This window comes from Mesoplodon mirus, assembly GCF_964341445.2.
Source record: "Mesoplodon mirus genome assembly, chromosome: 13".
NCBI lineage: Eukaryota > Metazoa > Chordata > Mammalia > Artiodactyla > Ziphiidae > Mesoplodon > Mesoplodon mirus.
This window is the reverse complement of record NC_138989.1, coordinates 380,690-452,137: the sequence shown is the minus strand read 5'-3', so window position 1 is coordinate 452,137 and position 71,448 is coordinate 380,690. Positions and strand designations below refer to the sequence as shown.

At 43.3% G+C, this 71,448-nt stretch overlaps 1 protein-coding gene and 1 long non-coding RNA gene across 9 annotated transcripts; both read left to right on the top strand.

Annotated features, from left to right (window-relative positions):
- Nucleotides 1-434: 434 nt before the first annotated feature.
- LOC309814288 lies at nt 435-14,833 on the top strand. The gene is made up of 4 exons (XR_014295664.1): nt 435-869; nt 9,354-9,480; nt 9,750-9,845; nt 12,329-14,833. It is a non-coding gene; the product is annotated as an uncharacterized lncRNA (long non-coding RNA).
- Nucleotides 14,834-41,229: 26,396 nt separating this feature from the next.
- Nucleotides 41,230-68,803, top strand: ZNF84 (zinc finger protein 84). Of its 8 annotated transcripts, XM_082640467.1 has the most exons (7): nt 41,230-41,635; nt 43,088-43,145; nt 44,539-44,683; nt 46,550-46,729; nt 59,910-60,036; nt 60,862-60,957; nt 62,760-68,803. In XM_082640467.1, the coding sequence occupies exons 4-7, from the start codon at nt 46,715-46,717 to the stop codon at nt 64,742-64,744; spliced, it is 2,223 nt and encodes a 740-aa protein (XP_082496593.1). In that variant the 5' UTR covers nt 41,230-41,635; nt 43,088-43,145; nt 44,539-44,683; nt 46,550-46,714; the 3' UTR covers nt 64,745-68,803. The 8 variants fall into 8 exon arrangements, 7 of the variants coding, with proteins under 7 accessions (XP_082496593.1, XP_082496596.1, XP_082496592.1 ...); XM_082640470.1 differs by having other exon boundaries at nt 41,230-41,536; nt 43,088-44,683; XM_082640466.1 differs by lacking the exon at nt 44,539-44,683 and having other exon boundaries at nt 46,542-46,729.
- The last annotated feature ends 2,645 nt before the right edge of the window (nt 68,804-71,448 follow it).

Sequence of the window (71,448 nt, the reverse complement as noted above, 5' to 3'; positions counted from 1 at the left end):
TGGGACGGAGAGTTGGCATGTTCATGTCTCCCATTAGTGATGTACTTCTATTTCTCTTTTCATCTACCGTTATGAAGTTGGTAACTATTATTTGGGGCACTGATATTCACAACTGTTTTATAACCCTGTGCACTGCAGCTTGCAGCCTCGCACGGTGTTCTTCTCCGCTGTGCCCTCCGGTCGGAACTCTACCCGGTGTGGCGTCCAGACCCGAGCGCCAGCCCCTGCACGTAGATGGACTCTGCCCAGGCAGGCGCTGATAGGGGGGAACACTGGGCGCTTGCAAAGCCTGCCAGCCCGCCTTTCCCGTCAGCCTCCGCCGCTCTCCCCAGGCCCTCCGCCTCCTCCGCAGAGGGTTCTGGGAGATGTCGTTTTCTGCCGGCCGCTCATGGTCGCGTGACGTACTTCCGCGTGCGCCGCACCCCCGCTTCAGCGGGGGACGCGCCTAGCGGGCTGCAGCCGGCTGGGCGACTGTGCACAGAGGCGGGCCGGGGACGTTCTGTTTCCTTGGCCGCGGGGCTGGCGGAGACGCGAAGGTACCCTGGCCCGAAACGTCCTGTGCGCACCAGGCTCTTGGCCGCCTGAACCCCCACGGTTGATCCGGGCGTGGAGGCGGCCAGCCCGGCCTCGGTCCCTCCCGCCTCACGGCTGCGGAACGGTACAAACTCATTGCCCCGGTTCCCTCCGCCCGGGCCCGGAGGCCGCGTCCCTGCGAGGGACTCAGCCCCGAAGGGCAGGTGCCTGGTGCCCGCGGACCCTCCCTCCGTGGGGCGCGAAGCCCCTGCTGGGTGGGCGGGGTGGGAGCAGCCGGGAGACCCTGCACGAACCAGCGCGGGATGGCCAGCAGGTCCCGGACAGCTTCGTGTTGGGTGAGTCGGGACTTTCTCCCTTGCGCAAGCTGACTGGGCCGTGAGCGTGGCCTTGTTCATCCCGTGACGGCCACGCCAGGGCCTGAGCTCGCGTGTTCGCCGCCGTCCGCCTGGGTCTCCAGGAACGTTCCTAGTCTTCGGGCATTTTGTGTCCGGTGCCCTGTCCTTCGGCAGGTACCCTGTTTTATGGTCTACAGCGGACCCTGAATTCTGAGGGCAGCGAGGGTCCTCGTGAAGGAAGTGATCCTTTGTCGTTTCAGGTTTCTCACACACAAGTACGGAGTTGTCTTCGTGTCCAGCCCTTTCGGGCCCCATCAGGGAAATTAACCTCCTTTTTGTTCATTCACTTGTTGAGATGCTCATACACCGAGTGTCTTTGTGTGCTGGACGCTGAGACTGGCGCTGGCAGTACGTTTCTTGCTTTCGAGGAGCTGCGGTCTCTTGCGGAGGGTGGTCGCTGGGCAGGGTGGCGGGCAGGTTCGAGGGCTCAGAGCCGGAAGGAGCCGCGTGGCGAGGGGAGAGGGCCAGTGGACCGGCCGGGCCGGGCGGGTGGTTGGGCGGTGAGCCAGAGCGGGCTTCCAGGCGAAGGTGAACTTCCTCGGAGCCGTTGGCGCGCTGCTCGTATTTCCGGCCTTGAGAACACTGTTGGAAGAGGTATCCAGGGGCCGAGCGGGCTTGTAGGTGTTCGAAGCGCAGTGCCTGTCGTCGGGTCTGTAGCTTGGGTAGGGGTTTTCAACTAACATGTGCAGATTAAAGGCGCCTGTGTTCGGGGGAGCGCAGGGTACGACGAGTAGAGCCCCAGGAGGGACCAGTAGAGGACTCGGGGCAAGCAGGACGGCGGTGCCGAAGGGCTGGGGTGCAAGGGAGGTGAAAGAAAATTTGGAGAGTGGTTTCTTCCCCTGCAAATTTGAGAAAAGAGAGCTTCCTAGAAGCCATGATACGAAATGCCTCAGAAGTATTTCATGAGGCCGAAATGTGCCGCCTGGACTTCAGAATGTGTGGGTCTTAAGCAGCTTTTCCAGAGCAGAGAGAATGGCGGGGGTGGTGCAGGTGGTCAGTTCCTGAGAGGCGAAGGGATTGCATGCGGCTGTGGGCAGCAGGATGTAGAGAAGCGACTAGTAATAGTATAGACACTTTCTTAGGTGATCAAGTGTGACAGGAAGAGTTTGGGTGTCAGGGGAGAAGGGATTTCACCGAGGCGGCCGGAGGGGTACAGTTAACCTCAAAATCAATGAACTTTTTGCTTTTAAACAATAACTATACAGAGAGTACAACGAGAGAAAACGTATTTGCAATAGCAATTGGAAAAGATAAAATAAGTGACCATAAGGGCACAGGACCTGAATAAAGAAGACTTCACAACTGTTGAATAATATTAATAGACACCACTCTTGGCCTAGCCACCTTGTGGGTGTGACGTCATTAACACCTCACGGCCCTGTGAGGCAAGTATGTCCCCATTTTACAGCTGAGGAAACTGGGGAGCCTGCCAGGTCCCAAACTAGTGAGGGAAACAAGGACACGAGGGTGGCAGAGCTGAGATTCAGACCCACGCAGAGTGTCTTCAGAGCCTGCACTCTGATCGCCTCTTAGGACCTAAAAGACTTGAACAAATGTAGACAGTATTTCCTTGTTTTTGAGTGCACGTGTTTAGCAAGCCTTTATTGACTACTATGCCAGGTAATTTTCTAGGGCATGCAGGGGTGAACAAGACTGACAGGGCCCATGACCCCGTGGAGGGTATGGGAGATGGTAAGACATACCAGGGGAACATCATGAACAAAGCTGTGAATGCTCATGCACTGAGAGGCTGGGTGGCTACTTCAGACTGGCAACCTTGTCTTGAGGCAGCATTTAAGCAGAATCTGAATGACAGCCGGATGATCATGGGAGGATGGGGGCACAGAACAGGAAGCAACTAAGTCAGTAGCCTTAAGGTGAGAACCAGCAGGTGCCCTGTCTAGTGGAAAGAAGGCGTGTGGCAGGCATGGGGAGGGAGCGTGTGAGAGCAAGGCCAGGTTGTGTAGGGCCCTTTCAGTAGGCAAAGGCTCATCTGGAAAGCCCTAGAGTTTATTACATTTTATGTTTTATTTTGAAATAATTTCAAAACTAGAGAAGTTGCAAGAATAGTATAAAATAATCTCCTGTATTGTATTTAAAGAAAACACCCTTCACCCAGATTCCCCAGATTAGCTCTGTCATTCTCTCTTTACTTGTGTGTGTGTGTACATGAATTGGTATAAAGGGAACAGCCACAGAGACTGAAGTTCAATGTTACTTTCTACCAGAGCCTCTTTCCCCTCTCCTCTGTTGTGCAGATGGGGAGTGACTTATCACCTCATCTAAACAGACATTGAGCTGGTTTGGGGCTGGGGTGCTGCTTTAGTTGGACTCGGTTCACCTGTATTTTCAGCGGGGTTTGTGGATCGCAGGCTCCTCCCTCTCAGTGCTTTGTGTCCTAAGTGCCTTGAGACTATGGGAGAGTCAGTCTGCCATTCCCGCCCAGTTCCTGCACTGACCGCACTCAGCAAATGCCCCAGGGGGACAGCCTGCTGTCCAGGGGGACATCGAAGGCTCCACTGGTTTCTCTTTCTCCTGGTGTCGTCCTCTGTCTCAGCTGACCCCGTCCCCCCTGTTCTCAGGCTGGACAAATGCCCTTGGCGAAGTAAACAGCCAGCCGGCTCTTAGCTCACCTGGGAAGAGCTCTCCCGTCTCTGAAATTTGGTTCATTTAGTCCTCCTTGCTTGCGTGGGTCTCTGATGTTCATGAGGATTGTAATTTACCATTAATTTTTTAGTTGTAGCAGCGGTAGTCCAAACGTATGATTTTATTTATTGTGAATAAGTGTTAGAAAAGAAATATCTTCTTAGCATTTTGATTGAGAATTCATTGAATTTCTAAATTAATTTGTTGAAAATTAATATCTTTATACCACATTGAGTCTACATATCATAAATGTTACTCGATTACTCAAGCCTCTGTGTTTTTTTTTCTTTTTAAAAAAATATAAAAATGTTTGAAATTTAGTTGATATACAATATTATGGTAGCTTCAGGTGTACTACATAGTGATTTGACATTTACATACATTATGAAATGATCACTGCCCCAAGGCTGGTAATCGTCCCAGTACAAAGTTATTACAGCGTTATTGACCATATTCCTTATGCTGCATCCCCATGGCTAATTTATTTTATAAATGAAGGTTTGCACCTCTTAATCCCCTTTACCTATTTCACTCACCCTTCCACCTCTGGCAACCACCTTTGTGGTCTCTGTGTCTATGAGTCTGTTTTTGTTTTGTTTTGTTTATTTGTTCATTTAATTTTTTAGATTCCACATATAAGTGAGGTCATATGGTATTTGTATTTCTGTCTGATTTATTTCACTTAGCATAATACCCTGTAGTTCCATCCATGTTGTCACAGATGGCAAGATTTGGGGTTTTTTTAAATGGCTGAGTAATGTTCGTGTGTGTGTGTGTGTGTGTGTGTGTGTTTGTGTGTGTGTAGCACATCTTCTGTATCCATTCATCTATCACTGGACATTTACGTTGCTTCCATATCTGGGCTATTGTGTTTTCTTTGCCTCTGCATTTATGTATTTTATCACATGTGTATTTTTCGTTAGGTTTTTCTCTATTTTTAAGCTTTATTCCTGAGTACTTTCTAGCTTTGTTGTGGTTCTTATTACATTTTCAAGTTGGTTACTGTTGGTGTATCAAAGGGCTGTTACATGTTGATTTTTTTTTTTACTGCCACCCTGCTGATGTTTCTTACCGGTTCTCATGTTATGCCAGCTGTTTCTGTTAGGTTTTTTAGTCAGAAAATCAGATGTTTGTAAATAATGACAGTAATTTCTCCTCCTTGCTTAGTGTTTATCACTGGCATTTTGCTCTGTTCCTGCTGTGTTGGGTCCTCTGGGACAGTGCTGACTAGCAGAGTTGATGTGAGCGTCCGTGTCTTGTTCCTGATTTTAGTTTCACACAAAGTATGATTTTTTTTATAGGCTTAGGGAAATTACTTTTACCTGTAACAAACTGAATTCCGATTTTTACAAGCGGTTAAATTTCCTCTTAGTACTTTGCTTCACCTATTGAGATGATTGTCTGTTCTCCATTAATGTACTAATGTTACTTATTTCTTTGATACAGTTGTGTTTTGTTTTTTTAAAGCTTGGACTGCCCTTTAAGTTTCTGGATAAACTTCATTCATAGTTTGCTATGTATGTGTGTACAGGATTTGTTTACTCTATTAGTGTCTTTATCTAGGTGTTTGTAATAAATGAGATTGGAGTACAGTTTGTGCTGTCCTTGCCTGCTCTGTAGGGTTACACAGGTTTTGTGTGATGGGTTTCCCATCATTTCCTGTCTCTACATCAGATTAGATATGGGAGAAAATTTCTGTTCCTTGGATGCTGATAGAACTTACTTTTCAAGATAGTGTGGGACTGTTGTCTTTATGGAGAGCGTATACCTTTGATTACTGTTTTGGTTTATTTTATGACCATGGGCTAGTCAGTCTGGTCTTCCTAATTCTTTCCGGGCAAAATTTGGTTACTTTTATTTTCCTAGGAAAATTTCCATTTCTTCTAAGTTTTCAAATTTATTGGAAGAAACTTGTAAATACAGTCAGTTCTGCTATCATGTTTGCTTTAAGGATGTAAATTTGTTTCAACATGATTGATATCTTAGGGAACAAAGTGAGCTTTCTGACTGATTTCAGGCAAGCCTCTTTTCACCACTTTATACTAATGTATGGCCCTTCTGACACCCAAACGTCAGGTGTTTTTCAAGGTACAGTGCCATATTTATGGTAGTATTTATGTATTTCTCAAATCAAACATGTATAAAACTGCTACTGTTTTTATTAAGGTTCCTGATTTTCTTTTTTCATGTGTGCTACAAAAGTGTCACACCCCAACCCTGCTCTTCCCATAAGCAGAGGCTTTGCATAGTGGTGATTTTTTTTTTGTAACATCACATTATAGCAGAACCGCTTGTGTATAGTGATCGTTTATGAATTTTAAAATCCCTTTTCTATCTTAGAGTTATGCACCCTGTCTTAGTCATTCCCTCTTTTCTTTCTTTTCTTTTTTTATTTTATTTTTTTATTTTTTTTTTTTTTCCCCGTACGCGGGCCTCTCACTGCCGTGGCCTCTCCCGTTGCGGAGCACAGGCTCCGGACGCGCAGGCCCAGCGGCCACGGCCCACGGGCCCAGCCGCTCCGCGGCATATGGGATCCCCCCAGACCGGGGCACGAACCCGCATCCCCTGCATCGGCAGGCGGACTCCCAACCACTGCGCCACCAGGGAGGCCCTCTTTTCTTTTTTTAAAATTTCTTTATTTTCTTTATTTTTTTGGCTGCTTCGGGTCTTAGCTGCGGCATCTTTCATTGTGGGGCGGGCTCTTCCCTGTGGCACGCGGGCTTCTCTCTTTTTTTTTTTTTTTTAATTTTATTTATTTATTCATTTTTGGCTGCGTTGGGTCTTCATTGCTGCACATGGGCTTTTCTCTAGTTGCGGGGAGCGGGGACTACTCTTTGTTGCACTGTGTGGGCTTCTCATTGTGGTGGCTTCTCTTGTTGCAGAGCACAGGCTCTAGGCACACGGGCTTCAGTAATTGTGGCTCACGGGCTCTAGAGCGCAGATGTAGCAGGTGTGGCACACGGGCTTACTTGCTCCATGGCATGTGGGATCTTCCCTGACCAGGGCTCGAACCCATGTCCCCTGCATTGGCAGGCGGATTCTTAACCACTGTGCCAGCAGGGAAGCCCCCGGGCTTCTCTCTAGTTGTGGTGCGAGGGCTCCAGGGTACGCGGGCTCTGTAGTTGCAGGGCTCGGGCTTAATTGCCCCACAGCATGTGGGGTCTTAGTTCCCCGATCAGGGATTGAACCCGCTTCCCCTTTATTGGAAGGCGGATTCTTTACCACTGGACCACCAGGGAAGTCTCCTCATTTCTTGATTATGCTTGCCCAATTGAATTTTTTTGTAGTATTTCCTGTGTATTTTGTTTTTATTCTTATCAAACTTAAAAATAGCAAAAGGCTTAAAATAAGATACACTCTCTGCTCTACCCCTTTCTTCTTCCATCCTGTCCCTTTGGTCTGTGTTTGCTCTTGTGGCATCTACCTCAGGCCTTGCTTCCTGTTTCTCCTCCCCCCTGCATGAATGCCTTGGGCTTGATGTCACGGCTTCATTTTTCTCCATCACGACCTCAGACGTGCCCTGTCAGCTGTCCCTCCCCGGCCCTGGCAGTCATCTTGGCAAGAGCCAAGTATTTGGATGTCAGTTAACTTCCAGGCATTGGAAAGTCCAGGCTGCACTCCAACCCCTCTTCTTCCCCGACTCAGGCTGCGGGAGATGGGAGGCTCTTCTCTTTATTCCCACTTCACTTTTTGTCCCTGTGGGAGCTCCTCGTGGGTTGGGATGGGACCTCCTGTCATCTGGCGGTCAGTCCCCAGCATGACAGGGATCGCTTGGAGCCTGTGACAGGGCTCTACCCTGTATTTCCACTGGCCTCTGAGGCTCCCCCAGCGTTGCACTCACTGTGTCTTCCCCGGGGTCCCCCTCGCTGCAGGCAGCGCTCTTGGGGAGGAGCCTGTTAGGGCGTCAGTCGGGGCTCCTCTAGCTGCAGCTTCCTTGCCTTCAGCCCCCATCCCTCCCTTTCTCGTCCTGCAGGCTTCCCAACCTGTAGAGGGCAGTGTCTTCCGCTTGCTCGGCCAGGATCCTTGCCTTCTCCTCGACGTCCTTCTCTCTCTCTCTGCGCTGTCGTCTCCACCGGGGCGTCTCTGCCTCTGGCTTCACTGGATGCCTGGTACCCAACCACGACTCCTTACCCTAGTGCTCTTACTCCAGCCCCAGGGACCTTCATCTTTCACTGGAACTAGGACCCCTCCCCTCTCCATGGCAGTCAGAATGGTCTCAGATGGGGGTCAGAGCGCGCCACCCTGTCCAAGGCCTTCCGGGGGCTTCTCCTCCTGTGGAATGAAATCCAAGTCCTTACCACGTCCTTCGAGCCCTGCAGGCCTGTGCCTTTGTTCTCATGCTGCGTGGAAGGCTCTTCCCGAAGAAATCTCGGAGCTCGTTCTCACACTGCTTGTGTTTCTGCCCAAATGTTGCCTCAGCAGGGTGCTCCTGATCACCCATCTGAGATAGCGCCTGTGTCTTCCTCCCCGCCTCTCTCCCCTGAAGCTGCTGGAGGCCTGTCAGAGCACTGTCACCGCCTGCGTGCTAGGTGGCTGTGTGTTTACTGGCATCTCCCCTGCAGGAATGGAAACCCACTGAGGACAGGGACTGTGTCCGCGGTTGGTGCCTAATAAGTGCTTATTGAATGATCCCCTGAGGGTCTGTGGCTTGCTGCTATCTTTTGGTCCTGTGAGAGGAATTTATTGTGAGCACACTAGGTAGTTCTCAGAGGCATCAAGCACCAGGCATGCAGGCCGCATGGCTGACACTGCTGCAGGGCCGCCTGGTAGGACCCGCCCACCTCGGGGAGCAGACGCGCCCGTGCTGGCTCGTGGCCTGCGGCTCCGCGACCTGGGCTTTAGGTTCACAGTCTGTGCTGGGTGTCCCCTGGTCGGCTCTGTCGTGGACCCCTTCTTTTCTTGGAAGAAGCCTGGCAAGTCACCTATTTGTCACATTTTCTTTTCCTTCTTTCTTTCTTTTTTTTTTAAATTTAATTTATTTTTGGCTGCGTTGGGTCTTTGTTGCAGTGCACAGGCTTTTCATTGCGGTGGCTTCTCTTGTTGCGGAGCACGGGCTCTAGGACCGCGGCTTCAGTAGTTGTGGCATGTGGGCTCAGTAGTTGCAGCACGCGGGCCATAGAGTGCGCGGGCTTCAGTGGTTGCGGCATGTGGGCTCAGTAGTTGTGGCTCGCAGGCTCTAGAGCGCAGGCTCGGTAGTTGTGGCGCACGGGCTTAGCTGCTGCGCGGCATGTGGGATCTTCCCGGACCAGGGCTCGAACCCGTGTCCCCTGCATTGGCAGGAGGATTCTTAACCACTGCACCACCAGGGAAGTCCCTGGCATGTTTTCTTCATGTGCTTGCTCCCACTGAGACTCAGGTGGGCTGAGCAGCCGGCCAGACGGCAGGCACTTCCGGAGGGTCAGACCTTGTGTGTCTGGTGCCCGTAGTTAGAGTCGTGCTCGCCACCCCATGCAAGGTCTCCCTGAATAGGTTCTTATCAGACTGGAAACACCTTATTTTGTCTGCATGCATAGCTGTTCATTTCCCTCTACAGGACTAAAAGCTTCTGGAGGCCAGAGTGAGCTTCACTCATCCTGAAGTCTTCAGGACCCAAAAGAGTATCTAGCACACAGAGGCTCACTTATTATTATAATTTTTAAATTCTCTCTCAAAGCAAGTGGTGGCCTGGGCGCAGGATGCAGTCTGTGGAGGGACATTCTCCTTTCCTGGGTCCTCTACGTCTTTTCCATGTCTCCCAGTATAGTTGCAGCCTGTGGAATGGTGTGTGTATTGTTACAGGGATTGTCGTCATTCAAGGATATATCTATGGAGTTCACCTGGGAAGAATGGCAGTTACTGGATTCTGCGCAGAAGCACCTGTACCGGGATGTGACTCTGGAAAACTATAGTAACCTGGTGTCTTTGGGTAAGTACAGCTTCTCTTTTCGGCTCAGGTCGTGAGTCATAAGTTGCCACCGCTTTTTCTTTTGTTGTTCTGTCCCGGGGCCTCTGAAGTAATTAATGATTATGGACTTGAGCTCTAGAGGTCATACGTTCTCAGTCCCTATTCTGTCTTCATCCCCTCATTGTAATCTTTCTGCAAGTGCAAACAAGCTGCTTCCTCTCCTAGCTCCTAGCTTCCTTTTCTAGTCCCCAGCAGTTTGGCCCACATCCTTTGTGATTTTCCCTTAACAGGGTATCATGGTACCAAACCTGATTTAGTCTTCAAGTTGGAGCAAGGAGAAGAGCCATGGATAATAAACACGGAAGTTTCCCGTCAGAGCTGTCCAGGTGGGTGAGCAGAAACCATGGAGAGGGGAGGTCTGGAGTGAACCGGGGCTAGCACTCGGAGTGTTGCGTGCGCAAACTGTTCTTTGAAGTCCTTGAACCACTGGGTGGACTCAGGATGAGCCCACGAGTCCTCAGGTAAGGACGGGGCCCTCGGTTTCCTCCCGTGGCTCCGAGAGGTTGCTTTCTGGGTTAGATTTCTTCCTTCTGGCACCTTTTTTCTCTGCCTTCCTTCCCGTAGTCATGGGCCTTGTTTTCTCTCTTGCCTCTGCAGTTAACTCCCTTGACTTTACCCATAGTTTTTCATTTCATTCTCTCCCCTTGACTGTCTTAGGAGATTTCATTGCTTCCTTCTCTCTTCTCACACCAGTCACTTGGAAATTACAACTATTACTTTCTTGGGCACTTTTCTTTTTCTTTTTTTTTTTTGGACACACCGCGCAGCACATGGGATCTTAGTTCCCCGACCAGGGATGGAACCCATGCTCCCTGCAGTGTACATGCAGATTCTTAACCACTGGACTGCCAGGGAAGTCCCTTGGGCTCTTTCCTTAAAAGAATTCTGAAATCTAGCCTAGTCTCACCTGTATCTTAGGTGGTTTTTATCACCCTACTTTTATTTCCCTGACCCCGCTTACTCTTCCCTTTTGAGTTGTCCAAGTTTGGGCTTCTCTTCTATATTGTAACTGTGGAAAGGCTCTTCTGTCCTGAAAATCAAAGCTTTTTCCTCCCAGTGTTGTAACAGCCGAATTGCCATCCTCCTTCTCCTTTCCTCATGCGCTCTGGTCCCAGCTTTATACTCTTGCAGGAGAGTCCCCCTGGGCTTTCCCACTCTGCATTCTCAGTGGCAGAAATGGGAAGGCACTTCTGAAATTGCTCTTCTTCCTCCGGTTTCCCACCACTTTGGGGAGAAAAGTGTTTAGCAAGCGGTCCTGAGAAAGCAGGACAGCTACTGAGGCCCCCAGCGCAGCAGTCATGTACGGGGGTGACTGAGGCTGTGTGTCTGACGGGTGCTGACACACAGTCAGACAGTGTGTACGGGGCCTTGCCTAATCTGGTTCCTGCCTTCACTCTGTTCACTCAAGGAGTCTCAGCTGTCCTGGCCTTTGTTCTGTTTCTTAACCATGCCACGCAGATTCCCTCCTCAGGAGTTTTGTACTTGTTCCTTCTGTTTGGAATGCTTTTGTCTGGACGGCTGCTGTCCAGACCGCACCCTGCTGCTGTTCCTTTCCTTTAACCCTTGTCTTGCTATCACTGTCATCTTCACACTGTTTGGGCCTCACAGATGGACTTTCCCATTCTCTCTTCATCTCCTCTCCAACCTTAAATGTCGTCTGCTCCAGGGCTGTTTTGGCATCTCTTTTAATTTACACGTGTTCCCTAGAAGACGTTATCCCTCACGTCATTTAATACCTTGTATGTGCTGTTGATGCCTACTTTTTACTGAGCACTGAACTGAGGTCTAACTGCCTACCTGCTTCTCCATTTGGATACTTAACTATGATCTCAAATGTAATAGGATCCAAAACAGAGTCCTTTGTTTTTCCTCCGAACATGTCTCTCTCTCGGTGTTTTCAGTCTCAAAGAGCAGCACCACCTGCTTCTCAAGTCTCAAATCTAGGAGTTACTAAGTCCTCCCCTCCTCTGGGTTCTCACATCCAGTCCATTAGTACCTTTCTTAGTTCTCTTTCCAAGTATGTCCATGTTGCTCAGCTCCAGAAGGACAGCCAGCCCCACCCTGTCATCCTGGACTGCTGCAGTGGCTCTTCATTTGTCTCTCTGCCCTTTTCCTATTCGTTTTTACGTAACGGCCACTGATCTTTTAAAAGCACAAGACAAATCGAGACCCCCTCTAATTAAAGTCCTTTGGGTGAAAACTCTTTCCTGAGGCCTTGCCTAATCTGGTTCCTGCCTTCACTCTATTCACTCAGGGGGTCTCAGCTGTCCTGGTCTTTATTCTGTTCCTTAACCATGCCACGCAGGTTCCTTCCCCAGGAGCTTTGCACTTGCTCTTCCTTCTGTTTGGAATGCTTTTGCCTTACTTTCCTTATGGCTCACTCAGTCTCTCTTTTAACGTCTCATTGTACCTACCTACATGTCATACCTAGCTATTCTAAGTTAATATCCTGTGAATTAACTTTATGAGTAAACTCCTGCAATAATAAAATTGGCATAAATAGTTGGCATTGGCTTCTAAGTGCAGGCTAAATTTTTAAACTTCTATTTTTAAAAAACATTTTTGATCACTGCTAATTGGCTACCCATTTCTGTACAGGGACTTATTTTGGTTTGATTCACTTCCCCTTGCCCCCATGCTTGGTTATGTGATGTGTGTGCACTTGGCCAGTATTTCTTTTGAACCATTGTGTCAGAGGCCTGGACCAAAAGAAAAACACTCACTACATGGCAGTTCTAAAGCCCTTTAGTTCTATATTAGGTTTGTGTTATGATTTTAAATATATGGTGTTGGTTTTTTTTTTTTCTAGAAGGTTGGGAAGAATGGTACCAGAAAAATCAAGACGAACTTGAAAGTGTTGAGAGAAGCTATGCTTGTAATGCATTTGGAAAGCTTCATCTGAGCAAAAGCCACATTTCTTCAAGACAAAGCCTCCTTAAATATAATACACATGGAAAAAGCTTGACACAAAACTTAGCTTCAGCCAGAAGCTATCTAAGACAGAATCCTGATCAGTTTCATGGGTGTGATGAATCATATTTTCTTAAGCATCAAAGAACTCATAGTATAGAAAAAAACTGTGTATGTAAAGAATGTGGGAAAGCTTTTCGTTGTAAATCACAGCTCATTGTACATCTCAGAATTCATACAGGAGAGAGACCATACGAATGCACTAAATGTGAGCGAGCCTTCAGTGCCAAGTCAAACCTCAATGCTCATCAAAGAGTCCACACAGGAGAGAAGCCCTACTCCTGTATCGAGTGTGGGAAAGTCTTCTCATTCAGGTCACAGCTCATTGTCCATCAGGAAATTCACTCAGGAGGGAAACCTTATGGTTGCAGTGAATGTGGGAAAGCCTACAGCTGGAAATCACAGCTTATTTTACACCAGAGAAGCCATACAGGAGTGAAACCCTATGAATGCAGTGAATGTGGGAAAGCCTTTAGTCTGAAGTCCCCATTCATTGTGCACCAGAGAACTCACACAGGAGTGAAACCCCATAAATGCAGTGACTGTGGGAAAGCCTTCAGGAGTAAGTCGTATCTCCTCGTTCACATTAGGATGCACACGGGAGAGAAGCCCTATCAATGCAGGGATTGTGGGAAGGCCTTCAGCATGAAGACACAACTCGTTGTGCACCAGGGAATTCACACAGGAGATAATCCTTATCAGTGCAGCGAATGTGGGAAGGCCTTCGGTAGGAAGGAACAGCTCACCGCGCATCTGAGAGCTCACGCGGGAGAGAAGCCCTATGGGTGCAGTGAGTGTGGGAAAGCCTTCAGCAGCAAGTCATACCTCGTTATACACCGGAGAGCACACACAGGAGAGAGACCTTATGAGTGTAGCTTCTGTGAGAGAGCCTTTTGTGGGAAATCACAGCTAATTATACATCAGAGAACTCATTCAACAGAGAAGCCCTATGAATGCAGCGAATGTGAGAAAGCCTATCCTAGGAAGGCATCACTTCAGATACACCAGAAGACTCATTCAGGAGAAAAACCCCACAAATGCAGTGAATGTGGGAAAGCCTTCACTCAGAAGTCATCTCTCAGTGAACATCAGAGAGTTCATACAGGAGAGAAGCCATGGAAATGCTCTGAATGTGGGAAATCCTTCTGCTGGAATTCAGGGCTTCGTATACATCGAAAAACACACAAGTGAGAAATCAGAATGGAGTAGATGTTAGAAGCATTCTCACAGAAGCTGATCCACAGGAGACTTTGGAGGATAATAGAGGCAGGAAGTCCTAAAAATACTCTCTTATCAAATTAGTCATACAAGAGAGAGGCCAATCATATTTGGAATGAATGTGCAAAAGCTTTCAGAAGTAAGTCATACAAACCTTTATATACAAGAGAATAGTTGCAGGAGTACGGAGCAGTAACTGTATCAGAAGTGGTAGCCTGATTATGAAGATTTAACATGGGGAATTCATATTGAGAAACCCTTGTAACTTTAATAAATCAGGAAAGCACTTCCCATGGAAGCTGTGTTACATGGGGAGTCGCGTTCCAGATGTGGTGCTGAAGAAAGTCTTGGTAGAGAGTAAAGTTGTTTTTTATTTTAATATGTAACTAGAGTAATAGCAGGAAAATGGCAAGGAACATACTCTGAAGGTTAAGGGGTATGGAGTGTGACTTTCCTGAGTAACACTGAATAGTGTTTTAAAAATTTTTGGTATTTTATTTTTAAATGTAACTTGTTATATTTGATAGTTTGTGGAATAACACCCTCTAATATTCTCCACATTAAATGCTAAGGATCAGTGTTGTCTCTTTATTTCTTAGCAATATAACTAAAATAATGTAGTTTTTAATAAATGAAAGGATTCATTTCTCATTCCAAATGAATTTACTTATCCAGCAAGTGGGTCTGGCAGTTGTTAACAGGGGTGCTTCCTAAGAGCACTCACCATAATGAACATTGATTATATTTACCAGTTCAGTGTCTGTTCCGCATTGATCGGTAAGAGCGGCTTAGATCTCTTTGGAGAAATACCCCTCCTGTGTGTGTGCACCCTTGCGGTGGGTCTTTCAGGGTGTCCTTTCCACCAGTCACAGGTGAGCACTCTGCCGTTGTTGGGAAATGGGAGCCTCTTTTCCAGGAGTTTTCATCTCAATTTCAGTCTCCCATGAACCAGCAGGGAAATACTGGAACTCATTCTTGTCCCAGAATTCCAGTGAGACCATCAGTTAGTTCTTGCTGTTTTGATTTCTCAGAATAACTTTGGATACTGCCCCTTTTGAACCTGATTTTCTGGTCTTCTATGTGCTTCCTCATCTTTTCAATAAATATTGTTTTCTGCTAAAGTTAAGCAGAATGAGTTCCTGTTTCTTGTCACTGAAGGGCTTTAACTGGTAAGTCGTTGTTCTGGAGTAGCTGTAGGTAGTAAACTGTTGAAGAACAGCTGGGTGTGTGGTTTAGGTTTTTTCCTGAGACAAGAAGAAAATCTTTCAGATTCCTGTTTATATTCCAGGTGCATATGGTTTAGTACATAGTATGAAATAGTGTTATTGCTTGTGTACACCAAGAACCTTGTGGCCCCTGTTGGTAAGATTCTGGGAACACTGAGGAACTATTGTCCTAGAAGAGTTTTAAATTAATGAAATCTGGGGCAGGAGATGAGATGGCTCATTCTGGTTACATCAGCTCTTAACAACAAGGACAGACTTGAAGGCCTGGAATCTCATCTCAAGGCAGAGTACTGAACTTAGGCGCGCTCTGAGATTGCTGAAGTAATTGCTTACTCAGAGCTGTAGGGTTGAGATGGTGGAAACCAAATACACAGTCGTGTTGCTGACTTAGAGTCATCTACCTTAAGTGCGCACTAATCCCTTATGTAAACGTGCATTAGAAAAGTTGTCTCTTGATAGTTGATAATTGGAATAGTGATATCTGAGAAGTATCCAAGGACTCAGCCTAGCAAACTCGTGATATACTTTGCACTGTATTTGCAGGCCAAATACAGATTGCAGCCCATATTTGTATGGATGGCCAGCTAAGAAGCTTTTACATTTTTAAATGCTTCAAAAGATCCAAACTTTTATGAAATGAGAAAATTATTTGAAATTCAAATTTCAGTGTCCATCCATCAAGTTTCCTGGGGCCACAGCCAGACACAATCTGGCTGTGTGTTGCTGTCCGGCTGCTTTTGCACTGCCATGGCAGAGTTGAATGCTTGAGGCAGACACGGTATTACCCACAGAACCCTAACTCCTGATGTAGAGGCCCTTCCCTTCCGTGAAAAAGTGAACCATGCCTTGTAGGAGGCAGCTTATTCTTGCAGTACCCCATGCCTCGCTGTTAACAGCTCTGTGTCCAAATTTCCTGTTCTTGTAAGGACACCAGTCATATTGGCTTAGGTCTCACCCTATGACCTAATGTAAACTTGATTATCTCTGTAAAGACCCTGTCTCTAATTAACTTCACATTCTGAGATACTGGGGGTTAGGAATCCAGCATCTTTTTTGACAGGATGCAATTCAACCCATAACAGTCTGCCCTCCTGCCCCTCCCCACCCCACCAAATTCATATGCTTTTCACATGCAAACTACATTCACCCCTGCCCAACATCCCCCCAAATCTTAATCCACTCCAACATCAACTCTAAGTCCATAATCTCATCTAAATCAGGTATGGGTGAGACTTGGGATATGATTTATCCTGGGGCAATATTCCTCTTCATCTGTGAATCTGTGACACCAGATAAGTTATCTGCTTCCAAAATACAATAATCAGATAGGCATGGGATAGATACTCCCATTCCAAAAGGAAGAAATCATCAGGAAAAAGGGTGTTATGAGTCCCAACCAAGTCCCAAAACTAGCAGGGTAAATTCCATTAGATGTTAAGGCTTGAGAATAACCCTGTTTGGCTAAATGCTCTGTCCTCTGAGCCCACTGGGGTGGTGGCCCTGCCCCTTCAACCCTGGATGGTGGGCCAGCCCTCTGGAATTAAAAAGGAGGCTTCACCTTCTGGAACCAAGGAAGTGGCCCCGCCCTCAGGCTCATTCTTCCCTTTGCTTTAAGGATAACCTATGTTCACAGCTAGATAGCTCTATCAGCCTGTTTCCAGCCTGTTTCCTGCCTGTAGAATCTCAGAAGTTTGACAAAGTTCCTTCATTTCAACCTTTCTCTGTTCCCTTCAGTCCAAGTTGGTAGCATTTCTGCTGAGATGATTAATTGGATTCACAAGGCATACACCCATAAACTCTTGAGCAAGCAGCGTCTGGCCACAGGCTTGGTGTTCTCTCCTGCGCTTGCTTTCTAGTTTGCGATATGAGTAAGCTGAGAGTCTTCCAGATCTTCATGATCTAGTTCCTTTATGTTTAACAATACATTCTCAGAAGTTAAGTCATGCCTTCAACACTTTGCTTAGAAATCTCTTCAGCTAAACATCCAAGTTCATCACTCACAAGTTCTGCCTTCCATTAAACACTAGAACACAAGTCAGCCAAGTTCTCTGCCGCTTTCCTCTGATTTCCAATAACACGACCCTCATTTTTGTCTGACACCTCACCAGTACTACCTTAACATTCGTATTTCTACCAACAGTGTCCTCAAGGCAATCTGGGCTTTTTCTACCAAGTACCTCAAAACTCTTCCATCCTCTACCCATTCCAAAGCCACTTCCACATTTTTAGGTATTTGCTAAAGCAGCACCCTGTTTTCCAGCCAAAATCTTCATTTGTTTGCAAGGGCTGCTGTAACAGAGTACTACAAAGAGTGGTTTAAGTAACAGAAATTTATTTTTTATATTTTTCATAGTTCTGGAGGCTACAAGTCTGAAGTCAAGGTGCCAGCAGGGTTGATTCCTCCTGAGGGCTGTGAGGGGAGAATCTGTTCCAGGATACTCTCTTCAACTTCTAGGTCTCTGTCTTCTCCCGTTGTCTCTTCACATCATTTTTCTCCTTACGTGTGTCCAATTTTCTCCTTTTTAAAAGGATACCAGTCATATTGGTTTAGGGCCCACACTAAAGACCTCATTTGAACATAATTATCTCTATAAAGACCCTGTCTCTAAATAAGTTCAGATTCTGAGGTGGGGGGTTAGGATTCCAACATCTCTTTTGGGGGGGAAACAATTCAACCCATGACATTCACCAAGGAAACAGGCAATTTGAACAACACTCTAAACCAGCTGGAGCCTGGCAGACATGTGGAGCGCTGTACTCCACTGCAGCAGACTCCCCAAGCACACATGGAACTTTGTGTGACACAGAGACATGCTAGGCCACAGAACAAGCCCCGAAGGGCACTGCAAGCAGCTCTAACACACTGGCCAAAACTGGGACCAAATAAATAATGATAACAGGTTACAACCCAAAGAATAAAATAACAATCCATATATCCATAATGATATATAGATATATAAATGTATAAACAACTAGGGAAGAGGGGGAAACTCTTTTAAACCGTTGAATATCAATAAATACAAAAGGAAATGACCATTTGGTAGCCAGCACAGTAATACTTGTTTTAGGCAAGAATCATTAATGAATACTAAACCTGGGTGAGTGACAGTTTTTTGTTTTTTGTTTTTTGTTTTTTTTTGCGGTACGCGGGCCTCTCACTGTTGTGGCCTCTCCCGTTGCGGAGCACAGGCTCCGGAAGCGCAGGCTCAGTGGCCATGGCTCACGGGCCCAGCTGCTCCACGGCATGTGGGATCTTCCCGGCCTGGGGCACGAACCCGTGTCCCCTGCATCGGCAGGTGGACTCTCAACCACTGCGCCACCAGGGAAGCCCTGGTTTTTTTTTTTGAGTGACAGTTTTATGAGAGGATATTTTATTAGTTTCAAAACATCTGCCCACAAGATACTTATTAATTACAGTTGGAAAAAGAGAAATTTGGCATTTACCACCTTAATTAAGCAATCAAAGCTAATACTGCCCCTACTGGTACAAACAAATATCAGGGAACTGTTGCTGTAATTCTCTGAGAAGGACACAACGTCATTTCTGTAGTATTCCTGCCCCAAATGCATAACCTGAATCTAAATTGTGAGGAAATATCTAGCAAACACAAGTTAGGGCCATTTACCGTGAGAATGGCATGCACTTTAAAAAACGTTGAGGTTGTAGAAGAAAAAGGCTGAAAGGCTGCTCCAGTTAAACAAGAGCTAAAGAGACAGGGCACTGCACACTGAACCCAAATTTTGTTTCTTGGACATTATCTGGGCAATTGGTGGGATTTGTATACGTTTTGTGTATTAGGTAATAGTACGACACTTATGTTAATTTCCTCAATTTGGTAATCTTGTGGTCACTAGATAAGAGAACGACCTTGTTGGAGACACTGAAGCACTGGGGAGTGTAGAGGACTCACATCTGCAACTCATGCTCGTGCCTTTCACGAGAAATATGTTCTTTTATAGAGAACGCAGACGTGGTAAAGCATTAAAATCGGGGAAGTGTAAGTAAACGGTATTTAGGAATTCTTTACAATTCTTGTTTTTAATTTAATTTAATTTAATTTATACAGCAGGTTCTTATTAGTTATCTATTTTATACACATCAGTGTATACATGTCGATCTCAATCTCCCAATTCATCACACCACCACCACCCTCCCCCCAGCACTTTCCCCCCTTGGTGTCCATACGTTTGTTCTCTCCATCTGTGTCTCTATTTCTGCCTTGCATACTGGTTAATCTGTACCATTTTTCTAGATTCTACATACATGCGTTAGTATAAGATATTAGTTTTTCTCTTTCTGAATTACTTCACTCTGTATGACAGTCTCTAGGTCCGTCCACATCTCCACAAATGACCATTTTTGTTGCTTTTTATGGCTGAGTAATATTCCATTGTATATATGTTCCACATCTTCTTAATCCATTTGACTGTCGATGGTCATTTAGGTTGCTTCCATGACCTGGCTATTGTAAATAGTGCTGCAATGAACATTGGGGTGCATGTGTCTTTTTGAATTACGGTTTTCTCTGGGTATATGCCCATTAGTGGCATTGCTGGGTCATATGGTAATTAGATTTTCAGTTTTTTAAGGAACCTCCGTACTGTTCTCCATAGTGGCTGTATCACTTTACATTCCCACCAACAGTGCAAGAGGGTTCCCTTTTCTCCACACTCTCTCCAGCATTTGTTGTTTATAGATTTTCTGATGATGCTCATTCTAACTGGTGTGAGGTGATACCTCATTGTAGTTTTGATTTTCATTTCTCTAATAATTAGTGATGTTGAGCAGCTTTTCATGTGCCTCTTGGCCATCTGTATGTCTTCTTTGGAGAAATGTCTATTTAGGTCTTCTGCCCATTTTTGGATTGGGTTGTTTGTTTTGTTAATATTGAGCTGCATGAGCTGTTTATGTATTTTGGAGATTAATCCTTTGTCCGTTGATTCATTTGCAAATATTTTCTCCCATTCTGAGGGTTATCTTTTCATCTTTATAGTTTCCTTTGCTGTGCAAAAGCTTTTAAGTTTCATTAGGTCCCATTTGTTTATTTTTGTTTTTATTTCCATTACTCTAGAAGGTGAGTCAAAAAAGATCTTGCTGTGAATTATGTCAATGAGTGCTTTTCCTATATTTTCCTGTAAGAGTTTTACAGTGTCCAGTCTTACATTTAGGTCTCTAATCCATTTTGAGTTTATTTTTGTGTATGGTGTTAGGGAGTGTTCTAATTTCATTCTTTTACATGTAGCTTCCAGTTTTCCCAGCACCGCTTATTGAAGAGACTGTCTTTTCTCCATTGTATATCCTTGCCTACTTTGTCCTAGATTAGTTGACCATAGGTGCGTGGGTTTATCTCTGGGCTTTCTATCCTGTTTCATTGATCCATATTTCTGTTTTTGTGCCAGTACCATATTGTCTTGATTACTGTAGCTTTGTAGTATAGTCTGAAGTCAGGGAGTCTGATTCCTCCAGCTCCATTTTTTTCCCTCAAGACCGCTTTGGCTATTCGGGGTCTTTTGTGTCTCCATACAAATTTTAAGATTTTCTGTCCTAGTTCTGTAAAAAAAATACCACTGGTAATTTGATAGGGATTGCATTGAATCTGTAGATTGCTTTGGGTAGTATAGACATTTTCACAATATTGATTCTTTCCAAGAACATGTTGTAACTCTCCATCTGTTTGTGTCATCTTTGATTTCTTTCATCAGTGACACATAGTTTTCTGAGTACAGGTCTTTTACCTCCTTAGGTAGGTGTATTCCTAGTATTTTATTCTTTTTGTTGCAGTGGTGAATGGGATTGTTTCCTTAATTTCTCTTTCTGATCTTTCGTTGTTAGTGTATAGGAATGCAAGAGATTTCTGTGCATTAATTTTGTATCCTGCAACTTTACCAAATTCATTGATTAACTCTCGTAGTTTTCTCGTGGCACCTTTAGGATTCTCTATGTATAGTATCATGTCATCTGTCAACAGTGACAATTTTACTTCTCCTTTTCCAATTTGTGTTCCTTTTATTTCCTTTTCTTCTCTGACTGCCATGGCTAGGACTTCAAAAACTATGTTGAATAATAGTGGTGAGAGTGGGCATCCTTGTCTCGTTCCTGATCTTAGAGGAAAAGCTTTCAGTTCTTCACCAGTGAGAATGGTGTTTGCTGTGGGTTTGTCGTATATGGCCTTTATTATGTTGCGCTAGGTTCCTTCTATGCCCACTTTCTGGAGAGTTTTTATTCATAAATCAGTGTTGAATTTTGTCAGAAGCTTTTTCTGCATCTCTTGAGATGATCATATGGTTTTCCTTCTTCAGTTTGTTCATATAGTGTACCACATGGATTGATTTGCGTATATTGAAGAATCCAGCATTCCTGGGATAAATCCCGCTTGATCATGGTGCATGATCCTTTTAAGGTGTTGTTGGATCTTGTTTGCTAGTATTTTTTTTGGGGGGGATACGCAGGCCTCTCACTGTTGTGGCCTCTCCCGTTGCGGAGAACAGGCTCCAGACGCGCAGGCTCAGCAGCCATGGCTCACGGGCCCAGCTGCTCCGCGGCATGTGGGATCCTCCCGGACTGGGGCACAAACCCACGTCCCCTGCATTGGCAGGTAGACCCTCAACCACTGCGCCACCAGGGAAGCCCCTGTTTGCTAGTATTTTGTTGAGGATTTTTGCATCTATATTCATCAGTGATATTGGTCTGTAATTTTCTTTTTCTGTAGTATCTTTGTCTGGTTTTGGTATCAGGATGATGGTGGCCTCGTAGAATGAGGTTGGGAGTGTTCCTTCCTCTGAAATTTTTTGGAAGAGTTTGAGAAGGATGGGTGTTGGCTCTTCTCTAAATGTTTGATAGAATTCACCTGTGAAGCTATCTGGTCCTGGCCTTTTGTTTGTTGGCAGATTTTTTTTTTTTTTTTTTTTTGCGGTACATGGGTCTTTCATTGTTGTGGTCTCTCCTGTTGTGGAGCACTGGCTCCGGATGTGCAGGCTCAGCAGCCATGGCTCGCGGGCCTAGTTGCTCCGCGGCATGTGGGATCTTCCCGGACCGGGACACGAACCCGTGTCCCCTGCATCGACAGGCGGACTCTCAACCACTATGCCACCAGGGAAGCCCTGTTGGCAGATTTTTAATCACAGTTTCAATTTCATTACTTGTGATTGGTCTGTTCATATTTTCTCTTTCTTCCTGGTTCAGTCTTGGAGGGTTATACCTTTCTAAGAATTTGTCCATTTCTTACAGGTTGTCCATTTTATTGGCATAGAGTTGCTTGTAGTAGTCTCTTACGATGCTTTGTACTTTTGCAGTGTCCATTGTAACTTCTACTTTTTCATTTCTAATTTTATTGATTTGAGTCCTCTCCCTCTTTTCCTTGATGAGTCTGGCTAAAGGTTTATCAATTTTGTTCATCTCAAAGAACCAGCTTTTAGTTTTATTGATCCTTGATCCTTGCTATTGTTTTCTTTGTTTCTTTTTCATTTATTTCTGCTCTGATATTTCTGATTTCTTTCCTTCTACTAATTTGGGTTTCCTTTGTTCTTCTTTCTGTAGTTCCTTTAGGTGTAAGGTTAGATTGTTGGAGATTTTTCTTTTTTCTGAGGTAGGATTGTATTGCTATAAACTTCCCTCTTAGAACTGCTTTTGCTGCATCCCATAGGTTTTGGATCATCGTGTTTTCATTGTCATTTGTCTCTAGGTATTTTTTTATTTCCTCTTTGATTTATTTAGTGATCTCTTGGTTATTTAGTAATGTATTATTTAGCCTCCATGTGTTTGTGTTTTTTTATTTTTTTTCCCTGTAATTTATTTCTAATCTCATAACGTTGTGGTCAGAAAAGATGCTTGATATGATTTCAATTTTCTTAAATTTACTGAGGTTTGATTTGTGACCCAAGATGTGATCTATCCTGGAGAATGTTCCATGTGCATTTGAGAAGAAAGCGTACTCCGCTGTTTTCAGATGGAATGTCCTATAAATATCAATTAAATCTATCTGGTCTATTGTGCCATTTAAAGCTTTTGTTTCCTTATTAATTTTGTGTCTGGATTATCTGTCCATTGGTGTAAGTGAGGTGTTGAAAGTCCCCCACTATTACTGAGATACTGTCGCTTATCTCTTTTATAGCTGTTAGCATTTGCCTTATGTATTGAGGTGCTCCTATGTTGGGTGCATATATATTTATAATTGTTATATCTTCTTCTTGGAGTGATCCCTTGATCATTATGTAGTGTCCGTCCTTGTCTCTTGTAACATTATTTTAAAGTCTATTTTATCTGATAGGAGTATTGTGACTCCAGCTTTCTTTTGATTTCCATTTGCATGGAATACCTTTTTCCATCCCCTTACTTTCTGGCTGTATGTGTCCCTAGGTCTGAAGTGGGTTTCTTGTAGACAGCATATATATGGGTCTTGTTTTTGTATCCATTCAGCAAACCTGTGTCTCTTGGTTGGAGCATTTAATCCATTCACATTTAAGGTAATTATTGATATATATGTTCCTATTACCATTTTCTTAATTGTTTTGGGTTTGTTCTTATTACCATTTTAATTGTTTTGGGTTTGTTTTTGTAGGTCCTTTTCTTCTCTTGTGTTTCCCACTTAGAGAAGTTCCTTTAGCATTTGTTGTAGAGCTGGTTTGGTGGTGCTGAATTCTCTTAGCTTTTGCTTGTCTGTAAAGCTTTTGATTTCTCTATCGAATCTGAATGAGATCCTTGCCGGGTAGAGTAATCTTGGTTATGGGTTCTTCCCTTTCATCAATTTAAATATATCATGCCACTCCCTTCTGGCTTGTAGAGTTTCTGCTGAGAAATCAGCTGTTAACCTTATGGGAGCTCCCTTGTATGTTGTCATTTTCCCCTTATTGCTTTAAATAATTTTTCTTTGCCTTTAATTTTTGTCAGTTTGATTACTGTGTGTCTTGGCATGTTTCTCCTTGGGTTTATCCTGCCTGGGACTCTCTGCACTTCCTGGACTTGGGTGGCTATTTCCTTTCCCATGTTAGGGAGTTTTTCAACTATAATCTCTTCATATATTTTCTTGGGTCCTTTCTCTGTCTCTTCTCCTTCTGGGACCCTTATAATGTGAATGTTGGTGTGTTTAATGTTGTCCCAGTAGTCTCTTAGGCTGTCTTGATTTCTTTTCATTCTTTTTTCTTTATTTTGTTCCGTGGCAGTGAATTCCACCATTCTGTCTTCCAGGTCACTTATCCGTTCTTCTGCCTCAGTTATTCTACTACTGATTCCTTCTAGTGTATTTTTCATTTCAGTTATTGTATTGTTCATCTCTGTTTGTTTGTTTTTTAATTCTTCTAGGTGTTTGTTCTTTAATTCTTCTAGATCTTTGTTAAACATTTCTTGCATCTTGTTGGTGTTTGCCTCCATTCTTTTTCCGAGGTCCTGGATCATTTTCAGTATCATTATTCTGAATTCTTTTTCTGGAAGGTTGCCTGTCTCCACTTCATTTAATTGTCTTTCTGGGGTTTTATCTTGTTCCTTCATCTGGTACATAGTCTTCTGCCTTTTCATTTTGTCTGTCTTTCTGTGAACGTGGTTTTTGTTCCACAGGCTGCAGGATTGTAGTTCTTCTTGCTTCTGCTGTGTGCCCTCTGGTGGATGAGGCTATCTAAGAGGCTTGGGCAAGCTTCCTGATGGGAGGGACTGGTGGTGGGTAGATCCAGGTGTTGCTCTGGTCGGCAGAGCTCAGTAAAACTTTAATCTGCTTGTCTGCTGTTGGGTGGGGCTGAGTTCCCTCCCTGTTGGTTGTTTGGCCTGAGGCAACCCAGCAGTGGAAGCTACCCGGCTCTTTGGTGGGGCTAATGGCCGACTCTGGGAGGGCTCACCACCAAGGAGTACTTCCCAGAACTTCTGCTGCCAGTGCCCTTTCCCTCACGCTGAGACATAGCCACCACCTGCCTCTGCAGGAGACCCTCCAACACTAGCAGGTAGGTCTGATTCAGTCTCTATGGGGTCACTGCTCCTTCCTCTGGGTCCTGATGCACACACTACTTTGTGTGTGCTCTCCAAGAGTGGAGTCTCTGTTTCCCCCAGTCCTGCCGAAGTCCTGCAAGCAAATCCCTCTAGCCTTCAAAGTCTGATTCTCTGGGAATTCCTCCTCCCGTTGCCAGACCCCCAGGTTGGGAAGCCTGACGTTGGGCTCAGAACCTTCACTCCAGTGGGTGGGCTTCTGTGGTATAAATGTTCTCCAGTTTGTGAGTCACCCACCCAACGGTTATGGGATTTGATTTTATTGTTGTTGTGCCCCTCGTCCTGTCTCATTGCGGCTTCTCCTTTGTCTTTGGATGTGGGGTATCTTTTTTGGTGAGTTCCAGTGTCTTCGTGTTGATGATTGTTCAGCAGTTATTTGTGACTCCGGTGCTCTTGCAACAGGGCGTGAGTGCACATCCGTCTACTTGAACCAATCAGGCATTCTTTACAATCCTTTAAATTCTGTATTTCTGTAGCATTTTTTCAACTTTCCAGCAGCATGAAATCATTTATAAATAATATAGTTAGGGGGCTTCCCTGGTGGCACAGTGGTTGAGAGTCCACCTGCCGATGCAGGGGACACGGGTTCGTGCCCCGGTCTGGGAGGATCCCACATGCCGCGGAGCGGCTGGGCCCGTGAGCCATGGCTGCTGAGCCTGCACGTCCGGAGCCTGTGCTCCGCAATGGGAGAAGCCACAACAGTGAGAGGCCCGCGTACTGCAAAATAAATAAATAAATAAATAAATAAATAAAATAATAATATAGTTAGGAAGAAAAAATGAATTTAGCAAGGTCACTGGATGTCAGGTCAGTATATCCAAGTCAGTTCTACTTCTACACACCAGAAAAACTTTATAAAATAGGATTTAATATAATGATTTCATTTTCAAAAGTATCAAATTACACAATAAATTTTGTGTGTGTTGGAACTGTTCTGTATCTTGACTGTAGTCATCGATATATAAACATACACAGGTGATAAAATCAAATAGAACTTGATACATATACACATACAACTGTGTGTAAGTAAAACTGGGGAAATCTTAGGAAGTCTTGTGGATTGTATCGATGTCAGTACTCTGGCTGTGCTATTATACTGTAGTTTTCCAAAATGTTAACACTGGGGGTAAACTGGGCAAAGTGTATTAGGGATCGCTTTGTATTTTATTTTATACTGGAGGTGAACTTGCAATTATCTTGATAAAATTTTTAATTAAAACAATAAATCTAATAAGGATGTAAAAGAAGAATGAATAAACTATTATATACAATCAATAGAATACTATGCTGTAACTATGAAATAAACTACAATTGAATAAACAACATGTTTACATCCTAGATATGTAGTATTGAGTAAAAAAAGTCATTCTCAGAAGACTGTATATAATACCATAGTTAAAGTCCAATAAAGTGAAATGGATTATATATTATTTAGACACATGTGTAGGTGATAAGATGATGAAATGAAAAAGCAAGATAATGATAAGCAAAATATTTAGGATAGTGTCTACCTCTGTGGAGAAAGCAGTGAGTTGGAAAGGAGGAACAGAAGACAGAGGCTGCAAGTGATTTGTAATTTTCTGTTTCTCAGACTGGGTGATAGATTCATGGACATTCATGAGAAAGTACTTGTAACTAATATTAGATAAAAAAGGGGACATAAACACAGATAATTTAGATTTTTTAATTATTTGAGAATACTAAGAATAACCACGTGCCACTAAATATGAAAAATTAGATTAAATTTTTCAATTTTCTTGTAAATTATACATTACCAAAATTGACCAAGCAGGAAAAAGTGAGACTGAATAAATCAATCACAAATAAAGGAAACTGAATTGTAGTCAAAAACCCCTCAATGAAATGTAACAAGCCTAGATTGTTGAACAGTAAAATTTTACCAAACATTGAAGGACTTGATCATCATTATGTTATACAGCAGTGCTAGAAAAATTTTAAAGGATAGATTACTCTCAAATTCATTTACAATCCTGTATAACCTTCACACCAAAATTGGATAGACACAGTAGAAAAAAAAGTAGAGGGCAATCTATAGATGAAAAACTTCTGAATAAAATGGAATCCAGGTTTCTTCCCCCACACATTTGTATATGTCTATATTAGGTGGAACTATATGAAATCACCAACAATGGACCCGTTATTGACACGTGGCAGATTTTGTTTTCCAAAGTTGACTGTGACAACATGTCCCATCTGGCATCCTCTTCTACAGTGTGACTCTGACACTCCCCCCACAGAGAGTCCTGTTGGCTGGTGACTTGTTTGTAGCTAAAAGAATGTGAAGAAAGTTCTTCTACTTTCCTTGCTGGAACATGTGTTCTTGAAGCTTTGGCGGCCCTGTGAGCAGCCCGTCAGGCTGTGATGCTCAGAGAGAAACCTCAGAGAGTGCCGGTGGAGAAACCATGTAGAGAGGCTCTGAGGCTCCATGCAGAAAAAGAGATGCCCATCCAGCCCCACATCTTCCAGTGCCACTGTTTCCAGCTCCAGCCACCAAGGGACAGCAATTGCACGAGGAGCCCTGAACCATAAACCAGCAGCCAAACCCTCCCGGGACTCCTGACCAACAGAAACCGTGAGAGATGTAACATGTTGTTACGTACGCTATGGTTTGGGGGCATGCTTTAGGCAGCAGTACTGACTGGAATAGAAATTTGGTCTTGGAAGCGGGGTGCTACTGCAACAAAACCTTAAAACATCTGCCACTGGTTTGGGTACTAGGTGGTGAGCAGAATCTGGAAGACTTTTGAGGAAAATGTTAGTGAAAGCCTGAAGGGCCCTTAGGAAGGGTGTTAGTAGAGCCTGAAGGTCGTCAAGGAAGTTGTTGATGGGGGCTTGAAGGGACATAAGGAGAGTGTTATGGGAACATGGGGAAAAGGGGACTTTGTTATGAGTGGCAGAAAGTATCTCAATACTGTCGCCTAATGGACATGGAAAATAGAAACGCACCCAATTGTAGCCCAGCAGGAGCCTGTGGGACCTTCCCAGAACAGGACAGCACCCCGACCAGTGCCCTGCCTGCCTCTTGTCTGTGCAAAGCCTTTAGCCTCCTAGGCCTTCCCCCAGTTCCAGAGAACAAATGCAACCAGAGAAGTGAGAAAATGCAGAAAGGAGGGGAAACAGTCAAGCAAGACAAAATAATAATACTTTAGCTGTTAAAGTCAAAGGTCTTTAGTTCCTCCTCAAGGGCTGTAGATACTCTGCTGAGCCGTGTCCTTGAGCTGTTTTGCAGATACTGAGACCCCTACCAGGTGGGAGAAGTTAACTGTCTGCTGCCCACAAGCAAGTAGACCCCAGACCGGCTGGAACCAGAAGGTTGATGATGCCGACTCCCGATGACCTCACCACCAACCAATCAGAAGAAGGTCCACAAGGTGATCATGCACCTGGAAACCCCCCTCCCTCACTTTGTCTTTAAAAACCTTTCCCTGAAAGCCATCGGGGGTTGGTGTCTTTCAAGCACTAGCCAACCTTGCTCCTTGCTTGGCCCCACGTTGGGCGCCTGCGTCAGCGCTGCCCTTTCCTTCACCACAACTGGTGTCAGTAGATTGGCTTTGCTGTGCAGGGGCAAGTGGACCCAAGTTTGGTTCGGTAACATAATGACCTCAAATGGTAGAGCTAAGAGTTTTCTTTCTTTTTTTAAAATTAATTAATTAATTAATTAATTATTTTTTGGCTGCGTTGGGTCTTCGTTGCTGTGCGCAGGCTTTCTCTAGTTGTGGCGAGTGGGGGCTACTCTTTGTTGCGGTGCGTGGGCTCCTCTTTGCAGTGGCTTCTTTAGTTGCGGAGCACGGCCTCTAGGCGCTCAGGCTTCAGTAGTTGTGGCAAGCGGGCTCAGTAGTTGTGGTGCATGGGCTTCATTGCTCCACAGCATGTGGAATCTTCCCGGACCAGGGCTCAAACCCGTGTCCCCCGCATTAGCAGGTGGATTTTAAACCGCTGCGCCACCGGGGAAGTCCCGAGCTAAGAGTTTTCTACGCACAGTGTTACTGTGCTACCTGGCTTATTCTCACTGCTTATAATAAAATGAGAGAGGAGAGAGAGGAGCTAAAAAATGAACCTGTCCATGAGGAAATGACAATGGCCCAGTACAGTCTTTTCAGCCAGTTAAAGTGTTCTCAAAGTGAAAAAAGTCCTCAGGGACTGTAAAATCCTTAGGCAAGATTTCAGAAAGACCTAAGGGGGTGCCTCGTGTACCCCTTCAGAGAAAAGAAAAACCTTCTAAGTACTTTATGGGAAAGCCTCTGTGAACCCTCTCATAAAAAACAGAGTTTCTGTCAGTGTTAACACAGAACGTTCACAGAGAGCCCAAGGCAGACAAAGTCTTATCTCTAAGAGATATTTTGAAGATGTGGCTTTTGCCTAATTGATATATTTAAAAGCCCACAAAAAATTTCCCCCCATTTCCTATGTATCCTCCCAACAACTCATATGTACATCCACGAAACTCCTCCACCAAAATACTCTCAAAACAGAAATTTGAGAGCTTCGTCTTTAAGAATTGAGGTAAATCAACAAGCTCTCAATGAGGCAAGCTGTGGAGTCAGCTGGTGAATTCTAAGGTCCCAGTTGCAGATCTGGGGAGAATCATTTTGAAGAAAGTCTCATTACAGCCTCAATTCCCAAGAATATTTTCCATTACTTGAGGTTGCAGGCTTGCTAACTAAAGAGATAACATGAGTGTCTACGAAAGCAAAATGGTGAAATTGGGACATGTTTGAGTAGAAAGGAAAATACAGGACAGAATTACCATAGAAGCGTGGCTAATTGTAGGGTTCCCAGCAAGAAGTGGGAAAAGTGAAGGCTACTTGTAAACTGAAAGATAGTATAAACACATACATACACACCAGAAAGTTTAAAACCAGCCATAATTGGAGAGGGTGTGGAGAAAAGGGAACCCTCTTGCACTGTTGGTGGGAATGTAAAGTGATACAACCACTATGGAGAACAGTATGGAGGTTCCTTAAAAAACTAAAAATAGAATTACCATATGATCCAGCAATCCCACTACTGGGCATATACCCAGTGAAAACCATAATTCAAAAAGACACATGCGGACTTCCCTGGTGGTGCAGTGGTTGAGAGTCCGCCTGCCGGTGCAGGGGACGCGGGTTCGTGCCCCGGTCCGGGAGGATCCCACATGCCGCGGAGCGGCTGGGCCCGTGAGCCATGGCCGCTGGGCCTGCGCGTCCGGAGCCTGTGCTCCTCGGCGGGAGAGGCCACAGCAGCGAGAGGCCCGCGTACCACACACACACAAAAAAAAACCCTAAAAAACCCAGCCATATTAACTTGAAAAGACAAACCCTGGACAAAATAAAAAGAGCTCTTTGGGCTCCCAACGTTTTTTGGGCAGGAAGGAGGCTGAGAAGGGCGCTCTGGCAAACGTGGATCACGTTTAGGATAAGGAAGCGTGGCTCGGCAGAACCAAGCCCCAAGGTGCCGCTAAGAGGTACAGAGAGCTCCATGCGAGGACCGGACCCTAATCAGTTAACTGGTAACACGTACCCAGCAGGATGTGGAATTTCTGTGGACCAGCGGCTGCTGTGTGGGGCCTCCTGTTGTCCCCAGTTTGGAATAGGAGTATCTATAGAAGTCTTCCTCTGTCTGCCCCACTATCGTCTTCCAGGTGTGTAAGACGCAGACTGAGAGAATAGCACGTAAAGAGCAGTACCCGGGGGAGCGGCCCTGAAGACCCTCCCCTGCCGCAGGGCCTGATGTTGAGAATGAGATCCTGGAATTCAACCTGACGCCGCGATGGAATGGGACATTTGGGGTCTTGGGGCAGGAGATGGGTATGGTTTGTGGATGTCGATGGTCAAAGCCAGAGAGCAGTCTGTGGTAAGTTTTGTTTCCCTAAGATGGCTACAAGAACACCTCCTACACAGCATCCTCTTCTACAATGTGCAATGTGATTTTGCCACTCCTCCCACAGGGAAGAGAGGTCTACGCACCCTGCCCCTTGAATCCAGATGGACTGGTGATATGTTCATAGTCAACAGATTGCAGCAGAAATGAAGCTGTGTGGCTTCCAAGCCCAGGTCATGAAAGGAAATGCAGCTTCACACCTTGTTCTCAGAAGCTCTCCCTGATGAAGAAGATTTCAGCAGCCGGGTAAGCAGTCCAACTGCCCTGAGGCTGCTGTGCTGTGATGAGGTTCAAACAGCTCACACGAAGAGACCAGTGAAGAGGCCGGAGGCTACGACAAGAGCAGGAGCCGCCTACACCACCCGGGTGTTCCAGCTCCGGCCATCACCTGGCTGCAACCGCATGAGAGACCCCCAAGACAAAACTGCCTAGGTGAGCTTGTCTTGGATTTCTGACCCAGGAAACTGTGAGATATAATAAGCCACTAAATTGTCATCTATTATGTAGAAGAGGAACTGGACCAGCCCACAAAAGGACAATTTCATATTGTTCAACCTTATAAGTAAATAAATAATATGTTCAAGATAATGTTAGACTTTATTAATGTATGCATCATATTAATCTTAATATAGAAATAGGTTAATAAAAATACATAACTACCTATATAGCTAAAGAAAAATATTCAGTACATTTCAGCAATTCTTCATAATCACATCCTTAACAAACTCAAAATGGAAACTAACTTCCTTTTAAGATAATAAAGGATAGCTACCAACCCCTACAGGAAACATCATACTTAAAGTAAAACTTTAGAAACATTATAAAATCAGGAACAACTGAGTTGACCCCCCTACTTCTCATACTCTTAAGCATTGAACTGGCACCCTAATCAATGCACTAAAAGAGAAGAAATGAAAATTAAGAATTATACAGACTGGAAAGAAAGAGGAAGAATTGTGGTTATTAGAAGCAAGATCTGAAAAGGAATTTCAGCACTGTTGCTAGGTACAAATCAATTCTCTTCCTGTACACCATCTCTCTTAGTCTGATCTGGCTCCTGTGACAAAATACCACAGACTTGGTGCCTTAAACAGCAGAAATTTATTTTCTCACAGTTTTGGAGGCTACATATCCAAGATCAAGGTGCCAGCAGGGTCGGTTTTGGGTGATACCTCTCTTCCTGGCTTGTAAATAGCCGCCACCTTCTCACTGTGTCCTCACATGGGTTTCCTTGGTGTGTGTGCCAGTGAGGCAAGAGATAGATGGGCCCTGAGCTACGCATTTGCAACTGGCCTCCCGTTTACATTTCATGGGGCAGGAGAACGTGGCCTTCAGGCCGGACACTTACAACTAGTCTCCTGTTTGCATTTCCTGAGATAGGAGATAGGTGGGCTCCAGGTTAGACATTTAAAATCAGCCTCCTGTTTGCCCTCTGAAATGGAAGTAACAACAGAAACAGGGTAAATAGCCAGGCTTCATCTCCTGTGCACGCCTTAAGATAAGAGTCGTGGGGCCTCCCTGGTGGCGCAGTGGTTGAGAGTCCGCCTGCCGATGCAGGGGATACGGGTTCGTGCCCCGGTCTGGGAGGATCCCATATGCCGCGGAGCGGCTGGGCCCGTGAGCCATGGCCGCTGGGCCTGCGCATCCGGAGCCTGTGCTCCGCAGCGGGAGAGGCCACAACAGTGAGAGGCCCGCATACCGCAAAAAAAAAAAAAAAAAAAAAAAAAAGATAAGAGTCGTGGCAGGAACAGAGAGGGGCTAACCCTTGTTTGAGTAAGAGGTCACACATTTACCATCCTTGGGGCAAGGGAGACACTGCACATGTGCAGAAAGCCTCCGTGGGTGTCAAAAGGAGGGGACACCACCCCATAATAGGTGATGTTAAGGCCGTCCCATAGGCCTCTGGGCTGGAATCCATGTTGGAAAGAAGCTGCGCACGCATGCTGGGGAGGGTCCTAGGGCAGGGCAGGTGTGGAGAAAGAAACCAGATAATTGGCCAGAGGTGAACAGAGACCCGGAAGAACTGCCCTATATAAGTGACTTTACCGCCTCTTTACTGGGGTCCTCCTCATTAGGGGGGACGCCCACACCCTTGCTCTCCGGGTGTGCGTCTCTGCCCTGCTTCTGTCTTAACTAAACAAGCTGTTTCTCTGTGTGCTCTCCCACTTGTTGTTGTGCTGTGTCCCTAATAATAAACTTTGCACCTGTTTTTACAGTTTTGCCTCCATGAGAAATGCGTCTTTCACTGGGGGCAAGAGCCAGGGGGTGTGGTGGCTGGGATTCCTGTTTTATTTTTTTTAAATAAGTTTTTATTTATTTATCTTTCTATCTATCTATCTATCTATCTATCTATCTATCTATCTATCTATCTATTTATGGCTGCGCCGGGTCTCTGTTGCTGCGTGCGGGCTTTCTCTAGTTGCGGCGAGTGGGGGTTACTCTTCGTTGTGGTGCGCGGGCTTCTCATTGTGGTGGGTTCTCTTGTTGCAGAGCACGGGCTCTAGAGCTCAGGCTTCAGTTGTGGCACACGGGCTCAGTAGTTGTGGCTTGCGGGCTCTAGAGCGCAGCCTCAGTAATTGTGGCGCACGGCTTAGTTGCTCTGCGGCATGTGGGATCTTCCCGGACCAGGGCTCAAACCCGCGCCCCCCACACCGGCAGGCAGATTCCCAACCCCTGCACCACCAGTGAAGTCCAGGATTCCTGGTTTTCATCCAGGTTCAATTACTGGACAGGGAATTAAGATCTCGCTTCACACCACCACTCACTGCTGCCTCTCCGAGATTACCAGGAGAGCCAGCTCCCTGGTGTTTCTTTTTATAAGGACATTAACCCTATGGGATCGGGGTTATGACCTTATGACCTCGCTTAACCTTAATTTTCTTAGAAGCCCCATCTGCAAATACAGCAATATTGGGGGTTACGATTTCAACAAATGAATTTTGGAGGGACACAAACATTCAGTTCATAGTACAATTAATAGGCGATAAGAAATTATACTGGGGAAAAAAACCTTGTCTTCATAATATCACTGGGAATGATAAACTACTTAGGAATACATCTGATACAATGTTGAATTTAAAATTAGAACTATCTAGGAATAAATCTTTTAAAAATTATTTATTTATTTATTTACTTTTGCTGCACCTGGTCTTAGATGTGGCATGCAGGATCGTTAGTTGTGGCATGCGGGATTTAGTTACCTGACCAGGGATTGAACCCCGGCCCCCTGCATTGGGAGGGCAGAGTCTTATCCACTGGACCACCAGGGAAGTCCCTCTAGGAATAAATCTTTAAAAAACTATATAAACTGAGAATTTATTAATAAAATAATAAAATTAAAGTTCTATAAAAGTTCATAAAAGAACTGAAAATTGAAAGATATACTATCTTAATGGAGGAATAGAGTCAATATTGTAAAATATTAATTCTTATAAAATATATATTTAATATAATTTAAATCAAAACAAAATAATTTTTTCTTGAAATGTGATAAACAAATTCTAATATTTACATGAATGTTTACAGGTCTCAGATATACATGACAATAATGAACATGCATAACAATCAGTGAAGCTTTCCCTCCTAGATACAAGAGGACAAGAGGTTTTTATTAAGCTAGAATAGTAAGACAATGTGGTATTCACATAGAACTTCTCAGACAAGCAAAAACTGAAAGAGTTCATCAATACTAAAACGACCCAACAAGAGCTGTTAAAGGATCTTCTCTAAGTGGAAAAGAAAAGGCTACAACAAGAAGTAAGAATTTTATAGGAAAAGTAACATTCCACTGGTAAAGGCAAATGTATAGTAAAGGCTGAGGATCAACCACTTAAATAAGTTAGTAGGAAGCTTAAAAGACAAAAATTGTGAAATCAACTCTAAGTACATTAAACTGTTAAGGGATAGATATGAAGATGTAACATAAGACATCAAAAACACAAAACATGGGGGAAGGGAGTAAAAAAATGTAGATCTTTTAGAATGTGTTGAACTTAAATGACTATCATTTTAAAACAAGTGGATATCATTATAGGTAACATGTATGAACTCCATGGTAACCACAAATCAGAAACCTACAAAAGATAACAAAAACTAGAGAGAAAGGAACACAAGTGTACTACAAAATAAAATCATCAAACCACAAGGAAAGAAACTAAAAGAACAAAATAGAAAAGAATTTGAAAAACCAGAAAACAAATAACAAAATGAGAATAAGTACAGACCTATCAATAATCACTTTATTTTTTACTGTTTGTTTTTATTTTTGTTTCATTATGTTTTGTTTTTATTGAGATACAGTTGATTTACAATATTACTTTAGTTTCAGGTGTAAAACATAGTGACTAAAATTTTTTGTAGATTTTACTCCACTTAAAATTATTATAAAATATTGGCTATATTCCCTGTGCTGTAAAATATATCCTTGTAGCTTATTTATTTTATACATAATGGTCTGTACCTCTTAATTCCCTTCCCCTATCTTGTCCCTCTCCCTGCCCTCCCACCACTGGTAACCACTAGTTTGCTTTCTGTATCTGTGAGTCTCTTTCTGTTTTGTTATATTCATTCATTTTTTAGCTTCCATGGATAAGTAATAACATACAGTATTTGTCTTTCTCTTTCTGACTTATTTCACTAGGCATGATAATACCTTGTATTTCCATCCATGTTGTTGAAAATGGCAAGATTTCATTCTATTTTTTATGGCTGAGTAATACTCCAGTATATATATCACATCTTCTTCATCCTTTTATCTACTGATGGGCACTTAACATTGCTTCCATATCTTGGCTATTGTAAATAGTGCTGCTATGAACATTGGGGTGCATGTATCTTTTCGAATTAGTGTTTTCCTTTTCATCAGATATATACCAAGGAGTGGAATTGCTGGATCATATGGTACTTTTCTTTTTAGTTTTTAGAGGAACCTCCATACAGTTTTCCATGCTGGCTGTACCAACTTACATTCTGACCAACTGTGCACAAGGGTCCCCTTTTCTCCACATCTTCACCTGCATTTATTATTTGTGGTCTTTTTGATGATAGCCATTCTGACAGGTGTGAGGTGATATCTCATTGTTGGTTTTTATTTGCGTTTCACTGATGATTAATGATGTTGATCTTCTTTTCATGTGTCTATTGGCCACCTGCATATCCTCTTTGGAAACATGTCTATTCAGGTCTTCTGCCCATTTTTTAATTGAGTTTTTTTTTATGTTGAGTTTTACAAGCTGTTTATATATTTTGGATATTAACTGATTATCATATCATTTGTAAATATTTTCTCCCAGTCAGTAGATTGTCTTTTCGTTTGATTGATGGTTTCCTTTGCTGTTCAAAAGCTTTTAAGTTTAATTAGATCTCATTTGATTATTTTTGCTTTTGTTTCCTTTGCCTTAGGAGACAGATCCAAAAGAATATTGCTATGATTTATGCAAAAGAGTGTTCTGCCTATGTTTTCGTCTAGGAGTTTTATGGTTTCTGGTCTCACATTTAGGTCTTTAATCCATTTTGAATTTATTTTTGCATATGGCATGAGAAAATATTCTACTTTCTTTTATATATAGCTGTCCATTTTTCCCAGCACCACTTATGAAAAAGACAGTCTTTTCCCCATTGTATATTCTTGCCTCTTTTGTCATAGATTATTTGACCATAAGTGTGTGGGTTTATTTCTGGGCTTTGTATCCTGTTCCATTGATCTATATGTCTATTTTTGTCCCAGTACCATACTGGTGGGGTTTTTTTTGGGGGGGGCGTGGTGGGAGCTACGCTGAGTGGCCTTGACCAGGGATTGAACCGGGCCCTCAGCACTGAAAGTGTGGAGTCCTAAGCAGTTGACTACTAGGGAATACCCTACCATATTTTTTTTTAATTAAAAATTTATTTATTTATTTATTTATTGCTGCATTGGGTCTTTGTTTTTGCACACGGGCTTTCTCTAGTTGTGGTGAGCGGGGGCTACTCTTTGTTGCAGTGTGCGGGCTTCTCATTGCAGTGGTTTCCCTTGTTGCAGAGCACAGGTTCTAGGCACGTGGGCTTCAGGAGTTGTGGCATGTGGGCTCAGTAGTTGTGGCTCGTGGACTCTAGGGCGCAGGCTCAGTAGTTGTGGTGCATGGGCTTAGTTGCTCTGCAGCATGTGGGATCTTCCTGGACCGGGGCTTGAACCCATATCCCCTGCATTGGCAGGCAGATTCTTAACCACTGTCCCACCAGGGAAGCCTCTTTCATATAATTTTAAATAGGACTTTTTTCTTGCTTTTCTTTCCAATAGTTAATTATTAGTATATATAAAAGCATCAGATTTTCTGTATATTAATCTTGTCCTGCAACTATTCTGAATTCATTTATTAGTTCTAATAGTTTTATTTTTTTCCCTTCAAAATGGCAATAATTATTAGTATATATAAAAGCATCAGATTTTCTGTATATTAATCTTGTCCTGCAACTATTCTGAATTCATTTATTAGTTCTAATAGTTTTTTTCCCTTCAAAATGGCAATAATTATTAGTATATATAAAAGCATCAGATTTTCTATATATTAATCTTGTCCTGCAACTATTCTGAATTCATTTATTAGTTCTAATAGTTTTCTTTTTTTTTCCTTCAAAATGGCAAAGGAGGTGGGGGAGGGTAGAAATAGGTGAGGGAGATTAAGAGGTACAAACTTCCAGTTACAAGATAAATCAGTCATGGTTATGAAATATACAGTGTGTGGAATATAATCAATAATTATATAATGTCCTGTATGGTGACAGATGGTAGCTAAACTTATTGTGGTGATCTTTTTGAAATGTATAGAAATATAGAATTGAGACAGGCTGGCACCTGGGATCTGGGACCCTTTGCTGCAGTGCTGGCACCTGGACAAACATCTCCTTGAGCAACAGATACAAAGAAACTATAAGGGACTAAAAATAACTGCATGCATGCACAATTGGGGCAAATTATGAATAAGATACTAAAAGGCTAAAAACCACCTGATGCTTCTGAGGTGCAGTGAGCAAAAGCAGGGTACTGTGCATGATCCCTGCACCAAAGGGGTGGGCAGACCACCTCAGCCACCCCTCTGGCCCGACCCACTGATCTGCCCCTACCCTCACCCCATTTAGGGGACCAGCTTGCCCCACCTCAGAAAGCAAGCAAGGGCACCTGTTTCTTGTATTGCAGAGTCCCAGTAAAGCCTTGTTTGTGAGTTGTTCTTGTTCTTGTTTGTGAGTCCCAGTAAAGCCTTGCCCGAATTCCTCCTCTGGCCACTTTCCAATTTCTGTTGATTAAAGTGTCCAAGGACTGAAGTCAGTAACAGAATCACTGTGTTGTGTAACAGGAACTAACTTATAACTTCCAGTTATAAGACAAATAGGTACTAGGGATGGAATGTGTGACGCGGTAAACAGAATCAGCACTGCTGTGTGTTGTGAATACTGCTCCAAGTCGTTAAGGGAGTAAAGCCTAAGCGGTCCCATCACAACGAGAACAGACTTCTTCTATTTCATTAAATTTGTATCTATATGAGATGGTGGATATTCACTGAATTTATTGTGGTAATCATTTCATGGGGTAGGTAAGTCAAATAATTATGCTGTACACCTTAAATTTATACTGTGCTGTATGTCCATTATACCTCAATAAAACTGGAGGAAAAAAAGAAGAGGAGATTAAGATGCAGACACGCACAGAGGGAGGACCATGTGAAGACACAGGGAGAAGACGGCCACCTGCAAGCCAAGGAGAGAGACCTTCGAAGAAACCAAACCTGCCAATACCGTGAAATCAGACTTCTAGTCTCCAGAATTGTGACAAAATACGTTTCTGGTGTTTACCCCACCCAGTCTGTGATATTTTGTTATGGCAGCTCTAGCAATTGAATGCACTTGGGATGAGGAAATTGGCTTCCCATGTGGAAAGAAAATGAAATTACAGGGACTTCCCTGGTGGTCCAGTGGCTAAGACTCTGAGCTCCCAATGCAGCAGGCCCGGGTTCAATCCCTGGTCAGGGAACTAGATCCCAGATGCTGCAACTAAGAGTTTGTATGCTGCAAGTAAAGATACTGCATGCTGCAACGAAGATCCCACATGCAGCAGTGAAGATCCCATGAGCCACAACTAAGACCTGGTGCAACCAAAAAATATATATATATATATATATATATTTTTTTTTTTTTTTTGTGGTACACAGTCCTCTCACTGTTGTGGCCTCTCCCATTGTGGAGCACAGGCTCCGGACGCGCAGGCTTAGCGGCCATGGCTCACAGGCCCAGCTACTCCGTGGCCTGTGGGATCTTCCCGGACCAGGGCATGAACCCGTGTCCCCTGCATTGGCAGGCGGACTCTCAACCACTGCACCACCAGGGAAGCCCAAATAAATATTTTTTAAAAAATGAAATTATATCAATATCTACACTACATGCACACACACAACTTCAGACAGATTCCAACTTAAATGTGAAAGCAAAATGCTGAAACTATTAGAAGATAATACATGGAAATCTTTTGTGATACCAGGATGTAGAAAGATTTCTTAACAAGACACATAAGTAAACCACAAATGAAACCATAAAGGAAAAGCTAGATAAAATTTATGTCAAAAATAAAGCCTACGGGATCAACAATTTTATAAACAAAGTTCAAAGACAAGGAATAGACAGAAAAAAATTAAAATATATATTGCATACTGAGGATTAGTAAACAATATACATTCACCTCCATGAATAGATAACACAATAGAAAAATGGCAAAGATAATTGACAATTTATGGAATAAAACCCCCAAATGGTGTAAAAATGTGCTTACTTCAGCAGTGATCATTGACACACATCCTGTGTCATAGGGAAGAACAAATCTGACTCCATATTTGATCTGTTTAAGCTTTGTATTCTATTGCTTTTGCCATAATACAAGTTAAGAGTGTAGCCTATAGCCTGAAATTTACAGGATAACCCATTCTCAAGGTTCTGAGAATTAAGAGTATAACATTGCTATACTTTTTAAGAGTGTAACACTGTTCCATTCATATAGAGATAAAAAGTTGCAGAACAGAGAATAACATTTGTCTTGTTGGGGGTTTAATGGAACATTGTGACTGGACAGCTGCAAGAACAAAGGATTCGGGCACCAAGAAGTTCACAACAACCAACCACTCCCCTCCCCTTTTAGTATAAAAGAAGCCTGAATTCTAACTTGGGGAAGATGGTTCTTTGGGACACTAGTCCACCATCTTCTCCGTCCGCTGACCTTCCAAATAAAGTTGCTATTCATTGCCCCAGCAAATCACCTCTGGATTTACTGGCCTGTCGTGTGGTGACTGGCATGAGCTTGGACTCGGTAACACTTGTGTTCTGCATTTTAAGTATTAGTCCATTTTATTTGTGTGTTTTTGTTTTTGTTTTGGCTGTGCTGCATGGCCCTGGGATCTTAAGTTCCCCGACCAGAATTGAACCTGTGCCCCTGCAGTGGGAGTGCGGAGTCCTAACCGCTGGACCGCCAGGGAAGTCCCAGCGTTAGTCCAGTTTTAAAAATCTTAATCCTGGGTATTGGTACCTTGTTCCTAACTCCTCCTTATATTCCACACTTAAGCAGCATACTGGCTTCATGGCTGAAGTCTGTATCTTTCATAAGGCTAAGTTAGGAAACAACTTTTTCTGATTTATTTTTTAAAGTCTAGAATGTATTTTTTCAGTTAAAATTTGTTTTCATTTTATTGAGGTAATTCTATTTTCCCCTTATGTATTTATATTAATGTATATCCTGATCACCCTCATATTTCTAGAATAGAATCCACTTGGTTTCTACTCTAAAAAAATATTTCTATTTCTACAAAATATTGCCAAATAGTCTACAAAAATTATCTGTTGATAATTTCTCAGTATTTTTGCATGGGCAGCAATAATCAAGTTTTTTTCTGCGCTTCCTTTTCAAATCATACATCTATCCATTTTGGTGCCTTTATGCTATTAAATAAATAGAAAATTTCCCTTCTAATTCCTCTGTAACTATTTAAATACGAGTTCTCTGATCACTGGATGTTTGAAAGAATTCACTGGAAACTCAATGAACGAAGCTTTTCGGCGGAGAATCTCTGACATTGTCTTCATTTCCATTCACGTTTGGGTTTTTTTGTTTCTTGGGTCGAATTTGACACATCTACCCTTTAAGAATCATTTGTGTCACAGAGAATTTCGAATTTATTAACACAAATAGGATTCTCATTCAATCTCCTATGTATCTGTGATTATTCCTCTTTTTTCATCCTACCCTTCACTCTCTTTTTTAAAAAATTAGTGACTTGTAATAACTCCCCCCACAGCCCTTGAATTATAAATTAACGTCCCTTTTTTTCTGCTTTACTATCTGCTTTTTGTTGTTTTCTTCAGTTGAATTCTTAAGCCAATTCTCTATCACATCTGTCTACATACGTACCTATCACTTACCAATCTAGCTGATTTGGATTCCCGGTCTTTTAAAAAATCCTAATTCTTTACGTTTACCCCGAACGCGCGTTCCCACAGCTCGCTCTGGCGGCGGCCGCCCGGGTCTCTAGGCGACCAGCGCTCCTACGGCGCTGCACGCCGCGTGCCGCGGAGCCTCCTGGGAAGTGTAGTTCGGAGGCTGCTCCCCGTCGCGCACGCGCAGCGCACGCAGCAGGTTTGGCCTTTCTCTTTGTCCTTCGCCGCCACGCGAGAGGCCAGTGGGCGCGTGTCCGCGTGCTCGTGCGCGTGCGCGGCCCACCAGGCCAGCTCCGGGCTGTCGGTATCCCGCGAGTCCGCCCGGGTCGCGCAAAGGCCGGGGGCGGGGCGGTCACGTGGGTCCCGGTCCCGCGCGTCCGTGGTTCCGAGGCCTTTTTTGCAGGTTCCGGGGCTGGATTCCTGTGGGGCGGGCGGCCGGGGCTGAGGGGGCCCGCGGGGGAGGGGCTGAGGGTCGTGCCAGGGCCGCCAGTGGGCGTCAGCGCTTGGGCCGGGGTCTCCGCGGCTGGGGTGCGGTGGGCACCGGTGGCCCCCGGGGGTCAGGGGGAGGCCCTTCGTCCGCCGCGGTCGGTGCTCGTCGCGCCGGGGCGTCTCCTGCCAGGCCGGCTTGGAAAGGCGGTGCCTCCCCACGCGCGTCCCTGCGCGTCCCCGGCCGCGAGCCCTGGGCGGGCGCGGTCGGAGCGCCGTCGGAGCGTCGGGACCCACGGCGGGTCGGGGAGCGTCCGTCGAGTGTCCGCGGCGTGACCCGGTTGCAGGGCCTGTGTCGCCCCTCCACCCTGGCTCCACCCAGCTCGCCTCTGCCTTTATCGAGAGGGTTTTTCTGAGGCTCCTCCATTAACGAGAACCCCCAAACAACTTTGACAGTAGCTGGCGGGGTGGGCACCGCGTTGGCTCAAGGCCTTGTCTCTGACCTGGACCCACGTCTGCCCCTTGGAACAACAGCCCACTCACGATTTCTGGGTCTCAGGCTTTTCATCTGAAAATCAGGGAATGGAAAGAAGTGAGCTTTTCTGCCCTAGCCCGGTGGCTTTTTGCTGTCATCAAAACGTACATTAGTTTATTTTATTTATTATTTACTGTTTACTTTGTTTCAACCACGTGGTGCTGGACTGAAACTGCTCTGCTTGCCTGTTTCCTTGGGTTAAGGACTTTGAAATATGTTCACTGTAGTTAATTTAGAGTATCTTGATAAACAGATTCAAATGAAAATCATTCATGATCCCATCAACAGGAAACAGTCACTGCTAACATTTTGTGCATTTATTTTGGTCAAGAAACGTGTGTATGTTTTGAATACACCTTACGTGTTCCCTTTAAAAAAAAACAAAATTGGGAATATGCTGCAAATCCTGCTTAAAGACCTTAGAGTATATCACAGATATGTTAAGTTGAAATATTTTGTCCCAAGTGGGGAGTTTAAACTTACCAGGGGAGTTTTTTTCAACTTGCCCCTGAGAACTTATCTTTCTCTTGTTATTCTCCTTAGTCTGCCCTGGTGCCATCATTTCTGGGCAGGGGACCGTGTCATGCATGTACTGGGACTATAAACAGGGACTCCCAAGGCCTTTGCCCACCGCTCCCAATACAGTTTTTGAGGGCCTGTGGTCACAGGCTCTGGGGTGGGCTGCATGGGACCAGTGGCCCAGATCTGCCACTTCCTGTGTATGTCATCTGTTTTGGGCATGTTATTGAACTTCTGTGCCTTATCGCTTCTTCTGTGATGAGAACTGAATGCATCAAAAAACACAGTATGGCGTGTAGAACATCTGGCACATAGTAGGTGTAAGTTAATGTTATTTTTTTCATTATTCTTTCCCTTTCCCTTGCAATTCCACAGAATTTGATGCTGAGTGGGAGCTACAGGATGATGATGAAGGTGCCCCTTCCTCCTGCAGGTAAATGTGAGTGCGTGGCAGGGAGAGCTGCAGTGCTCTGTGGGAAACTGCCGAGGTAAAGTCACACCCGTGAAGTTAAAAGGGGCCAAATTGTACAACGAAGGGCGGGCGTAGGCTTCCATTTGCTGAAGGGACACATAAGAGTCAAGTGTAAGAGCATTCAGGGAGAACGTCTCCCTCCAGGGCCAACTTGCAAAAACATTTGTTTAAATTAAAGGAAAATAAGGTCCAGTCTGTACTGTGCTGAGCAAGTAATATATCAAATATTTTAAAACTACCACACTGATGGCGTGTCACACCCTGTCCACCTCACATTCTCAACTCTGTTCTCTGCAAAATCTGCCTCATTTTGACATAAGTGTCTCTACTCTTGATAAGTTTTTGCTGAAATCCAGCTAAACTTTACCAAATAGTTTTTGACAAAGCTACAGAGAAAATTTAAAAATCACACTGTGAATTTGGCTGTCTGCTTAAGGAAATAATTTGAATGTAAACATAGTTTTATTTGTCAGAATGCCGGAGTTTTTATTACATGAAATGAGATGACGTGAAAGCATAATGCAAAGGAAATGACGTATTCACTGTTGGTATATTTTCCTTGTCTGGGTGTGTGTGTGTGTGTGTGTGTGTGTGTGTGTGTGTGAGTGTGATGATTGATTTTTCTTGAACCACTCAGAGTTTATTATGTTTTTTAGTGGTTAAATTTATTGACTTTTAAAATAAAATTTTATGGCTTTTGCCTTTGTATCATGTGTTGGGGAGACATTTCCCCCCAAATTATACAAATATTCACTTGTGTTTTCTTTAGGTACTATCGTGGTTTCCATTATTTTAAATTCTGATCCATCTGGAAGTACAGTTGACCCTTGAACAATGCGGGTTTGAACTGCATGGGTCCACTTATATGCAGATTCTTTTCAATAAATACTACAGTTCTATCTGATCAGAGGTTGGTTGAATCTGCAGATATGGAACCTCTGATACAGAGGGCCAACTATAAAATTAATTATATGAGGATTTTCGAATGCGCGGGTGGGTCGGTGCCCCTAACCCCCAAGTTGTTAAGGGTCAACTGTAGTGTGTTGTAATGTATGAGATAGATAACTAGCTTTATTTTCTAGCTTTATTTTCTCTCAAGTGTTAATCACTTCTGTTCATTAAGTAATCCAGTTTTACTTTGCGTGTGAAATGCCACATTTATTGCATGCTAAATCCTTACATATTTGGGCCATTATGCTTTATTTATCTATATATCCTTTCTGGAGGCAGTGTGAAATACCTTTTTGATAATATAATTTTATAATATACCTTAATATTACATGGGCCTGTTTAAACTCATTATTTTGTATTTCCAAAAGTGTCCAAAGCTGTTCCTGAACCTTTTTTCTTCCAGGTGAACTTTAGAATTGCTTGTTAAAGAAAAGCTTTTTGAGATCGTGATTGGAGTTGACTAAAGATATAAATCATTCGGGGCTGACTTATTTTTACTGTATGAAATCTTCCTATCCCAGAACAAGACCAAATTATGCATGTATGAAGTCTCTTCTTATAGTCCTCATTGGTGTTTTTAGTTTGTTTCCTATGAACCTTACATATTTCTTGTCAAGTATATTTCTGCATGTTTTATGTATTTTTTTCTGTTATGTGTAGATTTTACTTTCTACCTTTTTATTTGTTTAAATAAGAAAGTTGTTGATATTAACAGAACTGTGTCTGTTGATCTGGAAAGATGGTTTGCATAGCGGGAAGAAAACAAAAACAGTTTTTAAATGTGACCATATACCTCTTAAGAGTGGTTATGTGTGGTCATAGGTTATAGTTGTTTCTTATTTAGCTTACATACATTTCTAAGTTTTGCCATCATATTTTACTTTTTTAATAATAATTATGGCTTATATTTGTTTAGTGCTGATGTGCACCAGCTCCAGTTCTAAGATGAGTATATTTTCACAATTTAAGATATATAAAGGGGGGCTTCCCTGGTGGCGCAGTGGTTGAGAGTCCGCCTGCCGATGCAGGGGACACGGGTTCGTGCCCCGATCCCGGAAGATCCCACATGCCGCGGAGCGGCTGGGCCCGCGAGCCATGGCCGCGGAGCCTGTGTGTCCGGAGCCTGTGCTCCGCAACGGGAGAGGCCACAGCAGTGAGAGGCCCGCGTACAGCAAAAAAAAAAAAAAAAAAAAAAAAAGATATATAAAGGAATCATTTCTTATGTAACCAGGAGGAGCTTCAATATATGTTTCTGAGTTGGCACCGAAGGTTGAATCACAGGAAGACATGAAAGGGAAGAGCTTGGTGTTTTAAGTGCTACTTTTTGGTCGTAGGGATGAGCAGGCTGTTCTTCATTTGTATTTCTGTGGAACTAAGGGGACTGAATGTCTGCATGGAAATAAGAGCTAATTCCAGGATATATGAGGTGTGTGTGTGTGTGTGTGTGTGTGTGTACACATATGTGTACATGAATACACACAAATGACATTATGATTTTGGTAGTAAATACCTTGAACAAGAGGTAGCAAGAAAGAGAAATAACATTCCATTTCTGATATTTAATAATTGTGCAATTATGGGCACATTCTAAGTCTCAGTTTTCTTTCTATAAGATGGAGATTTTGTTAAATGCCTTTCGGGTTGTCTGTGAGGGTTAAATTGTAAAGTGCTTAGTATTTTGTCTTATATATAGAAAGCACTCAGATGTTAGCTATTATTATTACAAGGAACTAGTCACTTTGCTTTTAATATCTTATTTATTCCTCAGAATCCCAGTGGCATTACATAATGATTAAAGAATAATCCTCCAGAAGTATATAACCTCTGTGCATCAAACAACATAGCTTTACGCATACAATCAACAGAATTGCAAGGAAAAACTGACCAATCTGTAATTATATTGGGAGAGTTTAACACACTTCCTTCAGAAAATGATAGGATTGGCAGACATAAATTTGGAAGGTTATAGAAAATTTTAATAGGAAACTAAGGCTCAGAAAGATGAGCCTTTGTTTCCTATTTGTTTTTCCCCAAAGTCACAAAGCCAGCAAAGGGAAAAGGTTGATTGAAACTCAGATCTGTTGTAATACAAATCACATAAGCTTTCCACAATTCCATGTGCCTAACACAGAGCTGTCATGTCCTTCACAGCACCTGCTCCTCAGTGTCCTCAGTGGACACTGACTGGATCTCAGGATTACTTACTGCTGGTACTTCTTTATTTGTGTGCAGAGACTTTTGCTGTTCTTTTATGTTACATTCTGTTCCTGTCCCTGGTAGTCCTGTTTCAGTTATATAGGAAACACACTCTGGCCTTAGATGATCATGAATTCCTAGTTCCTAGCAAGAGAGGAAAGGATTTTTGGTGCAGCGTGAATATACCAGTTGAAGTTCATTTATCCCCAGGTCCACAGATCCTGGTTCCACACAAATAAGCCTGCTCGTGTGCGATAAGAAAGGCGTTCCCAGAAGCAGAAATTCATTCCTAGTGTAAAAGACCTCACACCAGAGCTTCGGGGCAGAAGCAGAGGCTGCAGGACAGAACAAATCTCGGACTCGCTACTCATCTTGCAGCAGAAATGACCATGTTACAGGTGAGTTCATGTTTATTCCTCATTGTTTTTCCAGGGAATTAGAAGAGGTGTGTAAGACCACTAGTGAAAAAGGAAAGAATAAATGGTTAAGAAATCAGGGGAAAATACCCTCAGAGTAGAAGATCCAAGTTGGGACAAAATTGAAGCAGCGATATGTTAACTATAGGGCCTTGAGAAATTCTTAAAGTTTCAATTTTTATAAGCCTTACTGTCCTACATAATTATTGAATTTGAGCTGTAAACTTGGTTTTCAAATTTTTGACAGGTGTGATGAGTATGTTTATATGAATTGAATTATCCAAAGGAAAAAGCAAACTGATTTTTCATAGAAAGTAAATGTTTCTTGGTCATTCCTTGGTGAAGCCTTTGAATAAATGATATAGTGGGTAATGTCCTTAGGAGAAAGACTGTAATAAATACATGGTATTATAGCCATTTTTCATAGTTTTCCACAGAGTGTGACCCACGGGGAAAATGCCAAAGCAGAATTTAGTCCCCGTAATTATTTATTTACCTCTTTAGTTGTGAAGCAGAATTCACATGGAGAAAAGTTCATAAAATGTAAAAGTACAGCTTAATGTATTATCAAGTGAATACCCATGAAGCCACCATTTCATTTCAGGAAATAGAGCATTCCCAGCCCAAATGAGGCCCCTCCTGTGCCCCCTCCCAATCACAACTTCTCCCTCCTGACAGACGGAGCCAGGACTCCATCTTTTGTAACCATTTCCTTGCTTTTCTATATAATTTTACTCCTAAGTGTTTATCCTTAAGCACTGCCATTTGGTTTTGTCTGCTGTTGTGTATACTCGTTTGTGTTTTGCTTCTGTCACTTAGCAATTGCAGCCTTCTCTCCAATTAAGGTAGCGTCTCAATATCACCAAATCCAGCCATTATCAAATTTCCAGTTGTCTCATAAATTGTCCTCTGTTTGAATCAGAATCTAAGTAAAGTTCATACAGTGCAGTTGATTGATCTGTCTCTAAATCTTGCCTCTGCCTATTTTTTTCTGTCCAAACTATCTGTTGAGGAAGGCAGGCCGTGTATCTGTAGTTTCCCACGGTCTGAAGGCTTTGACTGAGTGGCGTGCTGGGTAGTGTCCTCGTCTGACTGATGGCACCTCCCAGTGGTGTTGGTGTTCTGCCATCTGCGTTTCCTGTGAGTTGGTAGATTCAGAGCTGCGCTTTCCAGTCCTGAAGCCACCGGCCACATACGAGTGTGTGAACTTAGGTTAATTCAATTAAATCCCTTTGTCACAGTTGCCACGTTTCAAGTGCTCAGTAGCCACAGATTGGACAGCCACGAATTGGGTGGCACAGGTAAAGAAAATTTCCATCACCACAGGAAGTTCCACTTTGAGGCTCGATCAGATTTAAGTGTGACTTTTTGGCAAGAGTGCTTCAGAGGTTGTGGTGCTTCTTTCAGGAGGTGCATAAAGCCCACTTGTCTCTCTCTGTCTTGCTGATGGCTTTATTCTCCTTATTTTTTTGGGTTGTGTTGGGTCTTAGTTGTGGCACATGGGCTCTTTGTTGAGGCACGTGGGATCTTTTTGTTAGGGCGCTCGGTCTGATCAGATTTCTGTCTGGTTGTGCTGGGCAGGCTCCAGGGTGCATGGGCTCTGTAGTTTGCAACATGAGGGCTCTCTCATTGAGGCGCGTGAGCTCAGTAGTTGTGGCGCGTGGGCTTAGTTGCTCCGTGGCACGTGGGATCTTAGTTCCCCGACCAGGGATCGAACCCGCGTCCACTGCATTGGAAGGCAGTTCTTTACCACTGGACCACCAGGGAAGTCCCTTGCTGATGGCTTTAAATGATCCTTGCCCAGATGGATTATTTCATTAGGGGCTGCAAAATGGTAACACCCTCCTTGTAACATTTCTTTATTAACTAGAATGCAGCTTTCTAGCATGACAAGATATACCAAGGGTCAGTTTGTACATTTTCTGCCCCAGAACTGCAATTAGTATCTTAAAATTTAGTCATTACTTTTAAAAGTGTTTGTTGCTAAAACATGGAAATATACTAGATTTTTGCATATTGACTTGGTATTCAGGAACTTTGTAAGCCCATTTACTAATTCTAATAATTTTTCTTTAGATTTGGTTAGATTTTCCATGTTTATAAAAATACCAGCAATACTTTTTTTTAGTAAAAAGAAATTCCACTGACTTCCTAGTTTGATGAGACTTTCTATAACAAATAATTGTTGATTATTTTTCAATTTTTGGTGTGTTCATTTGTTCTTTGTTTCATCTGTTTGTTCTTTTTCATACTTTTATATTCTTATGAAATCTAGTCCTTCTTTTTGAAAACTGTAAACATGCTTTTTAATCTAACTCTGTCAGATTTTTCTGTTATCTGTAGTTTTTGTTATATACATTCTTCCATTTACAGATATGCTTTATCTGCATCTATCGAGGTGATACTATGTTTTTTCTTAATCTGTTAAAGTAGTAAATATCAGTGACTTTTTAAAAAAATGTTAAATCAACCTTGAATTTTTGGGATAAACTCCAGCTTGTTCTTGATATATTTTCTTCTTTATGTTTTGCTTAATATAGTAGTTTGGTAACATTGTTTGGGATTTTCACATCAGTGTTCATGTGTAAGTAGGCCTTTGCTTTTCCCTTCTTGCAGTACCCTTATTGGATTTTGTTAACAAGGTCATGTTAGTATCAAAAAGTTTATCAGGGCTTCCCTGGTGGCGCAGTGGTTGAGAGTCCGCCTGCCGATGCAGGGGACACGGGTTTGTGCCCCGGTCCGGGAAGATCCCACATGCCGCGGAGCGGCTAGGCCTGTGAGCCATGGCCGCTGAGCCTGTGCGTCCGGAGCCTGTGCTCCACAACGGGAGAGAGGCCACAACAGTGAGAGGCCTGCATACCGCAAAAAAAAAAAAAAGTTTATCAAAAGTTGCTTCCATATTCTATAAGAGTTTAGTAAAATTGGAATTATTTCTGCATTAAATGTTTACAGAATTAACTGGTAAAGCCATTATTTTGTGAGAAGATGTAAACTCAGGGAACCAGCATTTTCCACATGACCAATGCATGATTTATAAAATCATTAGTGGGTAAATGATCCATTTAAGGAGGAAGATAAAACAATAGATTTTAATGTGACAGTGTGAGAAGTTCATTGATATAGTTGAAGATTCTACATTGTAGCTCATCTTTGTGAGACCAGTTGATTAGTTTTGGTGTTTATGAAAGAAGAATATCCACAATTAACTAATTCTAATTGTTGTAAGGTCTTTTGGATTTTCTTTATGCAGTCATACCATCTATGACAGTTTTACATCTTCCTTTCAATATTTATGCTCTTTCCTTGCATTATATTGTACTGACCTCCTGGCCAGTACTGTACCTGCAGTACCTTGTGGACTAGAGGTGGCATTGGGAACACACTTGCCTCGCCCTAGGCCTGCACTGTCCACTACATAGAACGTCACAGCTGCTCACCTCTGACACCAGTCACCTGGAGTTAGCGCACACTCTGCAGGGTGAGGGCACCGTCCCCAACAAGAGTGCGTCCACTTCAGTTGCCAGCTGTAAGTTTCGGGGTCCCCAGGTCACCTGCACTTCTGACCAATAGGCTGCAAATTTGGGGGGTTCCTATGACCCCCTCAGGTTTACTGGAATAGTTCACAGAACTTAGGAAAGTGCTATACTTAAAACTGCAGTTTTATTATAAAGGACACAAATTGGGATCAGCCAAATGAAGAGACACACAGGGTGAGGTCTGGCAGGGTCCCAAACACGGAGCTTCTGCGCCCTCTCCCCATGGAGTCAGGGCACATCGCCCTCTTGGCCCATGTCCGTTGACCACCCAGGAAGCTAACATGAGGCCGCACTATCGGCGTTTTTACTGGGTTTTCATTGTGTAGGTGTGGTTGATAACATCACGGCCATGTGACTGGACTCAGCCTCCAGCCTGGAGGTTGGGCTGGTAGCATCTGCCTCAGAGCCCCCACCCTCCAATCAAATGGTTGGAACTTCCAGCACGGGCAGTACCCACCGGGAGACTCCAGGAGCCCACCCTGAGTTACCTGCTCCATAAACTCAGGAGGGGCCCACCACGAATTACAAAGGAAGCTCCATCGCAGGAACCTGGGACAAAGACCAGACAGTCTTTATTATACAACAGGTAGCCATTAGCTACGCATGCTCTTTAAATTTAAAGTAATTAAAATTAAATAAAATAGAAAAGTCAGTGCCTAGTCGCCTTTGAAGTATTCAGTAGACACTGGTGCCTAGTGGCTACTGTATTGGGTGGTGCAGATATAGAGCATTTTAGTCGTCACAAGAAATTCTGCGGGACAGTGCTGTTCCCGTCCTCAGAGAGCAAGAACTCAGTGTGTTACCATAAAGTATGACGCTAGCTGTACATATTTTGTCGATTATCAGATTAAATTTCCTTCCATTCCTAGTTTGTTGATAGTACTTTACGCTGAACAGATTTTCACCGTATACCTTTTCTGCATTTTGAGGTGATAATGGCTTTTCTCCTTTATTCGGTTAATATGACAGGGATTTCTGAATCGGTATCTTGCACAGCTGAAGGAACCCTCATTTGGTCAGGCTATGTTATACTTTTTATGCATGGCTAGATTCAGTTTGTTAAAATTTTGTTAGGAATTTTGATTCTGTGAGTTATTTGCTTGTAATGTTCTTTTCTTGTTGTGTTCCTGTCTGTTTTTTTTTTTTTTTTTTTTTTTTTTTTTTGCTGTACGCGGGCTTCTCACTGTTGTGGCCTCTCCCGTTGCGGAGCACAGGCTCCGGACGCTCAGGCCCAATGGCCACGGCTCACGGGCCCAGACGCTCCGCGGCATGCGGGATCCTCGCAGACCGGGGCACGAACCCACGTCCCCTGCATCGGCAGGCGGACTCTCAACCACTGCGCCACCAGGGAAGCCCCAGTTATCCATTTTATATATAGTAGTGTGTGTCTGTTAACCTCAAACTCTGAACTTATTCCTCCCCTCCTTTCCCCTTTGGTAACCATAAGTTTTCTATGTTGGTGAGTTTATTTCTGTTTTGTAAATAACTCCACTTGTATTACTTTTTTTAGATTCACATATAAGTGATGTCATATATTTGTCCTTCTCTGTCTGACTGACTTCACTCAGCATGATAATCTCTAGGTCCATCCATGTTGCTGCAAATGGCAGTATTTCATTCTTTTTTATGGCTGAATAGTATGCCGCTGTGTGTATATGTACATCTTCTTTATCCATTCATCTGTCGATGAACATTTAGGTTCCTTCCATGTCTTAGCTATTGTAAATAGTGCTGCTGTGAACATAGGGGTGCATGTATCTTTTCAAATTAGAGTTTTCATCTTTTCTAGATATATGCCCAGGCGTGGGATTGCTGGATCGTATAGTAACTCTGTTTTTTGAGGAACCTCCATACTGTTCTCCCTAGTGGCTGCACCAATTTACATTCCCACCAACAGTGCAAGAGGGTTCCCTTTTCTCCACACCCTCTCTACCATTTACTCTTTGCAGACTTTCTGATGATGGCCATTCTGACTGGTGTGAGGTGATACCTCACTGTAGTTTTGTTTTGCATTTCTCTAATAATTAGCCTTTTTGAGCATCTTTTCATGTGCTTTTTGACCAGCTGTATGTCTTCTTTAGAGAGATGTCTATTTATGTAATCTGCCCATTTTTTGATTGGGGTGTTTGTTTTTTTTTCAGATGTTGAGCTGTATGAGCTATTTGTATATTTTGGAAATTAAGCCCTTGTCAGTCACACTGATTGCAAATATTTTCTCCCATTCTGTAGGTTGTCTTTTTTAAAATTAATTAATTAATTAATTTTTGGCTGTGTTGGGTCTTCATTGCTGCGCGCAGGCTTTCTGTAGTTGCATTGAGTGGGGGCTACTCTTCGTTGCACTGCATGGGCTTCTCATTGCGGTGGCTTCTCTTGTTGTGGAGCACTGGCTCTAGGTGCGTAGGCTTCAGTAGTTGTGGCACACAGGCTCAGTAGTTGTGGTTCTCGGGCTGTAGAGAGCAGGCTTGGTAGTTGTGGCACACGGGCTTAGTTACTCCGTGGCATGTGGGATCTTCCCAGACCAGGGCTCGAACCCGTATCCCCTGCATTGGCAGGAGGATTCTTAACCACTGCGCCATCAGGGAAGTTCCAGTGGGTTGTTTTTAATTTTGTTTCTGGTTTCCTTTGCTGTGCAAAAGCTTTTACGTTTAATTAGGCCCCATTTGTTTATTTTTGCTTTTATCTCCATTACTTCAGGAAGCAGATCCAAAAAAATATTGCTGCAATTTATGTCAAAGAGTGTTCTGCCTGTGTTGTCCTCTAGGAATGTTATAGTATCTGGTCTCGCATTTAGGTCTTTAATACATTTTGAGTTTATTTTTATATATGGTTAGCGAACCTAATTTCATTCCTTTACATGTAATTCTCCAGTTTTCTTAGCACCACTTATTGAAGAGACTGTCTTTTCTCCATTGTATATTCTTGCCTCCTTTGTTGTAGATTAATTGACCATAAGTGTGTGGGTATATTTCTGGGCTTTCTGTCTTGTTCCATTGATCTATATGTCTGTTTTTGTGCCAGTACCATAGTTTTTTGATCACTGTGGCTTTGTAGTATAGTCTGAAGTCAGGGAGCGTGATTTGTCCAGCTCCGTTAAAGATTCTTTACTGGCTATTTGGGGTCTTTTGTGTTTCCATACAAATTTTAATACTATTTGTTTTAATTCTGTGAAAAATGCCACTGTTAATTTGATAGGGGTTACATTGAATCTGTAGATTGTTTTGGGTAGTATGGTCATTTTAACAATATTGACTTCTCCAGTGCAGGAACACAGTATATATTTCCATCTGTTAATGTCACCTTCAATTTCTTTCATCAGCATCTTATAGTTTTCAGATTACAGGTCTTTGACCTCCTTAGGTAGGTTTATTTCTAGGTATTTTATTCTTTGTGATGTGATGGTAAATGGGATTGTTTCCTTAATTTCTCTTTCTGATATTTTGTTGTTAGCATATAGAAATGCAAGAGATTTCTGTGTACTAATTTTGTATCCTGCAACTTTACTGCATTCATTGATGAGTTCTAGTAGTTTTCTGGAGGCATCTTTAGGACTTTCTATGTATAGTATCATGTCTTCTACAAACAGTGACAGTTTTACTTCTTTTCCAGTTTGGATTCCTTTTATTTATTTTTCTTCTCTGATTGCCGTGGCTAAGACTTCCAAAACCGTGGTGACTAAAAGTGGTGAGAGTGGGCATCCTTGTCTTTTTCCTGATCTTAGAGGGGATCCTTTCATCTTTTCACCATGGAGTATGATGTTAGCTGTGATTTTGTCATATATGGCCTTTATTATGTTGAGGTATGTTCCCCCATGCCCACTTTTTGGAGAGTTTTTATCAAAGTGACTGTTGAATTTTATCAAAAGTTTTTTCTGCGTCTGTTGAGATGATCATGTTGTTTTTATTCTTCCATTTGTTAACGTGGTGTATCACATTGATTTGCGGATATTGGAAAATTCTTGTATCCCTGGGATAAATCCCCTTTGATCATGTTGTATGATCCTTTTACTGTTTTGTTGGATTTGGTTTGCTAGTATTCTGTTGAGGATTTTTGTGTCTATGTTCATCAGTGATATCGGCCTGTAATTCGCTTTTTCTGGTGACATCTTTGTCTGGTTTGGGTATCAGGGTGATCATGGCCTCATAGAATGAGTTTGGAAGTGTTCCTTCCTCTGAAGTTTTTTGGCATAGTTTCAGAAGGATGGGTATTATCTCTTCTCTAAATGTTTGATAGGATTCACCTGTGAAGCCATCTGGTCCTGGACTTTTATTTATTGAGAGTTTTTAAATTACTGATTCAATTTCATTACTGGTAGTTGGTTCATATTTTCTATTTCTTCCTGGTTCAGTCTTGGGAGATTGTACCTTTCTAAGAATTTGTCCATTTCTTCTATGTTGTCCATTTTATTGGTATATAGTTGCATGTAATAGTCTCTTATGATCCTTTGTATTTCTATGGTGTTGGTTGTAACTTCTTTTTCATTTCTGATTTTATTGATTTGGGCCCTCTTCCTTTTTTTCCTGATGAGTAATTTTATCTTTCAAAGAACCAATTTTTAGTTTCATTGATCTTTTCTATTTTTTTTAGTCTCTATTTTATTTCTGCTCTGATCTGTATGATTTCTTCCCTTCTACTAACTTTGGGTTTTGTTTTTCCTCCTCTAGTTACTTCAGGTGTAAGATTGGGTTGTTTATTTGAGATTTTTCTTGTTTCCTGAAGTAAGCTTGTATCACTATAAACTTCCCTCTTAGAACTGCTTTTGCTGCATCCCATAGGTTTTGGGTTGTTGTGTTTTTATTTTCATTTGTCTTTATGTATTTTTTCATTTCCTCTTTGAATTGTTCAGTAATCCGTTGGTTGTTTAGTGGCATGTTGTTTAGTCTCTACATGCTTGTGTTTTTTTGCCGTTTTTTTCTTGTAGTTGATTTCTAGTCTCAACAACATTGTGGTTGGAAAAGATGCTTGATATGATTTCAGTTTTCTTAAATTTACCCAGGCGTGTTTTGTGGTCTAGCATGTAGTCTGGAGAATGTTCCATGTGCTCTTGAAAAGATTGTATATTCTGCTGCTTTTGAATGGAATGCTCTGTATATATCAATTAAGTCCATTTGGTCTAATATGTTCTTTAGGGCCAGTGTTTCCTTATTGATTTTTTTAGTCTAGATGATCTGTCCATTGATGTAAGTGGGCTGTTAAAGTCCCCTACTACTGTTGTGTTACTGTCGATTTCTCCTTTTATGTCTGTTAACATTTGCATCATATACTGAGGTGCTCCTACGTTAGGTGTATATGTATTTACAATTGTTATATCTTCTTTTTGGATTCGTCCCTTGATCATGATGTAGTGTCCTTTTTTGTCTCTTGTAACAGTCTTTATTTTAATGTCTATTTTGTCTGATATAAGTACTACTACTCTGGCTTTCTTTTGATTTCCATTTGTGTGGAATACCTTTTTTCATCCCCTCACTTTCAGTCTGTGTGTGTCCCTAGATCTGAAGTGAGTCTCTTGTAGACAGTATGTATATGGGTCTTGTTTTTTTTTTATCCGTTCAGCCACTCTGTGCCTTTTGATTGGAGCATTTAGTCCATTTACACTTAAGGTAGTTATCAATATGTTTGTTCTTATTGCCATTTTGTTAATTGTTTTGGATTTGTTTTTGTAGGTCTTTTTTTTCCCCTTGTTTTGTTCTCGTCTCCTGTGATTTGATGACTATCTTTAGTGTTATGCTTGGATTCCTTTTTCTTTTTTGTGTGTATATCTATTATAGATGTTTTGGTTTGCAGTTACCATGAGGTTTTTGTATATCAGACTGTATATATATGTGATTGTTTTAAGTTGCTGATCTTTTAATTTCAAATGCATTTTAAAAACCCTTCATTTGGGGGCTTCCCTGGTGGCGCAGTGGTTGAGAGTCCACCTGCCGATGCAGGGGACACGGGTTTGTGCCCTGGTCTGGGAGGATCCCACGTGCTGCGGAGCGGCTGGTCCCGTGAGCCATGGCCGCTGAGCCTGTGTGTCCGGAGCCTGTGCTTCACAACGGGAGAGGCCACAACAGTGAGAGGCCCGTGTACCACACAAAAAAAAACCAAAACCAAAAACCTGCATTTGTATTCTCCTCCCCTCACGATTACTGTTGTTGATATCATGTTTTACATCTAATTGTTTTATGTATCCCTTAACTGCTTGTTGTGGATATAAATGATTTTACTACTTTTGTCTTTTAACCTTCCTACTAGCTTTGTGTGTAGATGATTTCCTCCCTTTACTGTGTGTTTGCCTTTACTGGTGAGCTTTTTTGTTTGATAATTTTCTTGCTTCTAGTTGTAACCATTTCTTTTTCACCTAGAGATGTTCCTTTTACATTTGTTGTAAAGCTGGTTTGGTGGTGCTGAATTCTTTTAGCTTTTGTTTGTGAAGTTTTTGATTTCTCCATCAAATCTGAACAAGAGTGTTGCTGGGTAGAGTATTCTTGGTTGTAGGTTTTTCCCTTTCATCACTTTAAATATATCATGCCATATATGGCCTGCTGAAAAATCTGGCAAGCTGAAAAATCAGCTCATAGTCTTATGGGAGTTCCCTTGTATGTTATTTGTTGCTTTTCCCTTAATGCTTTTAATATTCTCTCTTCATCTTTATTTTTTGTCAGTTTGATTACAGTGTGTCTTGGTGTGTCCCTTTTTGGGTTAATCCTGTATGGGACTCTCTGCACTTCTTGGCTTAGGTAACTGTTTCTTTTCCCAGGTTAGGGACATTTTCAGCTGTTACCTTTTCAAATATTTTCTCAGGTCCTCTCTCTCTTCTCCTCTGGGACCATGTACAAGTTTTTGTATGAGCATGTATTTATTTCTCTTGGGTGCATACCTAAGAGTGTAATTGCTGGTTTGTATGGTAAAATTATATTTAACTTCTAAAGAAGTTGCCACAGTTCCAGTGTCTGGACGTTTTATATTTCTCCCAGTATGAAGTTCCAGTTTCTCCACAACTTTTTGAACACTTGTTATTGTGTCTTTTTGATTACAGTCATTCTAGTGAACATGAAGTGGTGTCTCATTGTGGTTTTAATATGCATTTCCTTAATAAGTAATGATGTTGGTCATCATTTCACATGCATATTAGCCATTTCTGTATCTTCTGTATTAAAATGTATTCAAATATTCTGCCTATTTTTTTTTTTTTTTTTTTTTTTTTTTTTTTTTGCGGTACGCGGGCTTCTCACTGCTGTGGCCTCTCCCGTTGCGGAGCACAGGCTCCGGATGCACAGGCTCAGCGGCCATGGCTCACGGGCCCAGCCGCTCCGCGGCATGTGGGATCTTCCCAGACCGGGGCACGAACCCGCGTCCCCTGCATCGGCAGGCGGACTTGCAACCACTGCGCCACCAGGGAAGCCCTGCCTATTTTTTAATTGGGTTACTTATCTTTTATTACTGAGTTTTTAAAATAAGCTTTTGGGTCAAGTTCTTTATCATAAATAGGATTTACAAATAATTTTTTTCAGTCTGTGGCTTGTCATTTCATTTTTCAGTTACGTTGGTTGAAGTGCAAAGTTTTAAATTTTATTTTGCCACTTCAATAGGAATGTAGAAACCTCACCACTGTCTAGGCCCCTCACCCTCTTTCCTTTATATCGTAACCGTCTTACACCTGCATACACTGAAAACTCCATCAGAAAACATTACGATTTTTGCTGTCAACCATGAAACATATTTAAAGAACTGAAGAGGAGAATAGTGTATTTTATTTGCCCGTATATTTGCCATTTCTGTTCTTTCTTCATTCTCGATTTTTTTAACTTGCCTTCTGGTATCATGTCCATCTGAAGATTTTCCACTAGTTAATCTTTTGGAGCAGGTCTGCTACCCTTGAATTCTCTTAGTTTTTCTTCATAAGAAAGTATTATCTCACACTATTCCTTTTTTTTAATATAAATTTATTTATTTTACTTTAGTTATTTATTTTTGGCTGCATTGGGTCTTCGTTGCTACACACAGGCTTTCTCTAGTTGTGGCGAGCGGGGGCTACTCTTCATTGCGGAGTGCAGGCTTCTCATTGCCGTGGCTTCTCTTGTTGTGGAGCATGGGCTTTAGGTGCTCGGGCTTCAGTATTTGTGGCACACGGGCTCAGTAGTTGTGGCTTGCAGGCTCTAGAGCTCAGGCTTGGTAGTTGTGGCACATGGGCATAGTTGTTACAGGGCATGTGGGATCTTCCTGCACCAGGGATTGAACCCACATCCTTTGCATTGGCAGGTGGATTCTTAACCCCTGCACCACCAGGGAAGTCCCTCTCATTCTATTCCTGATGAATATTGAAGCTGGCTACAGAATTCTGCCTTAGTAGGTCTTTCCTTTCAGTGCTTCCTTCTGGCCTCTTTGCTATTTAATAAGACATTTGCAGTCATTTGAATCACTGTTCCCTATAAGTGATGTGATTTTGTCTTCATCTTGTAGCAGTTTGGTTGTGATGTGATTGGTCATGGATTTCTTTGTGTTTATCCAGTTGGGGTGTTCACTGAGCTTGTTGAATCTGCAGGCTTATATCTTTTGCCACATTTGGGGGAGGGTTTAGCCTCATTTAGCCCATTTCTTGAGACTTTTTGTCCACCATGCTCTTTCTTTTCTCTTTCTGGGACTCCCATGACATCATTTGCTTTGTCTTGCAGTGACCTGAGCTCTGTCCGTTCTCAGGTTTTTCTCTCTTGGTTGCTCAAAATGGATACTTTCTATGGGCTGTCTTTCAGATTCCCTTGCTACTCTCAAAGTCTGTGATGTGCTGTTTCTTATTTTCTGACGGTATTCTGGATTTTTAAAAGAGTGTTTGTGCTTTCTTGTCGTCTTAGGAGACTTTGGGACAGAAATCCATCTTGATCTAAAATCCAGATACCTTTCTAAAAGTTTAATTTGGTTATATCATTTCCATCCTGTAAAAGCTCTAGTGGCTAACTGTCAGCAGCAAGAAGGTGGTGTGGTCACCACCTCTGCCCTGCCCCCACTGTGGCCTGCAGTCCAGTCACTACCCCACGCCCTGTGGCCTTGTCTGGCTGCACTGTCTGTACCACCTCAGCCCCAGCAGTGCGGGGCCCCATATTGGAGCTGCTGTCTCTCAGAATGCTGTTGCACCCCCTTTTCTGTAGAAAGCACTACTAATTTCCTAAAACTCGTTTCAAGCTTCACCTCTTCAATAGAGGCTGATGTGACCACAGGTGGAGTGCCATGCTCCCTGCTCCTGACGCATGTCATGCCCTCCCTGTCTTTCTGTCTCAGCTCTTAAAGCAGTTTCTTTTATTTATAGGTGTACATGTTTGCAGCTGTCTACAAACTGAGCAGTTTCTTAGGATACTACTTTATTATCTGTCTTTTGCTGTCATCTCTTCTGGTGCCAGATTTGAGGTTCAGTAAATATTTTTTTGGTGGTTTGGAAGATTTAAAGTCGTGTATTTCAGTTCTCATGTAAGTGGAAGGATGAAAGAATGCATAATGGCATTTTATCTCACAAAATAAGAGTGCAAAACTAGGGACCCAGTAGACATTCTGTAACTTGCCTTGGTGAGAATGATGTGCTCAAGCTCTGGTACTTCTTTCCCACATTACCTAGTGATACCTCCTTCTGATTCACTGGGATTGTGCTCTTACAGGGGTCATTCTCATTTGAAGATTTATCTGTGGACTTCACCCAGAAGGAATGGCAACTACTGGCCCCTTATCAGAAGGACTTATACAAGGATGTCATGTTGGAGAACTATAGCAGCCTCGTGTCACTAGGTAAGAGAAGCTGCCTAGGAATTCCCTGGCAGTCCAGCAGTTAGGACTCTGTGCTTCGACTGCAGAGGGCAAAAGTTCGATCCCTGTTTGGGGAACTAAGATCCCGCAAGCCGTGTGTGTGGCCAAAAAAAGAAAAAAAAAAAAAAAAAAAAGGAAACTTGCCAGAGGACCTCATATTGTGTCTAGTACCTGCTTGTTCTTTTTTAGTTGCTGAGAGCTCTGGGACTTCCAAATTTTTTAATGATTTTGGACCTAAATTTAGGAGATCAAAGTTCTTGGACTGTGACTCCAGGGAAAATATCTGGATCTCACCTTCCAATACTGAAGTCTTAATTTCATTGTGCAGCCTCTGAAGCTCATAGTAACAGTGGTAGTGGTAGCTCCTGAAGCACGTAATTAACTGTATTTCACATGTTGTACATCTATTGGCTCACTTAATCATAAGAGCAATCCTGTGTGGCAGGTGTGTTACTTTCCTTTTTTTCCTTTTTTTATTCTAATGAGGAAATTGAGGCAAAGGAGGTTAAGTAACTTCCGCAAGGACTGACAGCTAGTAAATGAAAGAGCCCGAATTTGAACCCAGGCAGACCGGCTACAGTGTCTCTGAACGGTTTATGGTTTTGGACTTGAATTATAGAAGTCAAAGATTCTTAGACCTTATTAGCCACTGAGGAGACCATTACCTTTCCTCTGAGAATTATTTACTCTGTTGATATTCAGATGGGTGGCTTCACTGGGCCAACTAATGCCAAACCTTGCTCATTCTTCAGAGGCCCCAGAGGCCAAGCAGTGGGGGCCAAGGCCTTTGTGATTTCCCCTGAACAGGGTATGAAGTTATGAAACCTGGTGTCATCCTCAAGTTGGAGCACGGAGAAGAGCCGTGGACAGGAGATGGAGAAATTCCAGGTTCAGACTCTCCAGGTGAGTGTATGAGGACCAGACCGAGGGGAGAATGTGGAAGTTCAGTCTCAGCTGGGTAGGTTTGGTATCTTTGAAATGTGCCTTAGAGAGCTCTTCTCAAAATCTCCAACCTTTGATGGCGATTCAGAACAGTTGATGTGAGCTACTCAGGTAAAGCACATTTACATGTGACTTCTTTGCTCATAGCTTGAAGTGATATATTTCCAGCTGGTCTGGGCCATGATGTTATTCCCTGTCTGTCACATCTGGGACTTTGACTTCTCGTTAGGTATTCTGTCCCCTGATGTGGTTAATCTTCTTCTGTCCTCCCTCCTTCTGTGGTCAGAGACACCTGTGCTTGTCCACCAGGGCTTTATTTTCCCTCACTTTGGGCATCTCTGGCATGAAGCGCTCTCTGTTCAGTCTCATTATGTCAGAAAATGGATTTTTGTTCCTCCCAAACCATTGGTCCATTTCTCCCCCCCCCCTTTTCTTTAAAGGAATGTAGCACAATCATTTTTAAAAAAAATTTTTAAACAAATTTATTTATTTATTTTTGGCTGCGTTGGGTCTTCATTGCTGCGCGTGGGGTTTCTCTAGTTGCAGAGAGCAAGGGCTGCTCTTTGTTGCGGTGCGCAGGCTTCTCATTGCGGTGGCTTCTCTTGTTGCGGAGCACGGGCTCTAGGTGCACAGGCTTCAGTAGTTGTGACATGTGAGCTTAGTAGTTGTGGCTCGCAGGCTCAGGAGTTGTGCACAGGCTTAGTTGCTTAGTTGATCCCGTGGCATGTGGGATCTTCCCAGACCAGGGCTCAAACCCGTGTCCCGTGCACTGGCAGGCAGATTCTTAGCCACTGTGCCACCAGGGAAGTCCCATCTTCCCTTTTTAAATTAGGTTCTGGTGTGCTTTTTCTGTGGCTTAGACACCATGGAGTACCTGGAATTATCTCTTCCTAACATGTTTTCTTATTATTTAAGTTTTTTGCCCTTTGGAAAACATCTTTTTAAAGACTTCTCAGTTCCCACTTAAAACTGGGCCTAATCTTGAACTTCTCAAATTACTAGATAGATCCAGGTTCTCATCTCCTTTTGTAAGTTGTCTTATGTGGCACCACCAAGCATCCAGCAGTGCTCTGATCAGCTGGACTTCCCTCCTGTTTCCTTGCTGTGATATTGACTTACTTCAAGGCCCCTCAAAAACAGACCCTGAGATACTTATCTGAGTGCAAGAACTTAGTGGGTCTGTGACCCCACAGTGTTAGTGGGAGAAGGGGAAGTGAGATGGGGCGGGGGAGGAATGCACAAAGGGTGTGCTGCTGGGAACGCTCTGAGGGACCAGGAAGCTTGTATCACCCTAACCCTCCTGTCTCTCAGTGACTGAGCACTGCTGCAGGGAACATTAGGGCTCCAGAGTGTTTAGCATCCCTGCACATGGCCCAGACGTGCACTTGCAGCCCACGGAAGGTCTTGGTGGAGAGATATGGGCACTTGGGGCGGGCCCCACAGTCAGCTCGAGCTGCAGTGTCCTCTGAGTGTAGCTGAGGGAGCAGGTGAGGCTGAGGACCCATGGAGCGATCCCATGTGGCCTGTTCAGCTGTTTCCCCTTTTCCCCCAAGTTGGTGGTCGACTCCATTCAAACTTAATCTACTGTCTGCTTTCTGTTCTTGTTTACAGCGTTTAAATTTTTTTCAGTACCTAGAGGATAGACATTGTATTCAGACTGGGAAACTAAGCTTTAAAAGGCATTCATTCCCTCAGATAGCATTTCTAGGTTTTATTCAGTAAGCACAACTATAGAAGGGTTCACAGGATTTTTTTTTTCCTAGAACAAGTCTTGCAAGTAAATGGTCACATCACTTGGCACAAGGATAACCAAGAGAAGCTTAAAAATATGAAACAAGATCAAGAATGTGATGCACTTGGAAAAAATTTCAATCTGAGCATGAACTTTGTTCCTTTAAGGAAATCAAACAGTGAAGGTGACATAGGTGGATTAATTTTAAAACATCATATAGATTTACTTATTCCAAAAGCAGATTATGGAAAAACAGAACCAGCTGACTTAAATGTATTTGATAAATTGTTTCTCCATACCAAGACTGAGGAAACTGATACTTGGTTAAAATACTATGAATGTGATAAGTATGATAAAGCTAGCTGTAAGAAGTCACAGATTATCATATATCACAGAACCCGTTTAGGGGAGAAGCTCTATGAATGCAGTGAATGTAGGAAACGCTTCAGTAAGAAATCAAGTCTCATTAAACATCAGAGCAGACACGTAAGAGAAATAGCCTATGGCTGTGGTAAATGTGGCAGAACCTTTCCCCAGAAGTCACAGTTTATTACACATCACAGAACGCACACAGGAGAGAAACCTTACAGTTGTAGCCAGTGTGGGAAAGCCTTCTCCCAGAAGTCACAGCTGACATCCCATCAGAGGACACATACAGGAGAGAAACCCTATGAATGTGGTGAGTGTGGGAAAGCCTTCTCCCGGAAGTCACACCTCATATCACACTGGAGGACACACACTGGAGAGAAGCCCTATGGATGCACTGAATGTGGGAGAGCCTTTAGTGAAAAGTCAAATCTCATCAATCATCAGAGGACTCACACAGGAGAGAAACCTTTTGAATGCAGAGAATGTGGGAAAGCCTTCAGCAGGAAATCACAGCTCGTCACACATCACAGGACCCACACAGGAACAAAACCCTATGGATGTAGTGATTGTAGAAAAGCCTTCTTTGAGAAATCAGAGCTCATTAGACATCAGACAATTCATACTGGAGAGAAACCCTATGAATGCAGTGAGTGTCAGAAAGCCTTCAGAGAGAGGTCCAGTCTCATTAACCATCAGAGAACCCATACAGGAGAGAAGCCTCATGGGTGTGTCCAGTGTGGGAAAGCTTTCTCCCAGAAGTCACACCTCTTATCACATCAGATGACACACACCGGAGAGAAACCCTTTGTATGCACTAAATGTGGGAAGGCCTTCAGTAGGAAATCCCAGCTTGTCAGACATCAGAGAACTCACACAGGTGAAAAACCCTATGAATGCAGTGAATGTGGGAAGGCTTTCAGTGAAAAACTAAGCCTCACTAATCATCAGAGAATTCATACAGGAGAGAAACCCTATGTGTGCAGTGAGTGTGGGAGAGCCTTTTGTCAGAAGTCACATCTCATTTCACATCAGAGGACTCACACAGGAGAGAAACCCTATGAATGCAGTGAGTGTGGGAGAGCCTTTGGCGAGAAGTCAAGTCTGGCAACTCATCATAGAACGCACACAGGAGAAAAACCTTATGAATGCAGGGATTGTGAAAAAGCCTTCTCCCAGAAGTCACAGCTCAACATTCACCAGAGAATTCACACAGGAGAGAAACCTTATGGATGCAGTCTTTGTCAGAAAGCTTTCTTTGAGAAATCAGAACTAATTAGACATCAGAGAACTCATACAGGAGAAAAACCTTATGAGTGCAGTGAATGTAGGAAAGCCTTCAGGGAGAGGTCAAGTCTCATCAATCATCAGAGGACACATACAGGAGAGAAGCCCTTTGAGTGCAGCGACTGTGGCAAAGCCTTCTCTCGGAAGTCGCACCTCATACCACATCAGAGAACCCACACAGGAGAGAAACCCTATGGTTGCAGTGAATGTAGGAAGGCCTTCTCTCAGAAGTCACAGCTTGTTAATCATCAGAGAATTCATACTGGAGAGAAACCTTATCAGTGCAGTGAATGTGGGAAAGCCTTCTCCCAAAAGTCACAGCTCATTAATCATCGGAGAACTCATACAGTAAAGAAGTCCTAGGAATGGCATTAACACTAGTCTTTGACAGAGATCTTAACCGCATTGTACTTCAGAAGATGTAGTTATGGTAAATCTTCCAGGTAAGAGTCGCATCACGTTACATGTCTGAGTCCCTGTTTAGGGTAAGAACTCTAAGTGAGGTTCAGCAGATTAACGTGTTTATTATTACATGTTAAAATGCATAGAGGAGAATGACCCTATGAAATGCAGTGGATTTCAAAAACCTTTCAAATCATACTCAAACCTTACACAGCAGAGAACTAACAGCAAAGAAGAATGCTGTGAATATCAGGAAGTCTTCCAGAGATCAGATCTCATTAGCTGTCAGAAACATTCCCACTGGGAATGAATCCTAGTCCAGTGAGTTAAGGAAAACTTCATGAACACAGCAAATGAGATAATATTTTCATCAAGAAATGAAGCTCATTGTACACAAAAAGATGCCCTCAGGAATGAAAATCGATGAAAATACTAAATATGGGACGATCTTCAGCAAGTAACCCCACCATATTGTATTCTGTGGGTAAACCTAACAATTTAAAAACATTAGGAATATGTGCCCCTAGAAATAATGCTATAATGGAAAGCCATGCATTCTTTATAGACATGGGTACCAAAAATACCCAATTCTAAATGATATTTAGGCAGGAGTATGAAGTTTTTAAAAATATGTGACTAAATTGAGTCACTGGAATATCTAAATGAGAAATTTCTCAGTGGTATGTAATTGTGGCTTATTTTCCTGTGTCACATAACGTGTTTTGTATTTAGGAATTGCATATGGTAATGTAATTGGGAGCATGAGATGCACATGCCTTGTAGTGCCTCTGATGTCTGTCAAGACACATCACATGCCACTGGTTTTTCTATTTTAATGTTACTATAAAAGTGGTAACTCATACATGTCTTGTTGCTCAGTAAGTAGCATGGGTAATATCACCACATTTCCTTTTCCTTATGATTTGTTGGTTTATAAAAGGGTCTATTGTTGTCACTGACCTTTCTCTTTAGTAACAAAAGCCAACATTATATAAAGTCTTTTGCATCCCCAGAGTCTGAGAAGCAGTTTATATAAAACCTGGTTAACAAGTATTCAAGGGCAGAACCGCAGAACAGCACAAGTGACTCATGAGCAGAGGAGAGGAGGTGTGTGGACTGCGGCTCTGCGCTCACCCTAAATGGTGGGACCCTCTCCTCACGGAGTGCGGTGCCCCCTGGTATCGTAAGTGCCATGTCACCCAAGTACAACTTGTATTTTAACTTACTGTGATGAAATAGCATGGATACTGTGTGCTGCCATTATGTTTTTTGTGTTCCGTAAGATATCTTGTAAAAAAATTAGATGCAGAAACCAGTTATTTGAGAATTTTGTGGTGAGAAGTATATTTTTGACGTATTCAAGGAAGCCTATTTTGCCTTCCTGCAGATTTCTGTGATTAGTGGACAAGTATTAGGAAACAGGTTTTTTATTATTTCATCATTTGAAATATTTGTGTTTCACCGGCCTTTCACCTGTTACATCATGCACATGGGAAAGTTACCATTGCATAAGTGTGGTTCCTTTTGAAAATGCATGAACTATTCCTGAGCTTATTTAGAATTTTGTAGTAATCTCCCTATAATGTTGCTTGACAAAGTCAACTGTATTTTTTGTGTGATGGTGAAATTCAGAAAAGTCCAGGATTGGCCTTGTTTCCAAACTTGGAAAAATCAGGCCTTCTCTCATGCATAAGTTGTTTTATCAGTGTGGTGTATGGTACCTTTGATTCTAGCAGTATTTTTCCCTCTAATTACCAATTTTACATCATGGTTGGAAAATTGGGACTTTTTTTTTTTTTTTTTTTTTTTTTTGTGGTACGCGGGCCTCTCACTGTTGTGACCTCTCCCGTTGTGGAGCACAGGCTCTGGTCGCACAGGCTCAGCAGCCATGGCTCACGGACCCAGCCACTCCACAGCATGTGGGATCTTCCCGGACCGGGGCATGAACCCGTGTCCCCTGCATCGGCAGGCGGACTCTCAACCACTGCGCCACCAGGAAGCCCGAAAATTGGGACTTTTAATAAATGATAATAATTTTGTGAACCATTGTTCCAGAATTTCAACAGCCAGATAATCCTTTTTTTTCATGTGGTAATTTTTAAAAGTCCCATTTCCCAAATTTTTATTCATACTCAAATTTATGGACTTCCTACTTTTCTTCCTAATACCTGAAGGTCATTTTACCAGGTGGGGGAACAAGTAGTTGCAGTGTGGTGTTTTACTTTGTGGTTTTTTTCCATTTTTTCCTTTCCATCTATCCTGGGTCTCTTTCCTCAGCCTTGAGGTTGATTCGTTAGGTCTTGGATTGAGCTCAGGAGTCTGTTGTCTAAAAACTTTCTAATTTTGCTACTCCTATTCTAGATTATTCTGTTAACTATTAAGTACTTAAGCTTAGAACTTCCTTTACGAGTTGATGGAACTTCAGCACTAGCCTCTTGATTGAATCCCAAGAGCAAATGTGTTTTCTAAGGGTCTGGTGTTAGTCATCAGGAGGGCTGATGCTGGCAGCAGAGGTTTTGTTTATCAGAGTACCTGAGGTGGAGACCGAGGTGTGTTGTGTAGAATTCACTGGGAGCTCTCTCTTCTGAAGGGTCACAAGAGGGCTCTGATTCTGAAATTGGAGATTCTTAGTGCCGTGTTTTAAAATTACCTTGGTAAACCACAAAAGAATGTGTCTCCACATTCCCCCTCATTGATCCTACCACAAACCCCACATCAAGAAGAAAACCACTTTTAAAGTTAGACTGGATTTACTTGCAGTTTCATGAAGCACAATAAATTACAGTGAGATTGAATACATGAGGAGGAGCATCTCTTTTCCTGTTTCACCACCCAGTTCCCTCCGCTGGCCTGGGGACGATCCTGCAGAGCGCAATTTCTGTTATATCCCTTTTACTAAGTAGTGGATCTTCTGGAGGTCCCGTCTGTGAATTTTGAGACCTGTCTCAGGACTGCCTTGTGTTCAGCCTTTCTTTGTGGGCTTTGATATCTTCTGGCAGTTATCTGTATGGGTCCATGTGTTCCTGACATTTTGGTTTCAAGAACATCACTTGTAGAGCCCCAAAATAAAATGAACCTAAAGAATACCAGATTTATCTACCAATACCTGTATTACATAGAATATATATGCATAGATATTTGGATTCTACACTTGGGACCTCAGTCATTTGGTCATTTATTCCAGCAATACGTGCCCAGGATGTCAATTTCAATGAGTTTGTTAGTCTACAAACATGGTACTGACAAGCTTTCAGATGTTGAGCACCTGGTCCTGGCCCACATGCTGATAAGCTAACTCAGCCATGACCCTTGCGGCTGTATTTGCATATTTTTGGCCCCTTTACTTTCATCCTTTTTTAGTCCATTTTTTGCACTTATACATAGTAGTTATTTTAAGATGCGATTCTGATTATGTACTCCTGTGCTGATGTATCGTGTGGCTAATTGTGGACTTAAGGTGTAATATGCTGTGGTACATGAGGACTTTTACACATCATTTCTGAATACTTTATCTTTCCTCTTACACAGTAGTTTTTTGGCTTTCTTGAACTACTCGCAGTTCCTTGAGATTTCTACAATCTCACTGTATGCTTTTTGCAAATCTACTGCCAGCGAAATGCCCTTGTTACTTGTTAACGCCTCTTCAGCATATGTGAACCTGTACATATATTTGTCACTGGTGATATTTTCATTGCATGTTTTATCTTTCCCATTAGAAAGCTTCTGGAAAGCTGGGACTATCTTGTTTGTCTGTATAATTTTAGCAACTGAAGCTTTAGTACATAAATGTGGGTGGTGTCAGTGGCTGTGTTTTCTACCACATGGGGAAGTGTAGTCTGCAATGAGAGAGAAGAGTGAAGCCACCATGGAAGCAAAGTCATGAGCACCCTGGCTGCGCCCCAGAATCTGGTTCTTGTCTTGATGTCCGGGTTCATCTCTGCCCTTTTTCCTGCCTTGGTTGTTGGATTGTTCTGTGAGATATCCCAAACATCCTTCTAATAAATCCCCATGTTTGCTTCAGCTGGTTCAAGTTGTGTTTGTTACAACCCAACTAACAGCGAGGTCAGGCCATGTCGTAAGTTGGGGCTTCTGGAAGCAGATACTGAGATGAAGTTTGGGGTGCAAGATGTTTATTGAGGATCAGCATGAAGTGATGGGAGAATTAAAAGGAAAGGATTGGTCAGAGGAAGAGGTGACACTGCACTGTAGGATGTGGAGACCTTGGCCAGGCCAGCGGGGGTGCTGAAGCAAGCATCACTCATAAGAGCATCTCATATTTGGCCAGGATGCTCAGGCCCTTACAGCCCTGAGTGGTCAGTCAGCAGAGGCAGGCTGCCCTGGGAAGGGAGTGACCTCAGGTGAAGCGGCTCTTTTCCCCCTGAGGCCAAATCTGGACACGCTGGCGAGGGGGGGTGCATCCCTGCTGCTGGGCAGAAGGTCATTCCCTGAAGAGGGACCTGGGTGGTGCATCTCCATGACTGCACAGAGCATCCCTTCCCAGTGCTGGGTGTGTCTAAAGAGAGACGAACAAAAGGGAGATCAGGACAAACTACAGCCCTCCTGTTGCAGTTGTTTTCTCTCATCTGTTACCCATTCCAGATTCTCACACAGCTACCACCCATGCTGGCGTCAGCATGAGCCAGATCGAGAATCTGAGGGGCGTCTGAGGCCTGGTCACCATGCCCTTCTCAGATCCCAGCTGCTGAGTTTCTCCAGGTACTGTCACAAGTGGGCAAGGAAGCCCCAGGAAGCCCCACGGTGGGTTACCCGAGTCCACTCAGACTCCTCCCGGCCCAGCTGTAGCAGCAGCCTGTTCTCCCCGTGGTGTGTCAGACACCCCTGCAGAGACCACGGCTTCGCTCACCTGATGGTCACCGGGTACAGGCACACAGTCCCCAGGTCATGGGCTTCTTATAATTAAGTGGAAGATGCTCTGTCCCTGTGAAAAGTGTGTCCCTTTTGGGGTTCAAGACCTCTAACTCTGCAGAGCCCAGAGTGGATGGTACTGGAAGTACAAAGGCCCCTGGAGGGTCGTTGGTAGTGGTGGTAGGTGAGGCCTACCCTCACTTCAGCACTCAGACCCATGGGTTCTTCTACTTTGAGGACACAGCACCATATAAAGGGCTTTTGTCCAATTCATAGGCTGCACTTTGAAAGGTGGCACCCTGTCCTGACAGAATATTGCTTCTGAGCTGGGGCTTCAGCTGTGCTTTCACTAGGCTGTTCCAAAGCTCTCTTGCAGAAGCAGCTACAGGTGCACCCAGTGGGTCCTTTTGTGCTGAGCATAGTCTTGCACACCCTTTGGCTGCAAAGTGGGTCTTCTGGTCTGATGCAGCGTATGTGGGATCCCATACTGGCTGATCAGACATTTCATAAGCCTCTGGATAGTGGTGCTGGCTGAGGCCCTGTGGGCAGAAAAGAAAACGCATACCTGGAATATGTGTCTCTCCTATGAGAAACACACCAGCCTTTTGAGGGCCAACATAGTCAAGTGCCAGTTGGTCTCCCCAAGGAATGGTGCTGTACTGGGGCTCAGTCTTGGTCTCTTATTTTAGACACTCCGTAGTGGCCAAATCAGTCATGGTGAGAGAAGCTCTGTGCTGTTGGACGGGGTGGACATTCTTGGCAATTAGAGTAACCCTTGCCTTGCATCCCTGGCCTTTGGTTAAGGGCCACCATGGTGGGGAAGGCCAGATGGATGGCTCTGAAACTTACTCCCCAGATAAGGTAGTAAATAAAAACAATACTGGGACTTCCCTGGTGGCGCAGTGGTTAAGAATCCGCCTGCCGATGCAGGGGATACGGGTTCGAGCCCTGGTCCAGGAAGATCCCACATGCCGTAGAGCAACTAAGGCCGTGCGCCACAACTACTGAGCCTGCGCTCTAGAGCCCGTGAGCCACAGCTACTGAGCCTGTGCTCTAGAGCCCGCAAGCCACAAGTACTGAACACGCGTGCCACAACTACTGAAGCTCATGCGCCTAGAGCCCATGCTCTGCAACAAGAGAAGCCACCACAATGAGAAGCCCGTGCACCACAACGAAGAGTAGCCCCCGCTCACAGCAACTAGAGAAAGCCCGCGTACAGCAACTAGAGAAAGCCCGCGTGCAGCAACGAAGACCTAACTCAGCCAAAATAAATAAATTTATTTTTTAAAAAAACCACTACTGCCTTCCAGGTAGGGGCTGAGAGGGAGGGTGGCAGAGATTAGTGCTGTTCTTAAAGACCTGAAGGGTGCCTGGGGGGTGTCCCTATCATGTCCCTGCTTGATTCGGTAGCATAGCCCGGGTTATCCTAGAGAATGACTATAGGCTAAACACTAGGCTAGACCATAGCCAAGTAGTGGTCCAACTTGCACACATGGCCTTGTTTCTGTAGCAGATTTACATGCCCTTGGGTACATGGCATGCAGCCTTTGATTTGACAAGAGCGCTCTTTTTATCCTGCTCAGGAAAAAGGATCAGAAAATGTTTGCATTACCATGGAGCAGAGAGCATTACACATTCGGTTTTACCCCAGGGCTGTCATAACATAGTCTGAAGAGATCCAGACTACCTGGATGTGCATAGAACATCAGCATGCTCCACTGAGGCAGTGAAATCACTCCAGTCAAGCAGGATGCGCATGAGGTGGCCAGCAGCCTGGGGACCCGATGCACTACACGCAT

Coding starts and splice junctions, on each gene's coding strand:
- ZNF84 (XM_082640465.1), top strand. CDS start 59,488: ATGCTCCCTGCTCCTGACGCATGTCATGCCCTCCCTGTCTTTCTGTCT. Junction 59,665..59,909: donor CTTCTGGTGCCAGATTTGAG/GTTCAGTAAATA, acceptor GTGCTCTTACAG/GGGTCATTCTCATTTGAAGA. Junction 60,958..62,759: donor TCCAGGTTCAGACTCTCCAG/GTGAGTGTATGA, acceptor TTTTTTTCCTAG/AACAAGTCTTGCAAGTAAAT.